The sequence below is a fragment of the Solanum lycopersicum genome, chromosome 3 (genome assembly GCF_036512215.1).
Source record: "Solanum lycopersicum chromosome 3, SLM_r2.1".
NCBI lineage: Eukaryota > Viridiplantae > Streptophyta > Magnoliopsida > Solanales > Solanaceae > Solanum > Solanum lycopersicum.
In genome coordinates, this window is record NC_090802.1 from 52,585,113 (window position 1) to 52,657,201 (window position 72,089).

Below are 72,089 nucleotides of genomic sequence, written 5' to 3' on the forward strand. Positions count from 1 at the left end.
ATCAACATGTCAGCATATGGTAAAAAAATTCTTTTCAGGATATTTTGGTTCATTTGAGCTTACTTTTATGTAGTATTTGTTTGATTATTGTGCTGGAGTACTTTTTTTGAATCACATTTATCAATAAAATTAGTTGTTCCTCTTAAAATGTCAAGATTATCCTATATTTTGAAATATGGGCTCAAAATGTTAATTTTTGTAAATTTATTAAAATGATTAATTGTAGGTATTATGATATATTTTGATCTCTCGACAACTTAGCCCTTTCCTTATATTATTATAAGAGACATTTTTCCATTTCAATTTTCACCCATCAATGTTTTTTGCTTTTGTTTTCTATTATATTATTTTCTATTTTATTATTATTATTTTATTATTGTTAAGAAGTATAACTTGAACGCATAGGTATCTGACATGTCTGTTAGGTGTCCTTCAAATTAATTAATGAAATGTGTCTAATTATTGTGAAAGAAATTGCAAGTTTTCTCTTTTATCTTGTGCCACAACAATTATCTTCATATTTTTTATTTTCTTCCCAAAGTAGCTTAGATTTTCGTCGGTGCTCTTCAAAAGGTTTTTGTCCGTTGTTTATCATGGCATACATGGAAAGAGTAATTGATATGGCTAAACAAAAATACAAAAGGTAAGACTCAAGATTAATACATAAACTTTGTTTCTTTTGAAATTTTATTTTTATGGAAGTTTGGAGATTGATTGTGACTAGTAAAATTTCCTTCTTCCATTATATTTAACAAATTGATTGCATATAACAAGGATACAAGTAGATTATGATAAGAGAAATATTTTTATTTTGTAGTTAATATTCCAAATCAGTCACTCAACTTTAATAATTTATTTAAAAAATTATTCAATTTTGATTTATATCAATAAAATTATTTAATTTAAGCATTTATATCGATAAAATCACCCAACTAAATTTTTCATTACATTTTTACGATTCGAGAAGATGTTCTCCTTTTTGCATATCATTTACTTCAAGTAACTCACCCGTTATGACTATCAAAAAATATAAGGGCCATTGAATTTTTATTTGTTAATCGATATACTTTTATTTGTCAAATGAACTTAAAATATGCATATCATTTTTGTTTGTTCCTTTGCTATAGTGAAGCAAAGATTTGCATTTTTTACAGTAGTCAAGAGTGGAAGAAAAGAAGACACTATCTCTATTTTTGTACAATAGAAAAATGTTAATGGATATACAATAGTACTATGCTTCATTTATTAATCTCTCAATAAAATGTGATAGGCTCTAAATCACATAGTAATTATCCCCCATACTAAAATAGTTGATCCAATTTAATTGTCTAATTTATAAATTAAAAAAATTATTATATCTTCCTTTTTATATTTTAGTATCAAATAATTATATAAATTAATAATTATCAATTTAAAATTAGTTTTTATTAATAAATGTTAATTTAGTAAAAGCCTTTTTTAATTAAAGTTTTTCTAAAAAGGTATTACGTCAATAAGGTTCAAGCAAATATCAAAATGAAATACATGTTTCATTCTTTTGGCATATAAGAGAAACACGATATTCAAAGGCACAAAAATTGAGCTCACGCTCTGCACAGGCAATCTCCCTTTATAATTATTCAGACTAGACTCTTATGTTAACATGGAAATTACAAATAGTGATAAAATCTAAAATAAGAGATACTATTTTTGGATTTTATTTTAATTTAATAAGAGAAATTATTTTTTATTCTTATTTTAATTCAATTAGTGTATTCTTTTCTTTTTTGAAAATATGAAAACCGTTTTAGGTTTATGTATATTTTATAACTACTTTGAGTAAAAAATAATTGTTGATGAAGAAAAATACTTTAAATCATTTAATGTACCACCATAGTAATAATATTTATCAGGTATTTATTTTACACTTAATGAGATGGTTTAAAATATTTAGCTAGTACCACTTAAAAAATAAAATTCTGAATAAATATTGGACACATGCATAGCACGGGTTTTTCATAACTTACAATTATTTCTTTTACTTTTATATATGTTTACTTTTCATATTCTAAATCTCCTTCGTAAAATTTTTGACTATGCCACTATAGACTTCTAATTATCATTCATGTCACTAGAGGTTTAAAGTTATGATAAGCATTTTTTTCAACTTGCGCAAACAAGTTCCAATAGTTTTAATATGATATATAAAAGTATTCTGATAAAAGAACAAGTTTTATTTTTAGCATTTCCAAAATAAGTTTATTTTTTATACGGATTATTTGAGTCCAGAGTCAAAAGGAAAAAAAATTGACCAAAAATTTCAAAAGAGCAACAAAACAAGTCTGAAACAAAAAAAAAGTAACATTTAAACGGTAGGGTGGATGGCATTTAAATTAGGGTAGCAAGGCACGGAGCCCTATACGCCTTACAAGGCATAAGTCTGTCTGCACCTTGTAAGATGGATAGAGCCTCGAGCCTTTTTCCTTACCTAAAAAAAGAAAGAAAAAACCTTTTAGCCCCTAAAATTCACATTACATTATGTCGTAAAACTTAAAATAAAAGAACAATATAAAGAGGAAGGTAAGAAGAATATAAAACAAGAGGAACAACATAAGATAATTTTCTTTTTTTAAGTTTTCACCAAATCTTCAAGTGTATACAACATGAAACCTATGCCTCTATTTATAGTGTAACATAGAGACATACAAAAGGTTAGTCATAAACATGACATTAACATGAATATAATGGGGAGATTATGAAAGTGAAAGTTTACAAGAATAATAGTTATAAAGGTGGAGGTTATGGAGGTTATGGTTATCTTCATAATGGAGGGAAATAATGGAGTAACTTCTTGATATAGTGGACATCCACATTATATTATTTTATAACACTCCCCTTGGATGTCCATAGATAATATGTCTCGTTAAAACCTTAATAGGAAAAACCCTGTGGAAAAAAGTCCTAGTAAAGGAAAAAGAGTACACATATCTCTTAATACGCTTTGAATGTTGCCTCGTTAAAAACTTTACCAGGTAAACACAATTGGGATAAAATCACGGTTAAGGAAAAGAGTACAACGCGTATTCTCCCCCTGATAAAAACTTTACTTGATATCTTGAAGACGATGCATTTCAATCTTATATCACAAATTTTCAAATATTGATGTTGTTGGCAATCCTTAGTGAATAAGTTTACAAGATCATCACTTGAATGGGTCTTTGAACGTCTATCTCATCATTTTGTTGAAGATCATATGTGAAAAATACTTTTGGTGAAATATGTTTTGTCTGGCCTCCTTTGATTGTATATTTCTGTATATGGTGGGTAGAATATCCTTTGCCAAAGAAAAATCACATTTTTTCTGAATATGATATATTATGATTCTAACCATACACACTCTCAACTTGCTTCATAGATTAACATTGATTTGAAGAAGTGGTTACCTATGTTTGATTATATGAATGCTAAGATATTTTTGTGCCTCCATATATAACCAAATAGCTCATTTCTGATCGACTTTATGCAGATCAAATAAATATTCTACATCTATATTATAAAATCATTTCTAACTCAGAGATTGATCATTTCAATGTTGTTGAAGCTCGTTTTTTCTTCTGAAAGAAAATCACACATCTTCTATGTGTTGAGTCACTTGCTTTTTGTTATTTTCTTTTCGTAACTTGAATGATAATATGACAATCATTTCACATAACTTTCATTATGTATACCTAGCATTTCCATAACCAACAATTTGTAAGTGCAGCAATTGGACTAATACATGATATTTTAAGTCATTTTCATGAGATCAAAAAGATTATCTCTCTGTGTTAAGCAATCTCAAAATCATTGGGTACTCAATGTAATTGTTTTAAGACTTTTTAAATTCTGCAAGGATTTTCACATAACCTTTATCGTCTAATTAGACATAATAATCATTCATTATACGTATTCAAGTATTTCATCTATTGCCAGACTGAAAGAAACATCCACCACTAGATAATATATCTCCATTTAATAATGTCAGAATTTTTGCGAAAATTCTTTATGCTCCGAGGCACAAACCGCACTTTATATCTTACGGGTATACTTTCGCACAATAGTTCATTTGTATCAAACTGACATTATATTTTGATCTATGAACTATAAGATAAAAATCATCACTTTTCTAAGTGAAACAAAATATACTTGAATAGTGCCAATCATTTATCTGTTCACACTATATGACAGATTCGAATTTAAAATTCTCGCAACCATTTATAGAATTTAATGCTACTTCATATCAAAGATATAGTCGACGATCATTTTTATTTGATTCCAATACGACATAACTTATCGAGATTTCTTCATTTTTCATCATTTTCAGGTACCTGAACCTTTGCCAAGGTATTATGAAACGTTATGTTATAGTGCTCTTTCAAAACACTTACCTTATTATCATGACCATTTTGATAATTTGATCCTACCCTTTCACAAGGAGTTTTACGTTTGGAATCGATTGGTCAATCACGCTTTTGGCGTATCATAGACTCTGTCCTTCAAGGACTATTTATTAGAGCATTTGCAACTTAATTAAAATATTCAGTCAGCAAATACATCTGGCAAATTATATGCAAAATTTTGTAAATAATTATCTCTTGAACTTCAAGTTCACATTTTTTTAACGAGGATCTAGATAATTTACCGCACACATAATTTTCAGCTGCTACACATATCTCCCCCTATGTTAGAAAATATAACATTCACCCTCAACCTAAATTGGGGACTCTTTGTGTGTGGTGGAGCAATAAAATCATATGTCCACACATCAAATTTTTAGATGAAATTTTTTTGGTTCCTAACCCTGAACAAATTGTGATGGGAGAACCTTGTTGGCTTGATGCATACATGTTAAATAAACTTGTCTAATACCAAATTTTATTTGAGAGATTTGTTCTCATAATCAATATCTAGCTATAATTGGAGGCATACAATTTCTACTAAACCAACCAGGATTATCAACATGATTTTATAGTTTGAAATTATGCTCTTAATTTAATAATTCGAGCAAATAACCTTATAAAAATCAATTTGTAAGTTGATACAAAAGCACATGTGACCATACCATAGATGCATCTATTAAATCACAATAGTAAATGGTCCACATGGCAGGTGAACGGGTCCATATTCACCTTTTTATATGTTTCAAATAATTTCAGGGGATACAATCTCAACCTTAGTTGATACAATGATTATTTTATCACGAGAACAAGCAACAAAAGAGTTATTCTTGAAGAATCTTTTATTTGTTCAACATATAGCCACGTGAATTTTCAATTTCTTTTGCATCACATTTGAATTGGAATGACCAACCTATTGTATCAACTGATATTTATTCAAGTAAAGTTCTAGTTTACTTTTACATGTGATTCCATCAGCATGCCCATGTTTGTATACAACAAACAAGAGGGAAAATGGGTAATCTTATACATAATTATTAACGACCCACTTTTGTTGTAGTAATTTGAAGATATTAAATCTTCCCATAATTTATAGTTTCAATATAATATTTTTCTTTATAATTTTTCTGAAACTTAAAAGTTTCTTTTGAGACTATACAACCCCAATATTATGAACAATTTCATCCCTCCAAAATAGTAACAAGTTAGACCTTTCGAAACTCTCAACTAATTTTGTGTACCACTACAAATTTCACAATGTCATTATTATGGTGACCATCTCCTTCAAGGAGAAAGTTTTTATTATTATTGTCATGGTTAAATTATCACATGCAAGACTTATTTCTTGACAACCAATGACTTTTTTTTTGGCCATAGTCACAACCAACTATTTCTTTTCTTTGTCCTTCAATAGTTCATAATTTAACATATCACAATATTTGTTTAGTACTTAAAGAATATGACTAAATGATCATTTATGTCAACATATTTTTTTTCAATATCTCAAACCTCCCGTAGAGGTGAGATGCGACATTTATCCAACAATTCATCGACATGTTCTTATCCATAAGAACACAAGTCACATTTTATTTAAGAAATGGACCATAATTATTTGAACATCTTCCATAAGTTTTTATTAGAAACTCATTGTCATACTTTCACATTTATCAAATTTATATGACTCACCTCAACATCACTTTAAGAGATCAAATGTACCAAATGTACTATCACTTTGTATTCTTTATTTGATGAAGGATTTACAAAAAATTTCAAATTTGGGTTGCACCAACAACAATGTGCCCAATAACTTCTCATACCATTTGATGTATAAAAATTACCTTAACATTTGAAGGACCATCTTAAGAATCCTAACCTAGTTATAATAAATAAAAAAATTATATTTTATATTTATTAATTTAATTATTATAATAAAGAACTTATAATTTAATATAAATATGAAAATTCATGTTAGTGAAAACATACAATATAACAAATAATTAGAAGATTACAACTGAAAATACTATGAAGAAATAAAACTTCTTCAAGCTGATGCGCGGATATCTCGTTCTCTTTAAGGAGATTCAAGCTCACTGCAACAACAAATGTTTTCACCGGTCCAGCAGTAGTCCTCTTTGATCTGTCCCCTCTATGTTACAACATCCTAATCATAATATATAACTCAACAACTCTGGACAAGAGTTGAGTCCAAAGCTCCACAGAAAAGAACAACTCCCTTCAACTAATAAAAACTCTTTATAGAGTAACACTTTATGCACTTTATATTTTCTTGTATGTTGTATGTCTAAACCAAATAAAGACCACCACTATTTATACAACAAAAAATTTTCCTAGCAATGAATAGGAAAATAAATGGTGTGATAAATAATAAAAATAAATGACCTAGAGGTTACATAAGTTACAAATAATAATGGAGGAATAAAAAGTGAGATTATAGAGAAATTATGAGTGACCAGCAAATAGGCAGTAATGCCATCAACGACATTGTGCATCTTTGCAAAAAATGAAGTGTCATATTGCACTAACTCCTAATGGAGTAATGCTCCATATAAATGTCCAACATTTAAGACATAAATTGTTAAACTGTTAGCACAATACAATGTGTTATTATGTGGATTTATAATATTAAAATGTCGATACACTAGCAATCTCCCACTCATCTTAATATTTGACATGAGAATATATTAGTTGAAAGAAGAATACTATGCATGATGAAGGTGTGCTCTGCATTGAACCTCCACTTAGTGATGCAATAATTTTTACTTCAGAGTCGTAGTGGTCTCAGACTTGAACTATGACTGTTTAAGGGAAATAAAATATTACTGCTCACACATAATAATCAAGGTGTTGACATAATCTTTAAAGTCAACACGTTATGGTCATTTGTTATCCCAGTTTCATGAGTGCATTTGAGAATAAGCCAATTCTCATAAGAAGCGACCTACTTCCACACATCACATAGGTGAAATCTGTCGAGAGTTCTCCTGTAAGATTAACAATCCACCCATACAAACTACAAATATTTATTAAAAGTTTTATCAACTCAACCTTCACAAACTACAGGAAACAATGCACTCACATCATAGGGAGGGAATAACAAGATAGTTCATTTTCACAAGAAGTCATCAAAATGATTAGTTTTTTCCTTTGAACATGGTTATAGGATCTTCAGTCTCCAGGTTGAATTTTCTCATATATGAATCAAGAGTTTGTAGGCTTCAATCCCATCCCCCTCGATGTGCTCCAGACTTTTTCTCTTGTTGAGGCCTTAGTAAAAGGATCTGCAAAACTATCGCAAGATTTGACATAATCAATATTAATGGTAACATTTGTCAAATAGGATCTTACATTACTGTGTTTCCTTCTTATAGGTCTAGATTTACCGTTGTAATAACGATTTTGAAATCTACCAATTGCAGCGGTGCTATCACAATGAATTAATATAGGAGTAATTGATTTTTCAAAATAAGGATTTTGAACAATAAATCTCTTAACTAATTCGCTTCCTCACTAGATGAAGTTAAAACAATTAGTTCAGCCTCCATGGTAGAGTTAGCAATTATAGTTTTTTTTATCTCCAACAAACAGCACGACCACCTAAAGTAAAGACATAACCAGTGGTAGGACAGGAATCACCTGATAAAGTGTTCCAATCTGCATCACAAAAGCCTTCAAGTACAACAGGATATTTTTTATAGAACAAACCACAATTTTTCGTTTCAATAAAATATCTCATAACTCTTGTTACAGCATGCCAATGTTCATTACTTGACATGCTTGTAAATCTGTCTAGTACTCCTACTGCATATGCAATATCTGGCTTAGTGCAATCAGTCACATATCTCTAACTTCCGATTATACTAGCATAGTCCTTTTGATTTATTACATCATTTTCATTTTCAACAGGAAATAAGCGAACACTTGAATCAGAAGGAGTAACAACATTCTTGCAATCATGAAAGTCATATTTTTTCAAAATTTTCTTAACATAATGTGACTGTTCAAGAAAAATTCCCTCACATGTTCTTGTTATTTTTATTTCAAGAATAAAATTTGCCTCATCAAGATCTTTCATATCAAAATGACTTCTAAGAATAGTTTTAGCTTCATCAATAACATTCATGTTAGAGCGAAACATCAATAAATCATCAACATATAGGCAAATAATCACATGTGAATTATTTCAAGATTTATGATATATGCACTTATCGCACTCCTTTGTTTTAAAATCATTTTCAATCATGCAGGAATCAAACTTTTCATGACATTGCTTTGGTTCCTTTTTTAAGACATATAGGGATTTAGTAAATTTACAGACTTTGTTTTCTGGCCTGCTTCAATAAAACACTCGGGTTGATCCATATAAATTTCTTCATTTAGGTCTCCATTAGAAAAATAGTTTTTACATTCATTTGATGAATTTGCAAATCAAAAATGACAGAAATAGCAACTAAAAGTCTTATGGATGTAATTCTTGTTATCGGAGAAAAAATATAAAAAAATTCTAGGCCTTTTAGTTGTTTAAAACCTTTTGCAACTAGACTAGCCTTATATTTATCATAGTTTCATCCGGTTTCAACTTTTTTCGTAAGACCCATTTACAACTAATAGTTTTACAACCCGTTGGTAAATCAACTAGCTTCCAAGTTTTATTAGAAATTAGATATTTCATTTCATCATTTACAACCTCTTTCCAAAATATAGAATCAAGTGAAGATAATGCTTCTTTCAAAGTGAGAGGGTCATCTTCAACGTTAAACACATAAAAATCAGGACCAATTTTTTTTTCTACTCTAGCTCTTTTACTTCTTCTTAACTCAAAATCATTAACTTCTTTACTTTTCAAAGTTGAAGTAGAAGAACTAGGTAGTGACAAAATATTTTGTTCAATCCTTTGACCCCCAATATTTTTTAGAATTTTAAATGGAAATTTATTTTCATGAAAAATAGCATCACCAGATTCTGTTACAATATTATCTTCAAGATTAAAAAATCTATAGGTTTGTACTATTTAAAGAATAACCAAGAAAAACACAAGTAGTAACTTTTTACCCAACTTTGTAATCTTGGGATTCATTAGCCTCACAAAGGCTAGACAATCCCAAACTCTTAGATATCCAAACTTGGGTTGTAACCTTTCCACAATTCAAAAGGTGTGAGTTTCGACTTTATATGAGGCACACGATTCAACACATAACAAGCAATTAAAATAACTTCACCCCAAAAATTCAAAGATGGATGTGACTCAATAAGCATCACATTAGTCAATTCAACCAAAGTTCTATTTTTCCTTTCTGCTACTCCATTAGATGAAGGATACTAAGGAGGCGGAGTTTCATGAATTATTCTCAATGATCTAAAAAATGAATTAAACTCATTTGATTCATATTCACGGCCCCTATCACTTCTAATTCTTTTTACTTTCCAAACTGATTTTCAACCTCATGGAGATAAGTTTTGAAATTTTAAAAGCATCACTTTTATTTTTCATCAAGTAAACATATGTAAGCTTATTAAATTCATCGATAAAAGTGATAAAATATCTATTACTTCCACAAGTTAGAATTCCACCAAGTTCACAAATATCTGTGTGAACTAATTCTAACAAATCATTTTTTCTTTCAACTTGAAAATGAGGCCTTTTAGTGAATTTAGCTTTACTACAAGCCTCACATTTTTTTAAAATTCGTTTTAACCATTGGGATTAATCCTGAACTACTCATGATTCCAACATAGCGGTCATTAATATGACATGAACGAGCATGCCCATAATTGGTAGATTAAAGCATATAAACAGAAATAAAAATTTTATTCATCCCAACATTCAACTTAAACATCCCATCACATGCATACCCCTTGCCCACAAAAATATTCTTCACTATACATATTGATCAGATTCAATAATCTGTTTAAAGTTTGCTTTATTAAGAAAAAAAGTAGACATCAATATTTTTTCTCACGGAAGGGGTATAAAGATGATTTCTGTAATCCTTTATTTTAGAAATCACTAGCTTATATTTTATTCACTTCCGTAATCCTCTTGATACTAAATAATCCTTCCAAAATAATATACTTATATGATATGCTCATAAGTTGGTAAATTATTTGTCTTGTATGAATAAAAGGTGAGACAAAACTCAAATCTTTCTATAATATTTCAAAATCATATGTATAGCTTAAATCATGAGAAAAACATATAGAACTTGTATAAAGACTGTAAAATCATGTTTTTAAATATAAGATTTAAGAAATCATAACAATACCATGTCGATAACTCATATCGATGACAAAGAAAAATTATTAAGTATAAAAATGAAGTACATTAGTCAAGAACTCACATTCATTAGTATTCGAATAATAAATGTGAATGAATTCGAAATTGAATTTGATAACCTTAACTATGACATTAAATTCATGAATTTTGAGAAATCTTGAACATAACCATAAAAATAATTCCTCATTAATGTATTGCATACCTTAGTGATGAAGCTTGACAGAAAATCTTGAAGATGAACTTTACCCTTGATGTTTTCTGAAATTCTTGAGTGTAGAAATTTAGGAGCAAGTTTTCACAGTCCCCGTCACGTAGTGACACTTGTATTGTCTTTGGTAAAACGATCATAACGTTTACTTTGAATTTCAATTGATGTAAACTCGGTGGCTTTAAAAAGAAGACTCATAATTTGATATGTTATGAATGACATATCTCTTTATATTTTTAGAGATACTAGTTCTCGACACGTACTTTGCACGTGTATATTACACGTTTAAATGAAAACAAAATTTGGTTCAATCTTTTTTGGCTAAATACATATATGAAAATATTAAAGAAAAAAAATAGTTGTTACCTTACCCTCCTAGGGATATATATATATATATATATATATATATATATATTAGTATCCTAGGACCATCGGATGGTGGTGGAGATTATCTCCGGATAGGTGATCATCATGGTAGATGTTTTCAATCATATGTCAGATTTGTAATAATATAACCATGAATAAATAACAACTCTGGTGATCCATCTTCTGGAGTTTATTCTTCATATATCGATCCTGATATTCCAAACTGTGATTCTCCTGTCAAGGCACCAAGCATATTTGCCCAAGAAGCTAAGATGATTTCATTTTTTGAATTTCATCTAGACTGGAAAACTTTCTCTTTGTGACAATCCAAATGATGAATATGAGTATATCTCAGTCATGGTACTGATATAGCCATTTGAATTCCACACAATGAAGTATATAAGCCTATTTACAATGATGTAACCCTTTAAATTTCATACATAAATGATTATACTCCTTTCATTTTTCATGCATCCTTTCAAATTTCCTAATAAAGTGATTAAGTCTTTTCAACTTTCTAATTAATTGACAGAAAATGTTGTTCAATAATATTGTCTAATTAATTAAAAATTTAATTACTTTTTAATTTATTGTAAGGGCTAAATAGTAATTCAACTTTGAAGTTGAGAGTTTTCCACTTATAATAATATATGATATGATAGTCATTTGAAGTTGACTTTTGTATGAACTCATTTGAAAATGTAGCTGATAAAAATGTTTTGAACTTGACTATGGTGTGTGAGGTCTCTTAAGATCCTAAACCACATCTGATATACTTACTATACTTAGCTAAGGACCTTGACATACATATACAAGTAAAAAAATATAGGTTCGAGTTTATACACATACCGAGAAAGATTTAAATTTATGCTCAGAAGTTGCGAAACATTACAATATCACAATTTTTACTAGGCCAACAACTCAAATCATCTTTTTATGAAAAGGTTAGCTTATTATCATCAAAATGTTATCTTTTACTTGAGCATTGAATATATTTACTTAAAACAAAATAAGAGCAAGGAAATCAGCAATTCTTTGTCTGGCATATGGAATCAGATTTTTTGAAATGTTATCTAATCAAAGACTCCCACTCTAATAATGCTCTCATTTTGACCCTTAAAAAATAACTAATTTTATGCAGAAACTTTAAATTCAAATTCCTCAATTTTTAATTAACTTGTAAGTTAGTGGTTGGTGTTAAAAGGCAAACATGTGTTTGTTGTGGAGTGGCATGTCCATGTGTCGAGAGTTAATAATGTACCTACCTGAATTATTATCAGTTTTGAATTTCCTTTGATCTTGTATTCATTCACTCTCAACAATTCATTCTAATTGTAACAAAAAAAAATATGGAATTCTTATCTGTTTTGGTGGGGAAAGTCACAGACTGCTTGATGCAGCCAGTGGAGCGAAGGATTGGGTATTTATTTAACTACAAGAGAAACATCGCATCTATGGGAAAAGAATGTGAGACGCTGAAGAACATCAAAAGTGAGGTGCAGGATAAAGCGGAAGTTGCCCGGAAACTTACAATGCATTTCACTCAATGACGAGGTTTGGTTAACTAGTGTTGATACCACTATTGCACAAGTGGATGATTTAATGGGAGGTAGAGCTGAGGTTGCTGTTCAAACTTGCAGTCATGTTACTCCCTCCAAAGGAGAGCTAAGAAAATCACAGAGGAATTAACTAAACTTCAAAATAGTCCGATAATCTCCTTTGATCGTCCAATTTAAAGTGAGGCTATACATAGTAATAATAGTGAGGAGTTGGCCTCCAGAAAATTGAAAGAGGAAGAGGTCATGGAAGTTTTGAAAGATGAAGGGGTCACTATGATTGGAATATGTGGTCTGGGTGATGTTGGTAAAACAATACTCGCTGAGAAAATCAGACTAAAGGTGAAACAACAAGGGTTGTTCAAAGATGTTGTCATGGTAACTATCAGTCAACAACCAGACTTGAAAAAACTTCAGGGTGAGATCGCAGAAGAATTCAAGCTGAAATTACAAGGGGATAATTTGTGGAGTCGTGGAGATCGGCTGCGTACAAGATTAATGGATCAGAAAAGCCCCAACCTTATAATATTGGATGATGTTTGGGAGGATCTTCATGATCTAGACAAATTTGGAATTTCCAGTGATGGAAACCACAACCATCGGTGCAAAGTGAAATTGACGACGCGTTTCAGAAATGTTTGTGAAGGAATGGAAACTAACAAGATCATGGAAGTTGGAATATTATCCGAAGAGGAAGCATGGAGCCGTTTCAAAGAGAAAGTCGGTGATTTTGGCAACGATACTTCTCCAATTGACATATCAAAAGAGGTTACCAAAGAATGCAAGGGGTTGCCGCTTGCAATAATTATAGGTGTAGGAGCACTTAAGCGTAAAACCAAGCCCTCGTGGGAGAATGCCCTTAGACAATTACGTCGTGCAAAAGTAAGAAATATCCCCGGAGTGCACGAAAAGGTGTATGAATCTCTGAAGCTAAGCTATGATCACTTGGGAGAAAATGAAGCAAAGTGCCTCTTTTTGGTTTGTTTTTTGTTCCAGGAAGACAACAACATTTGGATTGAAGAATTGCTTAAGTATGGAATGGGGCTTCGCATCTTTTCGGGAATTGAAAATATAGAAGATGCAAAAAATAGGTATGTCTTCTGTTAGAAATATTGAAAGATGGTTTCCTATTATCCCAAGGTTTAGACAATAATCACGTGACAATGCATGATGTGGTCTGTGATGTGGCTATAAGTATTGCATCTGAGGGAGATCATAACTTTATGGTAAGTCACGATGTTAACTCGGAAGAGCTTCCAAGTAGAACTTCTTATGAGCATTTCAGTCACATGTCAATTGTCGCAAATAAATTTGATGAGCACCCTAGACCAATAATTTACCCAAAACTGAAGCTTTTAATGTTGAAACTCCATTCAAACTACGGGATGATTTTTTTGGTGAAATGAGTAACCTCAATGTCTTGAGCCTGAAGGGACACAGATTTGAGGAGTCCATTCTGCATTTTTCAGCATTTATTCAGAGATTGTCAGGTCTGAAGACGCAGTGTCTGAGTAATTTAAGGTTATATGACATATCCTTTATTGGAGAACTTGCCGAATTAGAAATTTTCAGCATAAGAGATTGTCAATTAGATGAGCTGCCAGAGGAGATAGGAAAACTCACCAAGCTAATTAAGTTAGAGTTTTGAAATTATAAAAAAAAAACTTAAAAGGATTTCAGGAGGGGTCTTATCAAAACTAGCTCAATTGGAGGAACTACATTTGGTGAGGGTAAAAGATTTGAGGGATGTGATCTATAGTAACCTTGAACTTCTCTCCATTTGACACGGTACACTCTTATACGGGGTCACAAAGAGATCATGCCATTCATACGTGATTATGACAAGAATATTTCTTTAGAGGTCATAAAGACTGCCCCTTTAGGTGATTGGATCTGCCACAGGTTGAAGGAGAGAGAATATGTAAATTCAAAGGGAAAGGGCTTTAATAATGTGTTGACTGAGTTGCAGCTGAATGAATTTCAGATCGTGAAATGTCTCTACTTCTTATAGTGTGATTTAGTGATACATTTATTGAAGACAACACATGAAGTAATCAAGTTTCCCAATTTATATCACTTGGAGCTTCAATCTCTAGAAAACCTGACTCACATTTGCAGTGACAATAATGTTGAGCACATTGAGTTCCCTCTGTTACAAACAATGTGATTATGTGTACTACCTGAGCTCCAAAATTTCAGGCCTACATCCAACAACTCAAATCCTCTTTTTGATGCAAAGGTTTGTTTCTTATCACCAAAATGTTTACCTTTTACTTGAGCATTAAACATATTTACTTAAACAAAGACTAATGCTTTGATATATCCTTTTTGTCTAACAAGTGAAAAAATAGTTTTAAAATTGTTATTTAAGAAATTCATATAAGACTATATTTGATGTAATTTTTGTGACTCTTTTTATTCAACGGTTAATTTAAGTTTTGAATATTTCTCTTATAGATCTATTAACTTATCATTATTTAAGTTTCATATTTTTAGTGTGAAAATAAATAGATATAAAAAAAGAAGAAAACAGTAAGAATAAATTTCAAGACTATTGTTTTGGCAGCTATATTGTAATTTATTTTTTTAAAAAAGGTCGATAATGCCTTAAATTACCTGAAATGATAAAAAATTATCTCAATTTATAGTTTAGTTCAAAAATGTTCTTTTTGTTGGTAGTTTGTTATAGAAATGTTCCTCTTGTTACTAACTGAGTCAAAAATATATTTTTCAATTTAAACATATTACTTCTTTTCTTCTTAAATGAATATCTTATTCCTATTAAAAGATATTACTTTTAAGTACTCTATTCTTGTTTTCTTTATTTTAAAATTACTTTAACTAATAAAAATGTACCTTTAAACGGATTGTATATGTTATATATATAAGATCATTAGTAAATCAAGCATTAATTTTTATTTTAATATTTATAATAAAATAAGAAATATTATTAGTGTTATTTTTTCCCCAATTGAAGTAGGATAAACATTTGCTAATAAAAAAATATCATTAGGAAGAGAATGTGTTCAAAAAGAAAATAAATTATATATTTATTTGAAAATGACATTTTTTGCCTTATTAAGTAATAATAATGGCATTTTAGACCATTTTTCATTTATTTTTTATATTTGCAGAAAGACTACGATAAATTTTATAAGAAGATAAGTGAAAAATTATTCATTGAATTAAGGGAAAATAAGCAAATATACTGCTCAACTTTGTGATTTTGAGCAAATATACCTCTTGCTTATAAAGTTGATGCATATATATCTCTACCGTCTAATATATGGTGCATAGTTTTATTTTTCATTAATAAATTTATATTTATTTAATTAAAAAACATATAATTGTGATTTTTTAATTTCAAAAATGTCATGTGGCTTTCAAAAACTATCTCACACTTTTTTTTTAACCCCTCTAGACCAACCCAAATGGAAAAAAAACTACTACTCTTTTTTTTTATACTCTACTACTTAACAAGCATGAAGAAAAAAGAGCTAGAGAAAATTAGGTATTCTATGATCATCGTAGAGTTTATAGTATTCTCTATAATGATATTACAAATGAAGATACTTAAGTAATGAAAGAAAATGTAAGATTGAGTTATTAGCCTCAAACTTCAATTTATATATGTATGAACTAAAAAAGATAGTTTGTCCGTCAAAAGTAACTTGAGGTATTTTCTTCTAATCTTCTTCTCCAACTATATATGTCCAAAAACACTTGATAGTTCATCAATTCTTATTGGATTTATCGGATCTTGTTAAAGTTGTTGACACTGTCATATGATTTTGCTATGCTAGTCACATTGATAGGTGCCTTGGAACAAATTCCTCAGACACCTTACCGTCCCAACTGTGTTGCCTTCCATGTGCCTTCTTTTTTATTTTGTTGCTTCCACTTCTTTGTTGCCTTGGTGAGAGATCCCCTTCCTTGGCCACCTTATCAAAGCACACGTCCAACATCTCTTCTTCATCATCCCCATCAGACATGTCTGTTCCCAAGTCACCATCATAAGCTGCAGTTGGACTAATTCCTGAAACTATAATTTCTGGATCATGACTCTTAGCCAATACTCCAATATCTTTGGTGTTCATGGCCAAACCTTTTTAAAGCTATTATCAACTGTCATTACCATAGATGGTTTTGCCTTACTTGTAGGCACAAATTCGGGTGCTTGAGGGCTTAACTTACTCATAGAAGGCGAAGTAATGTTTTCCTCTTCCTCAACTAAATCTGCCTATTTAGAAGCACTCATTTCCTTTTGTTGTTTCTTTAAAAACATTCAAACTGTTTTTAGCTTCCTCTGGATTCGAAACATCCATGATAGATGTATTTGGACTGATTTATTTACCAGCTATCTCCTCTGTAACAATGAACTCATTTTCATGTGTCAAAACAACTTAGTTGATCAACATGCTCTCTATTCTTGTTCAAATCTCGAGGAACAAGATCCGAATTGTTAACGTTTTTGTCAAACTGTGCAGAATTTTGTGTGCTGAAGTACATCAGTAACAGGTTGGGATTTGCCTAAAGTACTCCCAAATTCAGTAGATAATTCATGTTTACCATGTATCCTTTCTTGCTGCCCAACATTCTTCTCTCGCAACACGTCGAATTGAGTACATTCAATTACGATGTTGCTTCTATCAAGCTCAACCTTTGTACAATTGTATTGCTGCAAAATCTGATTGCTTGAGGACTTAGAAACACCATTTCTTTATGTGAGACCAAAGTCCGTTCATTATTGGAGTTCCCTGCAATGGAGTTTTCTTGTTTAGACGTAACTACATTAGGCGAACCCAACATTTCATCTTTCCCAACACCCCGCCTAGCAGCCTCAATCGATTTGCCTTTGTTCTCTAGATTCTCTTCATTATTAGAGTTAAAAGTTGTAGCTTCTTCAAAACTATTTGCAACAGCTCAGCATCCCTAACAACCCCCAAATTATTTCGAGAATCTCTTCCTTCACCAGAATTATCATCAAGGACCACCTGTCCCTGTTCTTCTTTGTTGCTTTTGCTCTGAAATTTAGCATTTATAAGGTCCCTTGCATCACCTTGATATTGCTCCACATCCATACCTTAATCCTTTGCATCATTCTGATTTTCTGCATCGACCTTGCCGAGAAACACACAACAACTTTTTCATCATGCCCTTATCGCTTACAGTGTATACAATAGTTTGGGAGATTATCATCTTGAATAATGCTCAATAACTTTGCCTGAATCTTTGTCCACGAAGAATAACGTTAGTTTTTTGGATGCTTATTTAGTAGATCTAGAATAACCTTTAACTCTAGGCCTGGTACGTTCTTGAGTGGCTTTATCTACAGGAACTGGTTTCCCAACGACTGAAACAATTGATAAAAGTAAATTTTTGGCAAAAAGATTTGGTGGCAAATCTGGAAAAGATATCCATGTCAATGGTTTCGATGTTTATTCCTTAGGATTGAACCATATAGTCCAAAGAAACGTTCTAAACAGAAACTCTTCACCATAGAATTTGATATAACCAGAGTTTCTCGACAAAACTTGAACGAAATCTTCATATAAATCAAACCTAATCAAGAGATGACGAAACTCAAGTTCTTTACTATCGATTTTCTTTAGACGAACTTTGCGCAATTCATTTAGTTCTGGTTTTCCGTAAGAAAATTTTGAGAATAACGGATTGATGTAGTCCTTCCTCTATGCTGAATTCATTAACTTCATCCATGGTGAATTCGATGGTTGGAATTCCATGAATGAACTTAATTGGCTTCAACTCCGTTTTGGATATATTCCTGGTGGCTTGAAGTTGTGCAACGTATGTCGGTTTATGTGTTGAATCAGTAGTATTTTGAATATGTTATGGTTGTGTTTTGTCCCCAGCAGGAGGCTGGGACACAGCTAGAGCAGCCATAAGACTGCCGCCCTCAAATCTCCATGAGAGAGAGGAGAAAAGCATGGGTTTAGGGTTTACTGAAGTAATCTGTTTATCTCACTCAATCGTAATTTGTGTTTTTGTTGAACTGATCGCTCGTGTGCAACATGATAATAATTAATTAAACGAAAAATTACGCGTATAAACAAACTTATACTATTTAATTACTCATCATAGTTATAGTTTGATATAATTAGCACTCGCAACTAACATTATACATTAATTACAGTACTAACTTCGAGTGTGTATAATTAGTCATGTTTGTATATGTACAATTCACCAGGAGATAAAATATGTATAATATACAATTTTTTAGCCTATATACATACACAATTCACCTCTCTCCACTCTCTGCTCTCTCTCAATCTCGCTCGCCTCTCTCCTCCCTCTCCCAATCTCGCTTGCCATTTATACAAATGTATATGTATGATATAGAGTTATATACAATTATAACATATATAATTTACGTCTCTCCCATTCTCTTCCCTCTCTCTCTCGCCTCTCTCCTCCATCTCTTGATATTGCTCGTCTCTCTCCTCTCTCTCCCAGTCTCGCTCGCCTATCTCATCCCTCTCACAGTCTCTCTTGCCATATATACAATTACATATGTATAATATACAATTATCTAATCAATATACATATACAATTCACCTTTCTCCCATTTTTTTCCCCTTCTCTGTCGCCTCTCTCCTCTCTCTCCAGTCTCTCTCGCTTATGTCCTCCATATGATATGTAGCTACAAATTGTAATAATCAAACTATATATATGGAGAATAATTAATTATTTTTAAGTGGCTATATGTGAAAGTTTTCCATTAATTAAAACTACTCCAATGTATTTGAGATACTAAAAAACTTTTTTAAAATATGAAACGAGATCTCAACTCAATAGCTCCAATTGTATCTGCAACAAAGTTTGATACTTGATAGATCGCAGATTTCTTGTTCCAACCTGGAAGAGCTAACAATCTGGAAACTCAAAAGCATAAGTGCTTTATGCTCTCACCAACTTCCAACTGACTACTTCACCAAACTTCAAAGATTGTTACTATAGGGTTGTGGAAAATTGAGAAACTTGATGTCTCTATCAGTGGCCACAACTCTTTTAAATCTCAAAAACTACATATAATTTCTTGTGAATCAATGGAAGAAGTGATCACAAAAGGAGAAAGAATCATGACCTTATTTCACCGATTGGATCAGCTGAAGCTTACTGATCTAGCTAAGCTAGGGCATTTCTTTCTGACAAACCATGCTCTTGAATTTCCATTACTCTGAAATGTGGCTATCCGAGGTTGCCCTGAAATGAAGATGTTTGTCCTATAGGGAATATCTGTGAGAACACCGCATCCTAAAAGTGTGAATCATGATTATGAGGAGGTGATAGTAGATGATCTGAATAAATGGATACAACAAATTTTCAATAACAAGGTATGTCTTATTCCGCTAACTACACATTCTAATTAGGTTCTACTGCTCTCTTTCCGTTTTAGATACTTCATCAACTTTCTTTTACTTAATAAACTAGTCATATCTTTCTCTCTCTCTCTTCTTTTGCATTCTCTATTTCCTGCAGAAACAAAAAACTAGTGATGGCGAAGAAGCTGAACCTAGTCATGCTAGAAGTTAGGAATGAATAAACCATTCCACCTTTTCCAGCATTCATTCAGAGGTTGACAAATTTGAGGACGCTATGTCTGAGTAATTTATGGTTGGATGAGATATCCATTATCGGCAAACTTTTCAATTTGGAAATTCTCCGCATCAGAGGTTTTCAGTTGGAGGAGGTGTCAGTGGAGAAAGGAAAATTGAACCAATCTAATTTATGTTCAATTTTTTCGAATAAGCATCTAGTACTATTTCACCAGTGGTCTTATCAAGACTAGTTCGATTGAAGGAACTACATATCGTGGGAGTAGAACATTGTAGTTACTCCACCTCGAGGGGTCTAGAATCCTTATCGTGGCTTACTACACTTACATTAACTGTTCAGCAAGATTGAAGTTTATAAAAGGTGTTTACTGGGTTTAATCTTGAAATGAAAACTTTGTTGCCTTTCATTTCTGCTGGTTAGGAATAATTGCCATTTTATTTTCGTGTTGCAAGCTAACTCAGAGATTGATACAATAAAAAATTTAGCTCCATCATCCCTTTTTGGGTCTTTATATACGACATCGTTTTACCAGGCGTTGTTCAAGGTAACAAGCAAAGGTGGATCTACAATATTGTAACCTATTAATTCACCTGGCCCAATATATTTTACCCAGAGAGTATGTATTTGATTGTGAACAAAGTTATTAGGTATATCATCTTAAGGTTGTTGTAGGTTTCAATAAACTTCAAGTTCTAAATCAGCTTTCTGCTTCTAAATTCTTCATTAATTAATTCTCTTCATATATGTTGACAAAAGTTCTTTCAGCATTGATTGTGGATTAATACTAGAACATCAAGAAGACAGTTGATGTATATATCAAACTTAACTCTATCTATCATATATATCATACATTTCCTAACTCGGGTATTGATGCAACGAGTTTAACTCCATCGTCGTTTTTTTGGCTTCTAATACCTCAGATGATGTTAAAGGCCTGACCCCCCATTTGAGCAGCTTGATCATTTAAAATGCTACTGTCAGCCTCCTGTTTTTCATTTAAAAATTTCCCTCAAATCCCCTGCAATTAATTCTTCACCAAACTGAACTTCTTTATCCCAACCCCTGTCATGTCCTTGGTGCTTACAATAGAGGAAGAGGTTTATATAAAACAACCTGAAGGATTCTCCTCTAGTAATGGTGAGCACTTGGTATGTGTAACGATCTAGAAAAATAAATAAATAAATAAAATAATAGGTACTTAAGGTGATTTATTATTAATTAAAAATTTATAATTTTAAGGACATAATGGTCTTTTCACGTTTTAATTAAAATAAAATCAGATTTGTATTAATTTAATTTAAATTCTATTTGACTAATTCTTGAATTAGTCTCCTAATCCTAATAGTTCTCTCTCTCTCACGCTTCTTAACTCTCTCTCTCTCACGTTCTCCATCTTTCTCACGTTATTCTTCCAAATATCAACAGTTCTTCACGCTTGAAGAACTCACATGAAATTTTAAGAAAAACAAAGCAACCAAAAAAATATATTATTAAGGCGAAGAGAAGTTGTTCGTTTAGTGGTGTGGACGTTGAGGTAATTGGATTGATTTTTGGAGAGAGTTTTGGGTAGAGAATTCTTCTTTTGAACATCTATAAAGGTATGGATTTCTCCCATGAAATTCTTTCTCCAAGAGTACTTTCTTTCGAACGTTTCTTAAACTCTTGAAACTAAGGTTGTTCCCCCTTCGTATGTCCTTGTCCTTAGCTCCCTAACGAATTTGTAGGATGGGTATGTTGTGCTGTTAGATTTTTGCATGAACGATGTGTTTGAATTAAATATGAATGTGTTTATGTGCAGGAAATCACGATAATGATCATCAAAATATAACCGAAAAATTAATGTATAGGTGTGTATAGGGCAGTGTTTTAGTAACTGTTTTGGGCTGTCTAAGTTGTGTATTTATTGTGTATTTAATGTGTGTACAATGTGATATTTATTATGATGAAGTATAGTGAATTGAATGAACCATGAAATCTCCCTAAGAACTAATGTGAAATTTGAGGAAAAACTGCAGATAAATCGTGGAATAAATTTCCAGAACTTAGAAATAGGCTTTAAAAGAATTTGGAAATTTTTGGACGTCAAAGAAATAAAAAAAAAGTTTTGAGTCCCGCAGGGATCGAACCCAGGACCTCCCTGAAGCATGCCTTAATTAAAAAAATATGTGGCTGGCAGGGATCGAACCCTCGTCCTGTCTTGCGCAGAAAAAAGGAAAAGAAAAGGGGTTGGGGGGATCGAACTCGCGACCCCCAGCTACGCGCGAAAAAAAAAGGGAACGCGAGGCATGGGGATCGATCCCACGACCTCAAGGCTAAAGGAGGGGCGAAATTAATTAAGAAAAGAAGTGAGGCTGTGGGGATTCGATCCCACAACCTCATTGTTGCTCGCCCCATTTAAATGAATTAATGATAGAGGGGCTGTGGGGGTTCGAACCCACCACCTCACTGCCTCCTCTTCAGCGAAAAAGGGAGGAAATTAAGGGGGCTGTAGGGGTTCGAACCCACAACCTCCCCAATGGGGCGAATTTAATGAATAAATAAAAATAAGAAAAAAAAAAGAGATTTGAATTAGAATTCTAATTAATAGAAAATTAATTCTTTTATGTAAATATTGAGATTTAAATTTGAATTCTAATTAGAATAGAAAATTAATTCTTTTATGTAAATATGGAGATTTGATTTAGAATTCTAATTAAGATAGAGAATTAATTAATTCATGAAAATGTTGAGATTTAATTTAGAGTTCTAATGTTATGAACATTAGAAATAAAATCAATGAAAAATATAAATGATATCCAAATAATTCATGATTTGGGTTCCCGTGCCCAAACCTCCGTATTGATACATAAGTCATACGTGAGTAAAAATATTCAAGAATAATGCCATCTACTTAGATCAAAAATCAAGATCTTGGTATATATACAAAATACATAAGTCTTGTAATACATTATCTTAGGAAAATAGGAATCACTTAACGAACTATAAATGAAGCCCCATGGCTTGTATGTATAGACACATAAGTTTAACATACGTTCAAGTATAAGTAAACCTAAGATATACGTAATGAAATGAAGAAATGAACATCCACGTAATAAGAGGTGAGTAACTATAAAAAATAAAGGTGCTAATAATGAAGAATGTAGTGACAACATGACGTGAGGCGAATGTATATGATGAGAGCAATCTCAAATGAGCCTAAGTAAATGTTACCAATACGTACTCACCAATGAGAGTGTAAGATAATGAAGAGACCAGTCTCTATGAACACTCTAATGAAAAATATTGAGTTTAAAACACTTAATACTAATGATGAGATGAGAAATCATCTATTGAGCTTTGATGTCTTCATACTAGAAGCCAACTTCCATGATGTATGAGTTGAATGTAATGGAACTTTATACTGAGCACCGATAGGCTAGATATGAGCGGTGATGCCTTCTTTCGGGAAGGGCGGAGGTTCACTTAACTCTCATGAGATGAGACTTTCCAGCTTGCCGGGTATGGGTCTCCATACATCTCCTAGTCTTTGAACCTATATTGCCACTATAGGGATCTGACGGGGTTAAATTCCCATATACTCTAGCATGTTATTGAGTCACTTTGATTCCACCTCTTTTCGGTGTGGGGGGACACTGGATTTCATGATGCTCACATGATCTATGTCGGTTAAAGTTAAAGTTCCCAATGAATGAATGAGGTCAGCCTCAAATGAATCATATAAAGAAACGAATGATACTGATGGTGTTAGGATTGGATAATCAAGAGGTGAGCCAGATTCAGGTAATGACATTAGGTTATTCCTGATCATTGCACAGGAAACCCGATGAAAGTCTTTAACTACATCCTAGGTATAGCTGGTGTTCGCACTGGCCTATGAATGAATTGAAATGAAATACGTATGAAGGAATGAAGCAGACTCTGTGTTTGCTAAAGAAGGCTCCCTAGTTGAGGTCCCATATGTTGAGCCCTCATTTTGGAAAGTCTTAAGGTTAAGTCTATGATAATAAGGTCTCATGGTATATGAATGAATAATATGAAAGAAACTATGTGTTATATGTTATGTTCTATATGAAGATGTTATGTGTTGTGTGCCATACGATAATTATAATGATGCATGTCACTTTCATGGCATAGTTTTCCCAATCTCAATTTAGCAAGTCCACTGACTTGACTTCCAAATATCATGTTGTTAGGAAAGAGCTCTTCTTCCTTATGCATGTCCCTGGTGTGTGCTTGCATATACCCATACTTAGTACAAGTGTGTACTAATTCCATAAAAACATCTACTTTTAGGTGCAGGCACAGGTGGACGGTAGAGCTACAGGTTCGTTTTTGCAGCTGTCCGGACGTCAGCATTCATCCGAAGTTTGGTAGGTCCTCATGCTTTCGAGGATGCTATTGTTTTACATTCTAGCGTAGTTTTAGAGTTGAGATAGTGGAGCATGTTCCACTAGCGTTTCTTTCCTGTTTTGGTTCAGACTTTGTATAGGTGCTATTTTGGCCGATATACAATTAATACTTAATGAATTATTTCTTTCAGTTGCTTATCTCTTAAATGTTAGATGGTTGATGATGAATCATTACGAAATATTAAGAATATTTAGCAAGTATGATTAAATAATAAAAAATTTCAAATTTTCCGCTAAAATTAACCTATGTAAAGTAAGAATGACGTAAGTAGGCTTGTTTGCGACCTCTGAGAGGTCAACGACACCGGTCTCGTCTGGGGTCTAGATTCCGGTCTTGACAAAGTTGGTATCAGAACATTAGGTTAAATTCCGAGAAAAAATGAGTTCACATCAACCACATTGAGTAGTTTCTAAGTCATGGTAGTGAAGTGCACCACTATCCTGGATTAGAGACCGCATGATCCATAGGAAAAATTTCTCTTCTTCTTATCTTATCGTGCTTTTCCTAATGTTTGAATTCATGGTGTTATGAAAGTGTCTAACATCAATCCTTGTTGTTTTCAGAGAATGAACACATGGAGATCTAAGGGTCTGAGGACGGGAGCAGCAGCAGCTAGGTGTAATCAAAATCCACCCCAGGCTCCAGTTGAAGGAGTGGCCATGCTAGTTAACCCAGCTAGGCTGAATGATGCTGAGGTGAGGGCATCTCTAGCCCACATGGCACAGGACAACAGGATGCAGGCTCAGGCTATGACTACCCATGTCAACCGGCAGAATGTTCAGAGGGAAAACCCACCGATTCGCAGCATGTTTGACACACTGCGAGATTTCACACGGATGAATCCTCCTATATTTACAGGGGCTAAGACTTCAAAGGATCCTCAGGAGTTTATAGACGAGGTGCATAAGATCCAGGTGGCCATGGGGGCCACTGATATTGAGAAGGCTGAGCTGGCTTCCTACCAACTCAAGGATGTGGCACGGACTTGGTGCAAGATGTGGCAAGATAGCCGTGTCCTAGGTGGAGAGCCAGTCACATGGGAGCTGTTCAAGACATCATTTCTTGAAAGATTCTTCCCCAGAGAGCTGAGGGAGGCCAAGGTTGAGAAGTTCATCAACCTTAAACAAGGATCTATGACGGTCAGTGAGTATTCCCTGAAGTTTGTGAAACTATCAAGGTATGCTACTTCTCTTGTGTCTAACAGCAGAGACGAGATGAGTAGATTCTTGACAGGAATTGCTGAGGATCTCGAAGAGGAGTGTAGGGCAGCTATGTTGCATGACAGCATGGACCTTTCCAGACTTATGGTCCATGTACAGTGATATACCGTGGTTTCACGGTATAATTAATATTTTTTCCTTAGGTTTAATGTGTCCGAAAGCCCTTTTTGTGCTAATTTTGATATAAGTTTCTTTTTGTTTTGCAGGAAATCTGTCCAGAGCTGAAAGCGGAGATTTTGAGCGAAAAATGCAGAAGAGACCACCTACGGAGCTTATGACGGTCCGTCGTGCCTGTGACGGTCCGTAGGTGGCAGCGTAGTGCAGCTGCTGAAGGAAGATGGGGAAGTCTGACCAAGTGAGGGATTACGAAGCTTGTGACGGTCCGTCATGGCTATGATGGTCCGTCCTACAGGTTCGTCGTGAAGATCAGAGAAGTGATCCCAGTACCCAGATTCCAAGAGTTGAAGTATTTTGAAACGAAGACCCTCGACGGACCGTTGTGCCTATGAAGGTCCGTCACACTTGCCGTCGAGGGGAATGAAGAAAGCAGCAGAAGAAATTGCACCAAGTATGGGACGACGGAGTCCACGACGGTCCGTCGCGTGGTCCATCGACCCAGCCGCATTTTGGCAGATTTCCAGTAATTAGAATCCTTGTGTAATTAGGTTTTTATTTTTTATAAATAGTTCGAAAAACCTCGTTTTTGAGGTTAGACTCTGGGAGATTAGACATCATACTATTAGACTTTGTGTATTAGTGTTTGATTTTTTGGAGATTCTTACAAGTGATTTTTTGGTGATTAATCAAGAAAATTTTCAGACTTTCTTCTTTCTCATTGAAGTAAGTACATGAATTTTGATTTAATATATTTGAGTAACTAAACTCCATAACTAGGGTTGTGGGAACCATAGGCAAATAATGAGATAAACCCTAGCTAAAATAACAATTCTAGAATAGTGTCTTGCATGTATTAATAATTTTTTCGCTTAGAAGTCTTTTTAACGGATGATCAACGTTAGAACTCGCCTTAATGCTACTTGCCGGACCAAGGAGGTAGATAATAGGAAAAGAATTATTAACATAGATTTAGTGTATACTATCTAATAGGCTAGTATTGATTGGTACGAGGTAATAACTTAGTCAAATATCGAATACGATGCTTAATATGAGGTAAAGATAAGGGTTAGGAAAGCAACACACGTAGCCGGACCAAGGTGCGGAGTGAGATTTTCTAGATGCCGGACCAAGGATTTAGAAATACATAACTTATCACTTTGCATGCAAGATACTAGGAAAGAATTGTTATAGTTAGAATTATCAAGTTATGAACCTGTGGGGAACACGTAAACCCTAGTTACTTTGATTAATTGATTAAAACCCAAAATTAAAAGCTGTTAATTGTCTCTTTCAAGTTCGTTGTTTATTTTCACTTATTTAGAGATAGAACCCCTTTTTTTATATTTTTACTTTCTAAGGAAGTCATCAACGGAACAATAGTAATAACAAGTTGAAGTTAAGTCTAGACTATTTTCCTCGTGGGAACGATCCCAACCTCACTAGTTGGGTTATTTACTTGACGCGACCGCTTTACTTCTCATTTGAGAAGTAAGTTTGAGCGTATCAAATTTTGGCGCCGCTGCCGGGGAATTTAGCTTTTAGATTAACTTGAACTTATTACTAAATTTTAGTTGATATTTTCTTGATTTTACTCTATTTTATTGTTTCTGATTTCTTTTCAAAACTATCCTCCTTGTATGTCAAATACACGGAGAGGAAGAGAACCCTTGTTTCCCTACGATCACGAGCTAGAGCGTACACTGCGCAATATAAATCGGAAATTGGGAATAAATGATGAGGATCCAAACCAGAACATCCCAGATCCAGTGGATGTTCATGGTCAGATATTACCCGACGCTCCGGGTGAACATCTGCAGAGGGGACAAAATCCCGTTCCACGGCCCCAAGCATACTACATAGGGTATGATAACATAGCAGACTCGGATGGGCCACTTGTCTTGCCCCCTCTACCCACAGACCATACTTTTGTGGTAACTAGTAGCTTGAAGCAAATGCTCACTGCCAGAGGTTTGTTTTCAGGGCTACCTTCTGAGGATCCACTTGCCCATATAGCTAAGGTAAGGGCAGTGAGTAAAAGTTGTGCGGGGAGGCCTGATTTGGATCTAGATGTAATAGGTCTCAGAGTGTTTCCTCTCTCACTGACGGGAGAGGCTGCTATGTGGTTTACTGAGCTCCCATACAACTCCATTTTCACTTGGAACCAACTAAAGGATGTCTTCTTAGCACGCTACTATCCGGTCTCCAAGAAATTAAACCACAAAGACAGGGTGAATAACTTTGTGGCACTACGAGGAGATTCAGTTAGTAGTTCTTGGGATAGATTCACCTCATTCTTGAGAAGTGTACCAAATCACCGTATTGATGATGAGTCACTGAAGGAATACTTCTATTGGGGACAGGATGATAACAATAAAGCGGTGTTGGACACTATAGCAGGTGGATCTTATGGAGAATGCCCTTATGCTGAGATTGCTGAGAAATTAGAGAAAATCTCCCGTAACAACAAAGCTTGGAGTACTAGGAAGTCCGATACAGGGAGAAACACCTTCGCAGTGCAGTCCACTCACAACCCAGCCACAGATGATATTCGTGAAGAAATAGCTTAGATGAGAACTGAGCTTGGGTTGGTACTAAAACATGTCACTAGGGGTGCATAAAAGATTAATGCAGTCAACTCCTTGGCTAAACCACCACCTCCAAATGATGAGTGCTATTATGCGGAGGACACTTATGCAGTAAATGAGCAGACGGGGGGTTTCCGACCAAGCACCCAAGGCTCGCATCAGGATAATTGGCGCCAAGGTCAAGGGAACCAAGGTCGGAACTATGGTAACTACAACCGTGAGGGTTATTATGTCCGAGATGGAAACTACAACCGCGACAACAACTTTAACAGGGGTAACTATGCTAATAGAAACGACAGGAATGGGACCTATGTCCCTCCTCAAAATCGTGAAGTTACTCCAAGGGATGGTGGAGATAGTATGGCGCGAGTTGAGGATATGTTGCACAAAATGATGAGGAGGTTCGACACTAGTGATGAACACATTAAAAAGCTTAGGTGTGATTTAGATAGTATTGGGCAAAAAGTTAATACACATGTAATTTCGATTAAACAGATCGAATTGCAAGTGGCCCAATTATCTGCGACAGTGAACACACGACAACCAAGCACTCTTCCTAGCAACACTGTCCAAAATCCAAAGAATGATGCGCATTGCATGGCAATCACTACACGGGGCGGTAGACAAACCATTGACCCACCTATGCCATCTACTGAGGAAAATGTGGTAAAGGGTAGTAGTGAAACAGAGGAAAGTAATGGAAAAGATGCAGAAGTACCTATCAAGGTAATCCCCATGCCTAGGCCACCACCACCCTTCCCTCAGAGATTAGTGAAAAAGACTAAGGATGGTAAATACCGACGCTTCATAACAATGTTGAAGCAGCTCTCTATGAATGTCCCTTTGGTAAAAGCTCTAGAACAAATGCCCGGTTATGCCAAATTTATGAAAGATCTGGTCACCAAGAAAAGATCGGTCACGTTTGAGGATAATGATAGATTGTAGCATTGTAGTGCTATCGCTACAAGATCCCTAGTACAAAAGAAAGAAGATCCGGGTGCGTTCACTATTCCTTGTACAGTTGGGTCATTACAATTTGCGAAAGCATTATGTGATCTGGGGGCAAGCATAAACCTAATGCCCCTCTCAATTTACAAGAAGTTGGGTTTGGGGGATCCAAAACCCACTTCGATGAGGCTACTGATGGCCGATCGGATAGTGAAAAAGCCCATAGGGATACTCCATGATGTGCTAGTAAAAGTGGAGTCATTCATCTTTCCAGCAGATTTTGTTATTCTTGATTGCGAAGTCGATTTTGAGGTGCCCATTATTCTTGGGAGGCCATTCCTTGCTACAGGTAGAGCCTTAGTTGATATGGAGAAGGGACAGATGACATTTCGGTTGAATAATGAAGAAGAAACCTTCAACATTTATAGGACCATGAGGCAGAGTGGTGAGCTCCAATCGGTATCTACCATATCCCACAAAGAAAAGATGAAGAAGGGGACTGAACAGAAAATTGCAAAACAAGAGTTTATGGTTGGGGATTTGGTGCTTGTAGACAGTTCTGGGGTGCCTTGTCTTCCGGGCAACCTCAAGTCCAAATGGACTGGCCCTTACTTGATTACCCAAGTATTTCCTCATGGGGCAGTTGAGTTAAAAGCCAAGGAGGGAGTGTGGTTTAAGAGGAATGGAGATAGAATAAAACTCTATTTTGGACATAAAGCATCGGGGAATAAAGTGATCGAGGCATACCATCTTGATGAAGTCTGAGTAATCAAGTGGCCCCAGTCGTGCCGCGACATTAAATCAGGCGCTTGTTGGGAGGCAACCCAATACTTATCGTCTTTTTAATAATGGTAGCATTTTTCTATTAATGGGTTTTAAATTTGCAGGCATATCACCAGGAAATTCTGCAGAAAACTACTCCGCAGCAGCCACTAACGGATACATCGACGGACCGTTGCGCACGCAACGGACCGTCGTATGCATCCGTCACACCAGGTACCTTTTTCTGTCATTTTGAAATTAGGGCAGACACGACGGAACCTACGACGGGTCATCACAACTGCGACGGACCGTCGTCAGGGAACCGTCGCGTGATTAATGAATTCTACCCGACCCGGCTGGACACTTTTTAAAATCTGACCGTTTATACTCCCCACCCCTCCATATTTCACCCCATTACTTCCTTATTCCTCTCATCTCCCCTCTCTTTTCAACTTCCACATTTCCCCCACTGATCATTGTCCCCAAAATCCTCCTAAGCCTTATAATTATCATCTATTAGTCGGTGCTGCTGCTGTAGGTGTCTACCTTGCCAACTGAATCATTCTCCACTTGTTTTTTCTCCATTTCCAAGGTATGTGTCTCTAAATTTGTACTCATTTATCTTGCATTTTGGTTTAGTAGTTAGTATTAGCTTAGTTCTTAGTCGTATATTGTTTCCTTTATGTGATTATGTCTAAACCTAGGCTCAAAATGTTCGAATTTGCCATGTTGATAACCCTAGGCATAGGTGATTTTGCATTGGTAGCTTCCTAGGTAGTTGGGATAGACACATATAGGTCCACAATACTACAAGACCATGTGGTTTCATCGGGGATGCATAGGGTACCCCCAGTTCTTTCACTGCTACTTAGAAAAAGACCCCGATGACGGACCGTCGCACACACGACGGGCCGTTGTAGGGTCCGTTCCAAAAGCCCTGGCACCCTGTCCCAACGACGCCTGTGACGGACCGTTGTCTTCACGATGGTCCGTCCTGCACAACCGTTCTGGTTGTCAGAGACCCTATTTCTAAGGGTCTCACAAAATTTTCTAAGTGACCTACGACGGATCGTCATACCCACGACGGTCCGTCCTGCACGACCATCATGATGGTCAGAGACCCCTCTGATAAGGGTCTCCCAACATTTTCTAAGTGTCCTACGATGGAATCTTACGACGGACCGTTGTACCATCATGATGGTCAGAGACCCCTCCTTCAGGGTTCTTTACATATACATAGACTAAGTACAACACGACGGATCTCATGACGATCCGTCATAGCCACGACAAGCCGTCATTTGGCCCGTCGTGTGATACAGTTTCAATATCACTAACACACTATTTTCAATGTTTTATGTCATATGGGCTCGCTTGTCTTGTTTGCCACTACTCGTACTAATAGTGATCCTTTGCAGGTACTATCTACTATGGCACCCAAGCAAGACCGAACCTACGCACGCGGGCGATCAAAATCTGTTGCCCCATCTGCACGCTTGATCATCGGCTCTGATGATGAGCGGGACCCTGAATATGTGCCCCCAGGCACTTCCGCACCTTCCCGTGCTGCACGTGCTCCCAGAGCCACACCCAAGACGGTGGCGTCTGGCGTAGTCACTGCCTCCCAGTCTAATGAGGAGCGCACACTGACCAGCACACCCTCAGGGTCAGCCACAAATGAGGAAGGAGCGTCTGGCTCCTTAGGAGTATCATGGTCCGAGGAAGCTTCAGGCTCTGCTGAGGTTCCCGCACCCGCCACTGCTGCAGCGTCGGCCTCGTCTGATGAGGCTGACAGTTCAGACTCTACATCTGGTGCACCAGCCCAGGTCCCCACCCTAGCCTCTGACCAGCCAAACCGGTGGTGTGTCGAAGGCCAGTTTCAAGTTTACTCCGACGCCAAATTCCTGACTGATAAAGGAGTAATGACTCGGACACTCACCTTGGAGCGGCGGGTACTTACAGGGAGTCTCCCATCGATGCCGGATATCTACAACCTCTTTACCAGGCATCACTTAGAGTGGATAGCCCATCCGTTGGGACGATACAGCGAGGAAATGGTCCGAGAGTTCTACGCATCCTATGTAGCGACTCTCCGATCACAGATCGATAGGCAGGCTGCTCCCGCTAAACAGGCCGTACTGAAGCAGGTTCAAGTCCGAGGCGTGCAGGTTTACATTTCCCTGCCAGCTATCCGCCGGTTTCTATACGGCGAGAGTGAAGATGTTACGCGGACCCCCATCACTGCCGAGTTTGACTACTGTTGGCAGATAGTAAAGGATGGACAGCTCTTGCACGAGCCAGCACTGAGAGAAACCACCAAGAGGTGGATGGCCCAGCACCTGTTAGTAGATGGAGAGGGTGCCGATTGGGTCACTGAGCCGAAGGGGGCCATCAAGAAGGCCAACCTCACATTCGTCGCGAAGTTCTTGTGGCTGCTCGTCCGTCACTGCCTTTCCCCCACAGCTGCTGATAACATCGTCACCTGGGATCGAGCAGTGTTGATGGCGGCGATGATAGCCGGATTCGAGGTTGACTTCGCATGGCTTCTCTAGGCAGTCATGCACGAGAGGGCATTCAAGGTCACTACTACCTACCCCTTCCCGTGTATGATCTTTGCCCTTTGCAGGACCGCAGGTGTGCCCATATGGCACATAGATCAGTTGAAGACCCCGCAGGGCACCGTTGACGTCGGCCTCATCAGAGACGAGGACAATGAGTTGGCCCCACGTCGAGGGCCCCGTCCAGAGCTGCCACCACTTGCTGATGATCTTACGGATACGGTGGCCCAGGCCCGCGCAGCTACACAGGCGTCCACTGACACTACCCCGGTCGAGTCTATCCCGGGTAGTAGCCCAGCCCCAAGCTCCTCTCGCACCGCCCTTCTACCGTTACTGGTCACGCTTGATAGGGTCCAAAAACTAGAGGCACAAATGGCCACTCTTCTGCATCATATCCAGCCATGGATGCAGAAGTCGATCACTGATCTGAAGCGCGCCTAGAGAGGAAGATGCAGTAGTTTACCGAGCGGAAGATTGTTGAGGTTAACCAGCACCTAGATGCCTTTGAGTTGAGAGTGTTAGCTCGACCAGCCCCTCCGGTAGATGTGTCGGCTCTTCAGGCTGCAGTCGACAGTCTTCGGGCAGATATCGACACGATACTAGAGGCGAGGGTGCCGGATTTTGAGGCCCCTTCTGTCGAGCCTGCTGAGGACACAGTATTGGCGGCCCTGTTTACTACTGAAATTCCACCACCTCCTCCTCGAGAGAGTGCCAAGAGGCGTAGGGGTCGAGCAGAGGATGAGGAGCGAGCAAGGAAGAAGGAGCGCCGAGAGATGGAGGCTGCAAGAAGAGCCTCACTTGCTGAGGCGGAGGCACACCAAATCAGAGCATCGCAGATAGTGGCTGGGGCGTCTAGCTCCCGCACTGTAGAGACAGCAGGAGGCACTACTGATGGTGCGGGTGTTGCTGAGGACACCACTAAGGGTGTCCAGATTACAGAGGATGTGGGTTCCGGGGAACCGGACCCACCAGCTTGTTAAATCGACGGCGCTTTGCGCCACAGGTTTGCTTCACCTACCACTCTAATATTTAGATTTTTTTATGCATTGGGGACAATTTCATGCTTTTTTGTTGGGGGTGGGGTAAATGGAAAGTGAGTGTTAGGGTGAAGTCAAAGTAGCCCAACTCACTATCCTCTTTTGGGGTTTTCTTGCCTGTGTTCTTTCCCCCCAAAAAACTGATTACTTTTTCTGTTGAACCGGCACGTTATATATTTTGTACATAGTTTAACTCTGAAGCATGATGGCTAAAATGATATCCTGATAAAACTGGAAAATGTTGCATGAATAGGCGTAGTAACTGATAATTGTGTGGCTCTAAACATGAAATAGAGTTACACCATCGCATTACCCTAAATCTTCAAGTCGAACTAGGTGTCTGATAATCTGGTATAGTGATGAGATGTCAAGTGAGTGTGAGGAAATTTTAATAATCCACTACTGGTACTGAGCTAGAACTTGCCTGGTTAGTCCTGCTAAAAGTAAGTTGTAACAGACAATTAGGAAAGGATCATAGGACCTTATCCAAGATAGCCCATTTCTAGCATAAATAAAAGAAACCAAATGAAAGTTATCCTTCCTTGATCCAAATAATTTGAGCTTAAAATTAGACCTTTCTTTTTCACCCCAACTGATCTTTTCTGGGAACAATATGTTGGCCCTGGTCCCTCCTTGGGCATGTGCACCTCAGCTTATGCCAAAAGCATAAGTTGAGGGTGGCTAATGCATCAACAACCTTCGTTACGGCCCTGACCCGACTTTGGGTATTGTGTACCTTGACTCATGGCAAAGCCATGAGTTGAGGGTGGCTGTTTTGAGGAATGCTCTGGAAAGTGGGGTTGAAAGAACAAAGAGAGAGAAAGAATAAAAGTAAAGTGACTCAAGAACTCGTCGAAATAAAAAGGGAAAAGAGTCACTTACACAAATGAAGAAAGAAGGGAAAATAGCAAGGTGAAAGAATGGAAGAAACTGGGCGAGATAAAGTGATAGAAAGTGGAAGGTTTAGCCGATATGTCAAGGAGGGAAAAAAGTCACTAAAGTATACCTAAATATACCCTACCTGACTCTGAGCCTATGTTACAAGCTAAGAAAGTCCTATCGTGATCCTAAGGGTTGTATAGCGAACTTAAGGCAGTGAAAATAAGGGCAAGCTTATGGCAATAAGTATGAATGAGTGTGATTTTGTTCTGAGAGCGAGTGTTGAAAAGTAATCCTTATACTCAAACTGAAATCATTGTGTGAAAAATGAGGATTTTGTTCTAAAGTGAGGACACTAGTTGCAATACCGGAATTGTTAGCACCTCGGTGAGAAATTGAAGAGGATAGGTGTTAGTGCATGGTGAGTCTGTGTCATGTTCGAATCCCACAAAATTCAAGCCTAATAGTGATAGCATGCATAGATTTGATGAGATTAATCGGGATTTATAGCCAAATGATTGCAAAGGATAAAACATGAATACTATTGTACAAAGATTGTGTAGTGAGTCATAGTGCGTCGCTTGAGGACAAAAAATGAATTTAGGTTGAGAGTGTTGATATACCGTGGTTTCACGGTATAATTAATACTTTTTCCTTAAGTTTAATGTGTCCGAAAGCCCTTTTTGTGCTAATTTTGATATAAGTTTATCTTTGTTTTGCAGGAAATCTGTCCAAAGCTGAAAGCGGAGATTTTGAGCGAAAAAATGCAGAAGAGACCACCTACGGAGCTTATGACGGTCCGTCGTGCCTGTGACGGTCCGTAGGTGGCAGCGTAGTGCAGCTGCTGAAGGAAGATGGGGAAGTCTAACCAAGTGTGGGATTACGAAGCTTGTGACGGTCCGTCATGGCTATGACGGTCCGTCCTGCAGGCTCGTCGTGAAGATCAGAGAAGTGATCCCAGTACCCAGATTCCAAGAGTTGAAGTATTTTGAAACGAAGACCCTCGATGGACCGTTGTGCCTATGACGGTCCGTCACACTTGCCGTCGAGGGGAATGAAGAAAGCAGCAGAAGAAATTGCACCAAGTATGGGAAGACGGAGTCCACGACGGTCCGTTGTGACCACGACGATCCGTCGCGTGGTCCATCGATCCAGCCGCGTTTTGGCAGATTTTCAGTAATTATAATCCTTGTGTAATTAGGTTTTTATTTTTTATAAATAGTTCGAAAAACCTCATTTTTGAGGTTAGACTCTGGGAGATTAGACATCATATTATTAGACTTTGTGTATTAGTGTTTGATTTTTTGGAGATTCTTACAAGTGATTTTTTGGTGATTAATCAAGCAAATTTTTGGACTTTATTCTTTCTCATTGAAGTAAGTACATGAATTTTGATTTAACATATTTGAATATTGTGTTTATGGCTATGAGTAACTAAACTCCATAACTAGGGTTGTGGGAACCATAGGAAAATAATGAGATAAACCCTAGCTAAAATAACAATTCTAGAATAGTGTCTTGCATGTATTAATAATTCTTTCACTTAGAAGTCTTTTTAACGGATGATCAGCGTTAGAACTCGCCTTAATGCTACTTGCCGGACCAAGGAGGTAGATAATAGGAAAATAATTATTAACATATATTTAGTGTATACTATCTAATAGGCTAGTATTGATTGGTACGAGGTAATAACTTAGTCAAATATCGAATACGATGCTTAATATGAGGTAAAGATAAGGGTTAGGAAAGCAACACACATAGCCGGACCAAGGTGCGGAGTGAGATTTTCTAGATGCCGGACCAAGGATTTAGAAATACATAACTTATCACTTTGCATGCAAGATACTAGGAAAGAATTGTTATAGTTAGAATTATCAAGTTTTGAACCTGTGGGGAACACGTAAACCCTAGTTACTTTGATTAATTGATTAAAACCCAAAATTAAAAGTTGTTAATTGTCTCTTTCAAGTTCGTTGTTTAGTTTCACTTATTTAGAGATAGAACTCCCCCTTTTTATGTTTTTACTTTCTAAGGAAGTCATCAACGGAACAATAGTAATAACAAGTTGAAGTTAAGTCTAGACTATTTTCCTCGTGGGAACGATCCCAACCTCACTAGTTGGGTTATTTACTTGACGCGACCGCTTTACTTCTCATTTGAGAAGTAAGTTTGAGCGTATCATACAGCAAGTGAAGGAAAGCAGAAAGAGGAAACAAACCGGGAACAAGTCAAGGCAAGCTGATGCAAATTTTTCAAGAAAGAGTGGTACTAAAATCAGGGATAAGCCAGGTTTAAGAAGGGACTCTCCCACCAAGGGAAGTCAAGTTCATCCAAGGGTCGCCATGATAGAAATTCTGAGTCCAGAGTTGAGAGAAACAATGAAGTTTATACACCTCAGGAGAGACCACCTTGCAAGAAGTGTGGCAAACTACATGGCGGAGAGTGTATGAGGGGCACTAATGCTTGTTATAGTTGTGGCAAACCAGGTCACATGGTTAAGGATTGTCCGATTAGGAGAAGTCAAGAACAAGGGAAGGAGAGAGTTCAATCTAATGGTCCAAATGAAGAGCCTCCAAGGAGGCAACGATTCTTCGCACTCCAGTCTAGGGGTGCAGAGGAAGACACTTCTGGTGAAGTCACGGGTGAGTAGCCTTAATTAGTCCTTCATGTATTTGACTGTGTGTGGTGTGTATGCACTAGTGTGAGGTTAGACTTCCTACTCGTAAGGCTATAGTTCCTTATCTCTTTGTATTTTGTTGCTATTGGATAAGTGTTCATAGTGATTATCTTATGATCGAATTGGCATTACGATGTGTAATGGTAGTGTCATTCGGGGACGAATGTTTCTAAGGGGGGGGGGATAATGTAACGATCCAGAATAAAATAAAAATAAATAAAATAATAAGTACTTAAGGTGATTTATTATTAATTAAAAAATTGAAATTTTAATGGCATAATGGTCTTTTCGCGTTTTAATTAAAATAAAACAAGATTTGAATTAATTTAATTTAAATTCTATTTGACTAATTCTTGAATTAGTCTCCTAATCCTAATAGTTCTCTCTCTCTCATGCTTCTTAACTCTCTCTCTCACGTTCTCCATCTTTCTCACGTTATTCTGCCAAATATCAACAGTTCTTCACGCTTGAAGAACTCACATGAAATTATAAGAAAAACAAAGCAATCAAAAAAAATGTTATTAAGGCGAAGAGAAGTTGTTCGTTGAGTGGTGTGGACGTTGAGGTAATTGGATGGATTTTTGGAGAGAGTTTTGGGTAGCGAATTCTTCGTTTGAACATCTATAAAGGTATGTGTTTCTCTCATGGAATTCTTTCTCCAAGAGTACTTTCTTTCGAACGTTTCTTAAACTCTTGAAACTAAGGTTGTTCCCCCTTCGTATGTTCTTGTCCTTAGCTCCCTAACGAATTTGTAGGATGGATATGTTGTGCTGCTAGATTTTTGCATGAATGATGTGTTTGAATTAAATATGAATGTATTTATGTGCGGGAAATCACGATAATGATCATCAAAATATGACCGAAAAATTAATGTATAGGTGTGTATAGGGCAGTGTTTTAGACACTGTTTTGGAGTGTATAAGTTGTGTATTTATCGTGTATTTTATGTGTGTAATGGGTGTACAATGTGATATTTATTATGATGAAGTATAGTGAAATGAATGAACCATAAATCTCCCTAAGAACTAATGTGAAATTTGAGGAAAAAGTGCAGAAAAATCGTCGAATAAATTTCCAGAACTTAGAAATAGGCTTTAAAAGAATCTGGAAATTTTTGGACGTCAAAGAAATAAATAAAAAAAGTTTTGAGGCCTGCAGGTATCGAACCCAAGACCTCCCTGCAGCATGCCTTAATTAAAAAAAATGGGGCTGGCAGGGATTGAACCCTCATCCTGTCTTGCGCAGAAAAAGGGAAAAGAAAAGGGGGTTGGGGGGATCGAACTTGCGACCCCCAGCTACGCGCGGAAAAAAGGGAATGCGAGGCGTGGGGATCGATCCCACGACCTCAAGGCTGAAGGAGGGGAGAAATTAATTAAGAAAAGAAGTGAGGCTGTGGGGATTCGATCCCGCAACCTCACTGTTGCTCGCCCCATTTAAATGAATTAATGATAGAGGGGCTGTGGGGGTTCAAACCCACCACCTCATAGCCTCCTCCTCAGCGAAAAAGGGAGGAAATTAAGGGGGCTGTGGGGGTTCGAACCCACAACCTTCCCAATGGGGCGAATTTAATGAATAAATTAAAAAAAGAAAAAAAAGAGATTTGAATTATAATTCTAATTAAAATAGAAAATTAATTCTATTATATAAATATTGAGATTTGAATTTGAATTCTAATTAGAATAGAAAATTAATTCTTTTATGTAAATATGGAGATTTAATTTCGAATTCTAATTAAGATAGAGAATTAATTAATTCATGAAAATATTGAGATTTAATTTAGAGTTCTAATGTTATGAACATTAGAAATAAAATCAATGAAAAATATAAATGATATCCAAATAATTCAAGATTTGGGTTCCCGTTAGCAAACCTCCGTATTGATGCATAAGTCATACGTAAGTAAAATATTCAAAAATAATGCCATCTACTTAGATCAAAAATCAAGATCTTGGTATATATACAAGATACATAAGTCTTGTAATACATAATCTTAGGAAAATAAGAATCACTTAACGAACTATAAATGAAGCCCCATGGCTTGTATGTATAGACACATAAGTTTAACATACGTTCAAGTATAAGTAAACCTAAGATATACGTAATGAAATGAAGAAATGAACATCCACGTAATAAAAGGTGAGTAACTATAAAAAATAAAGGTGCTAATAATGAAGAATGTAGTGACAACATGACGTGAGGCGAATGTATATGATGAGAGCAATCTCAAATGAGCTTAAGTAAATGTTACCAATACGTACTCACCAATTAGAGTGTAAGATAATGAAGAGATCAGTCTCTATGAACACTCTAATTAAAAATATTGAGTTTAAAACACTTAATACTAATGATGAGATGAGAAATCATCTATTGAGCTATGATGTCCTCATACTAGAAGCCAACTTCCATGATGTATGAGTTGAATGTAATGGAACTTTATACTGAGCATCGATAGGCTAGCTATGAGCGGTGATGCCTTCTTTCGGGAAGGGCGGAGGTTCACGTAACTCTCATGAGATGAGACTGTCCGGCTTGCCGGGTATGCGTCTCCATACATCTCCTAGTCTTTGGACCTATATTGCCACTATAGGGATCTAACGGGGTTAAATTCCCATATACGCTAGCATGTTATTGAGTCACTTTGGCGATGATTCCACCTCTTTTCGGTGTGGGGGAGACACTGAATTTCATGATGCTCACATGATCTATGTCGGTTAAAGTTAAAGTTTCCAATGAATGAATGAGGTTAGTCTCAAATGAATCATATAAAGAAATGAATGATACCGATGGTGTTAGGATAGGATAATCAAGAGGTGAGCTATATTTAGGTAATGACATTAGGTTATTCCTGATCATTGCACAGCAAACTCGATAAAAGTCTTAAACTACATCCTAGGTATGGCTGGTGTTCGCACTGGCCTATGAATGAATTGAAATGAAATACGTATGAAGGAATGAAGCAGACTCTGTGTTTGCTAAAGAAGGCTCCCTAGTTGAGGTCCCATATGTTGAGCCCTCATTTTGGAAAGTCTTAAGGTTAAGTCTATGATAGTAAGGTCTCATGGTATATGAATGAATAATATGAAAGAAACTATGTGTTACATGTTATGTGCTATATGAAGATGTTATGTGTTGTGTGCCATACGATAATTATAATAATGCATGTCACTCTCATGGCATAACTTTCCCAATCTCAATTTAGCAAGTCCACTGATTTGACTTCCAAAATATCATGTTGTTAGGAAAGAACTCTTCTTCCTCATGCATGTCCCTGGTGTGTTCTTGCATATACCCATACTTAGTACAAGTGTGTACTAATTCCATACAAACATCTACTTTTCGGTGCAGGCACAGGTGGACGGTAGAGCTACAGGTTCGTTGTTGCAGCTGTCCGGACGTCAGCATTCATCCAGAGTTTGGTAGGTCCTCATGCTTTCGAGGATGCTTTTGTTTTACATTCTAGCGTAGTTTTAGAGTTGAGCTAGTGGAGCATGTTCCACTAGCGTTTCTTTCCTGTTTTGGCTCAGACTTTGTATATGTGTTATTTTGGCCGATATACAATTAATACTTAATGAATTATTTCTTTCAGTTGCTTATCTCTTAAATGTTAGATGGTTGATGATGAACGATTACGAAATATTAAGAATGTTTAGCAAGTATGATTAAAGAATCAAAAATTTCAATTTTTCCGCTAAAATTAACCTATGTAAAGTAAGAATGACGTAAGTAGGCTTGTTTGCGACCTCTGAGAGGTTAATGACGTCGTTCTCTTCTGGGGTCTAGATTCCGGTCGTGATAGTATGCAAGTTTAAGAAATTCATATATGGACTAAAACAAGCTTCCCGTCAATAGTATTTGAAATTTCATAATGTTATCTCTTCATTCGACTTTGTTGAGAACATTATGGGTCAATGTATATACCACAAGATCAGTGGAAATAAAATATGTTTCTTAATTCTATATATGGATGATATCCTACTTCATCCAAAGATAATGGAATGATACATGAGGTGAAACAATTTCTCTCTAAAATTTTTGATATGAAAGACATGGGTGATGCATCTTATGTTATTGGCATTATGATTCATTGAGATAGACATCAATGTACCTTAGGTTTATCTCAAGAATCCTATATCAATAAAATTTTAGAGAGGTTCTGAATAAAACATTGTTCACAAAAGTGTAGCTCTTATCGTGAAGGGTGACAAGTTCAACTTGAATAAGTGCCCGAAGAACGATCTTGAGAGGGAACAAATGAAGGACATTCCTTATGCTTGTACTGTCGGAAGCTTGATGTATGCTCAGGTTTATACACAACCTGACATATCATTTGTTGTTGGAATGTTAGTAAGATATCAGAGTAATCCAGGTCTTGACTACTGGAGAGGTGCAAAGAAAGTCTTAAGATATCTTCAAGGAACAAAAGATTACATGCTTATGAACAAACATCACATTACTTGGAAGTCATTGGCTACTCCGATTCAGACTTTGTTGGTTGTGTTGATTCACGGAAATCAACTTCAGGACACATATTTATGTTAGCTGGTGGAGCTATATCTTGGAGAAGTGCCAAAGAGACTCTAGTTACTACTTTCACTATGGAGGCTGAGTTCGTTTCTTCTTTCGAAGCTATCTCACATGGTGTATGGTTAAAGTGTTTTATTTCTGGACTTAGAATTGTCGACTCTATATCTAAGCCATTAAGGTTATATTGTGAAAATTCGGCTGCTGTCTTTATGGCTAAGAATAATAAAAGTGGTAGTCAAAGCAAGCATATCGACATCAAATATCTAGCCATAAGAGAACTTGTTAAAGACAAGAAAGTGATCATTGAACACGCTAGCACTGGAGTAATGTTAGCTGATCCTTTATTTAAAGACATGCGACCACAAAAATTTAAGGATCATGTAGTCACAATGGGACTTAGTCCCACTATGTAAAATTTCGTTGTAACAATGAATGTTTATGAAACTCTATTTTATATGATATTTCTCGTTAACTGTGTGCACATTCAGTTTTATTTTTAGAATTGTCACTAAAGTATTGACCTTGAATAAATATTGAGTTTATTCATTAATCATATGGGTTAAAGCTTAGAGATATAGTGCATTGTGATACATGGAAGATACTACTCACTACAAGAGAAACTATCGTCATGATTCGTGTATTATATTTTATTAATGGGATTAGAATATATGGACTAAGTGGGAGAATGTTAGCATTTTTATTAATGCTGATATGGTCCGTATTAGATGGGTCCATTATCCCACTTCATGGACCCATTATCCCACTAATGGGAAGGTAGTTAACTACCTATTATCCCATTAATGGAAAGGTAATTAACTATACATTATCCCACTAATGGGAAAGTGGTTAATTATCCATTATCCCACTAATGGGATAATGGTTAACTACCCATTATCCCACTACATGGATCCACTATCCTACTACTCTAGTGGTAAATAACCTCTCATAACCTCTTAACCGTTCTTGATGGAAGCACGGTTATAAATATGCCATTTGGTTCAAAGATCCCTAAGCACATTATTTCTAAAAACTCCATATCATCTAAGAGTGAGGTTTTGAGTGCTTAGAAGATCTTTGAAGTAAAGAAGAATTGTAGACTCTGACTATATCACTAACATTGGCTGGAGGTTTGTCGATCACTCTATATTTCCGCTGCGTCATTATATTGCTCTGCAATGTCTTACATAAAACTCTAAGAAAAGTAGTTGTAAAACATTACCTTATAAAGTAGACAAAACATATATCAAACTTATCAAATAGATTTCAAATGAAAATCCTTTAACCACAATGAAGAATGATAAGAGTGACAAAAATGAAGCTTAAGGAGGATTTGTTTTGAACTTGGGCTAAAGAAGAATCAAGCTTTAAAATGGTGTTTTCTCACCTTACATGTCTTGGAACCCTCCTAGGGATATTGAACGTTTCTCTTAATTATCACACCTTAAAACTTGAGAAGGGCGTGATTGACCTCTATACTAATTAAATTAAGAAACTATAACTTAGGCCGATCAGACCACAGACACAACCATCTGGACCAACAAAGTTGCAATACAATAAAAATTGAAAACATAAGGCCGTATTACGATTGAATTGAGTACTGAAAAGTAGAGAAGGTCGTAAAATCAAATTGAACTAAATTGTAGATACACATCCACAAAGCCTCTAAAGAGTACCAAACTGAATGCATGCGATAGAGCCCCAGCCTATTCATACAATACATCAAACTTCATACTATAAAAATTAAAACATGGCTCTCCGAAAGAACGAAGCATACCAACTCTCAGGTGAATGTGAAATCTTACTGCTATTGATGATCGAAGCCTCCTTAAGACACACACAAAAAGGATACACACAAAGCAATGACATCTAATTTATTGTATATATACTAACTTTCTTTTCAAAGAGATTCAAACTTTGATAATTTGGGTGATTCTTTTAATAGTAAATTCAACTATTCATCCACTACATTAACACTTGTTTCTTCATTACTCTTACCATAATAAAATAAAAAATTTGCCTTAGTTTTTCCAAGAATCCCAACAATTCACATGTTGAGTCCATCCATATAATGTCGATGTCTTATTCGCGTTCTTGAATCTTCTCCAATCATGAAGAACAAGTATTAGATCAGCCAACTTAGCACTTATACTTCGACAACAATTGGCATGAACGGTAGCAACAACGTTAACATCTTTACTATCATCACAGAATCCGCTGAAATGAAGGGTGTCCAAGAACCTAACACTAAGATTCAAGTGTTTGAACAGTCCATCTTTCATTAACTTGATCAATACATCTTGTTCTTTCCATCCAATGGCCTTGTCTTTTCCAGCATACCAAGCATCCAATAATGCTATGGTTTTAGTGTTGGATTTGATCATATAGAACCCTGTGTTTATTGGATTTTCTTCAGACCATTGACTTCCATTGAACTTGTCTATACTTATTTGAAGGTCTATGGTTTGGTTTGAGTACAAGTTTGGAAATGGATTCCTAAGCCATAACACATCGGTATCCTGTGTATGTGAAGAAAATAAATCAGATCACTTAAAAAAATAATTTAACGATCCGTAAAATATTATTATGTCGTCAAGTTATAATATTGTATGTGATGTTAAATAACCATACAATATGCTATATAAGTGTATTAATCTAGAAATCAAATTAAATTGTATAAAATGTTTGAGATTTTCTTTTTTACACTATCAAATCATATTTCCAGAGCGGCGAACCCACCTTATAGGTTAGGTTAGGATGCACATGCATTCGTTAACTTCGAAAAAAATCATGCGTATAGGTATATAATTATCTTGAGAAACTGACATAAATTAGGATATAAATAATTGTGCTCTCATAAAGAGTATAAATATACCAATATGTTGTTGGTACAAGTTAGAGGAACCATCCATCAAACTTGGGTTTGATCTAGCTACAACACCATTTTGTTGTTTATATATTTTTTCTTTAATGTTATCTTAGAATCATATTAGAGCTAAGGTAATATTAATGTATCTGAAGTCTTAAAATACTGAATTCACCTCTCATAATTTTAGATTAACTATAATAAGTTGATAACATGCCTTATTTTTAAAATTACAAATATCATATTTTGAGAATGCCTACAATTTTTTTGTTTATATGAGTCAAACTCTAATTCAAGTCCAATAAACAACCACCAAAAAAGAATAAGTCCACTAAAGAAACTAAAAGTGACACACGTCCCATGGTTTGTGGTTCTATTGTTAGGAAGGAGAAGAATTTAGGAGAAGGCATATTTCACGGCAGATTAGAAGAAATTAAATTGAAGTTAAGTTAGACTTTTTGACTTCCTTGTAACACATGTTAGATCTCTTGTGTCAGATCTTTATTACAAGCAACATCCACATGAGTCTTCAATTAATGTATGTAATTAGTTGTCGTAATTTTAGATTTTATGTTTCATTAGATATTATGTAAATTTATTATTATATTATACTCTATTATAATGTTTTTTTAAAGTCAAGTTTTTAATTAATAAATATAATTTAATTACTTTTAATCAATGAATATGAATTATTTACTTAATTTTTCTATGTTCATCAAATATATACTTTCAAGACTAATAATTCTCAAGGAAAAAACAAAAAAAATAATATCATGTATGCATTGATTTTATAAAATAACAAATAATATTAAAAAAACATCTATTTTTTTTATAAAAACGACATGTAAATAAGAACGGAAAAAACTAGTCCAATTAATTGAAGATATTGACTTGTCTTCCCTCAAAACCATGTGCACATAATTAGGATGACATTGCTCAACAGAATCTAACCACAACGTTGTCTAGAAATCAAATTAAGAAGCTTAATATTCTTCCTACTAAATTATTTCTTCCAACTTATAACACGTTATTTCAACTTAATTTTTTCAATGAAAAAATAGAAAATAAGAGGATGAAAACAACAAGACGTGACTTCTACGTCCATTTTTCCTCTTCTCATACCTTAACGTGTTGAACATTCCAAGGTGAAACCATTTAATCTTATAATCCCTCCGTCTCATATGAGATAAGCTTTTATATACTGATTAAAAAATTAATCAACTTAATCATTTTACTCTTTTTTTTATGTATTAATTAGACTTTTGAACAAATATATTTTGAATTTATACTTCCAAAGGTCATATTAGGTGTAGAGATAATATGAGAAAATTAATTAATTTTATCTAATTTAATAAGTGATCAAGTAATTATATGAGATAAATATTTTATGCACATCTAATATGGACAGAGGGAGTACTAGTTTCAATTACTATGAGAAAAATAACACCTAAGATAATTAACAAAAAGTGTTTAAAACCTTACCAATATTGATTAGTTAATTTTTATTAGACTCGATGTCGTTATAAGATTTAAGAACATTTTCAAAGATTGTTCATTGACTTTAAAATGACGTATGTCAAGGCAATCAATCTATTATAATTAATTAATTGTCACTAAAAATCAGTTTTTGTGTGTTTGTTTCTCCTTGGACACATATAGATGAATTTTCTTTTTTAATTTGAAATTATGAGAAACCCATATAAGTGAAGAATGATTCAAAATGATAGAAAATCAAAATTATTTGGGATTTGATATTTAATAATTTATTTAATTCATAATTAACTAGGACTTGCAGCAATAATAAATACAAGTGACTTACCTATTTTCTTGTATATGAAGACGGTGGAGAATTATAAAAATAATATAAAGGTTTATTTTATAATTAGAAAAACATGAATATTAAGACCCTTAATTACACTGTACAGATTTATCGATATTTGAGTTTCTAATTAGTAGTAATAATAATAATAAGTATTACCAGAAATTACGGCTCGATTGAAGAGAAAAAGGCACATGCTTTAGTTTTTAACGGCAAACACATTTTGACTAAGCTTCATCACTTTCTTTAATTCTCCCTAAACTAGATTAACTTTTATTTAATTGATTAATTTTCATTTTTTACTTTCATTATTTCCTCGAAATATTCATTATGTTACGAGTAAATGATACTCTTTAGATAATTCATTCAATTCAAGAATATAGCTATATGTCCTGAAGTTCTTTTGGTAACGATATAAAATCATAGTATAAAAAAAGAAAATTTTATAGTAAGACATAAAGCGTACCGTAAAAATGAAGTTGAAACCTCGTTTAAGAACATCACTCAAGAACAAAGTTCTTCTCCACATCATCTTGATAAAATCTTGAGACATAAACAACTTTTCTCCACCAAAATCCACACCGTCCGTTTCGAGTTTGTAACAATGATGATGTAAGAATTTACAACGTTCATAAGATGTTTGATCCATTGCAACAATCAAAAGATGATTCACTAATTCCCTAGTGCCTTCTCCATGCCAAAAACCATCCAAAAATAGATCTAACATTGCCTTATCTCCTTCTATATATGCTTTATTTACAATAGTTATTATTACCGTCTTGTTCTCCGTTGAAGCTCCCACTAATGCTCGTTCAAGATCATCTTTATAATACACTCTTTCATTTATCTGCAAAGACGAATCCAAGATTCAGAGTTAGTAATGAAATATTCAGAACAAATATAGTCTATGTATACACGAAAAACACGCTAATGAGCTACACAAGATTGATCATGTAGGGTGGAGTGGTTTGGTTTTTACCTGTTTTGAGGGGTTAAAGAGTGAGAGTTGCAAAGAGAAGAAGGAGGGGGTGTTACTAGTAGAAGTCAAGAAAATGGAAATAAGAAGTAGGCCAAATAACAAAATTATGTATAATATATGGTGACTATGATCAATTATGACTTTATTTTTGGTGTTAGTGAACATGGTTGTAGTGGGGATGATAGATTTGCAAGGCCTTAGAAATGATCTTGAAAAAAGTTTTGTGGAGAAGGAATTTTGATGGAGTTTTCTCATTGCCAACTTAGTGAACATCATGTGTTCTTTTTTATATGTAGAGCAATAAGAATAATATCAACTATACTTGATATATTGGACACCTATTATAGTCCAAGTGTCCATCAAGATTTGACTCTTCTAATATTTTAGTTTTATTTGGAATAAATAATGGCACAAACTTGAGACAATAAACACTTGTCCCATATTATTTAGTATTTTTTCAATCCAGGACGATCTGCAGCGCCATTGAATAATAGCCTGCAAATAGTACAATGGATATAAATCACGCTAGGCAAGTCCTATGTAACATGCTTGATTCAGAAGACATTAAAAGAAAATTGATCTCAAATCATCAGTGTGGATTACCATCCTCCAAATCAACTAAGTTATTCCAAAGAATTGTCCCATATTATTATTACTAGCCAATATTTGGCAGATACTCCTAAATAAAATAATCTTGACGAAGTATCTTTTTTCGTATTTAAAATTGTAGCATTATTATTATTACTAAACTAGATAATATGATTTTTTATTATTACTTACAAATTATAAATTTGATTCCCTCTCAACTTTTTTAAACTTTATTTTTTTCTTTAGATAAGAGATACATATCCAACTTTAAAACTAATGGTGTAAGTTTATGTAACTAAAAATAAACCTTAACCATAGCTAGGATCATCCTAATTGCTAATTTTGGTAATCCCACAATTCTAGCTATGATAAGATACTTTTAAAAATATTACCACTTATCAGTTATTTACGGAATTGTGTACTTTCTTACTAGAAAATGATCATTCTTCTTTATTTCTACATAATATTTCTTCTTATTTTTAACATTTGACAGTGAGAACTTCATACTTAATTAGGTATTTATGAGCTAAAATTTGAAATGGCTAACCCAAAATTAACCCCTTTCCCGGCATGTTTCCTCACATATACGTTTCCATTAATTAATTTGATGCTGGATATATACTATTAATTATATATTTAGGTAAAATATTTATCATAATATGATCTTTTGTACAATTTTAATAAAAAATTATATATTCGTCTATTGCCTTAGTTTGTCTCATTATTGATTATCATTCACAGATCGTTTCTCAAATGTCTCATGAGTGTTTTATTCATTTACATTTCATTACAATACTCCTCAACTATAACAATTATTTTGGCAGAATTTTAGGTAGTGGAGCCTGATTAATTTTAGGTTTTTCTATTTATTTTCTATTTATTCTCTGTAACCAAAAATACTCTGATTTATTAATATAAATATACCTCACCGCCGTGGAAGTTTACTTACGGGGTGTTACCACAAAATATTGGGTTTTCTCTCTCTCCAGATTTCTCATCTCTTTCTCTTGAAAGTTCTTGTGTTCTTCATTCATCTAGTGTGTGTGCATGAATTCAATCCTAACAAGAATATATACACTATGACCTTTAACATGCTTAACATGCTTCAGCGGACAACTATACCCTTCAACTTTGAAGGTACACAAATAGGCATTTAAACTTTTATAAAATTGAACAAGTAGACACGTGTCTTTACATGACATAATGTTAGTGAAAAAACTTACAAGATAATAAAATTGTAAGATTACAATTGAAAATAAAATGAAGAAAGTAATCTCTTCAGGCTGAGGCGCGGATATCTCGCTCTCTTTAAGGAGATTCAAGCCCACTGCAGCAAATGTTTTCACCGGTCCAGCAGTAGTCCTCTTTGACTTGTCCCTCCAGGATACAACAGCCTTCACAAAGTATAACTCAACAACTCTGGACAAGAGTTGAGTCCAAAGCTCCACAAAAAAAACACCGCCCTTCAACTAATAAGAACTCTCTTTTAGACTAACTCTTTCACTCTTTATTTTCTCTTGTGTTTTTTGTGTCTAAACCAAATGAAGACCACCACTATTTATACTACAAGAAGTCTTCCTAGCAATAAATAGGAAGATAATGGAGGTAGTAAATAGTGAAGATAATAGCCTTAGGAGTTACATAGGTTACATATGTTACAATAGGAGTTACATAGGTTACAATAGGAGTTACATAGGTTACATATGTTACAATAGGAGTTACATATGTTACATAGAGTAATGGAGGTATTAAGAATGAAATAAAGTGATGGACAACCAATGCTAATGGATGATGTAGAAGTCATCCATTCCAATGTTCATTCTTATAGCTCCAAAATAAAACAATTTAATATGTTAAATATTAATATTAAAATGCTAATAATCTAACAATCCCCCACTCATTTTAATATTTAGATAAGAGAGTATATCAGTTGAAGGAAGACTACTATGCATAATGAAGGTGTGCTCTGCATTGAACCTCCACTTAGTGAAACAGTAACTTTTACTCCAGAGTTGTAGTGGTCTCAGACTTGAACTATGACTGCTTAAGAGAAATAAAATATCACTGCTCACACATAATAATCAAGGTGTTGACATGAGCTTTAACAGCCAGCACGTTATGGCCATGTGCTATCCCGGTTCATGAGTGCATTTGAGAATAAGCCTCATTCTCATAGGAAGCGACCTACTTCCACACATCACATAGGTGAAATCTGTCGAGAGTGCTCCTGTAATATTAACACTCCACCCATACGGGCTACAGATATTCATTAAGAGTTTTATCAACTCAACCTTCACAAAACTACAGGAAATAATGCGCTCACATCATAGGGAGGGAAAAAATAGTGCATTTTTCACAACAAGTCATCATATGATTAGTTTTTCCCTTTGAACCTAGTTATAGGATCTCTAGTCCCCAGGTTGGGTTTCCTCATATATGAATCAAGGATTTGTAGGCTTCAATCCCATCCCCCTCGATGTTCTCCATACCTTTTCTCTTGTTAAGGCCTTCGTAAGAGGATCTGCAAGATTATTACAAGATTTGACATAATCAACATTAATGGTACCATTTGTCAAATACGATCTTACATTACTGTGTTTCCTCCTTATAGGTCTGGATTTACCGTTGTAATAACGGTTTTGAACTCTACCAATTGCACCGGTGCTATCACAATGAATTAAAATAGGAGGAATTGGTTTTTCAAAATAAGGAATTTGAAATAATAAATCTCTTAACCAATTCGCTTCCTCACTAGCTGAAGCTAAGCAATTAGTTCAGCCTCCATGGTAGAGTTAGCAATTATAGTTTGCTTTTTTGATCTCCAACAAACAGCACCACCACCTAAAGTAAAGACATAACCAGTTGTAGAACAGGAATCACCTGACAAAGTGTTCCAATCCGCATCACAAAAGCCTTCAAGTACAACACGATATTTTTTATAGAAACAAACCACAATTTTTCGTTTCAATTAAATATCTCATAACTCTTGTTATAGCATGTCAATGTTCATTACCTGGCTTGCTTGTAAACCTGCCAAGTACTCCTACTGCATATGCAATATCAGGCCTAGTGCAATCAGTCACATATCTCAAACTTCCGATTATACTAGCATATTCCTTTTGATTTATTACATCATTTTAACTTTCAACAGAAAATAAGTGAACACTTGAATCAAAAGGAGTAGCAACATGCTTGCAATCATGAAAGTTATATTTTTTTCAAAATTTTCTCAACATAATGTGACTGGTCAAGGAAAATTCCCTCACATGTTCTTGTTATTTTTATTCCAAGAATAAAATTTGCATCACCAAGATCTTTCATATCAAAATGGCTTTCTAAGAACATTTTTAGCTTCATTACATGTTAGAGCCAAAGATCAACAAATCATCAACATATAGGCAAATGATCACATGTGGATTATTCCAAGACTTATGATATATGCACTTATCACACTCATTTGTCTTAAAACCATTTTAAATCATGCAGGAATCAAACTTTTCATGCCATTGCTTTGGTGCCTGTTTCAAGCCATATAGGGATTTAGTAAGTTTACATACTTTGTTTTCTTGGCCTGCTTCAACAAAACACTCGGGTTGGTCTATATATATTTCTTCATTTAGGTCTCCATTTAGAAAAGCAGTTTTTACATCCATTTGATGAATTTGCAAATAAAAATGGCAGCAATAGCAACTAAAAGTCTAATGGATGTAATTCTTGTTACCGGAGAAAAAGTATCAAAAAATTCTAGGCCTTCTAGTTGTTTAAAACCTTTTGCAACTAGCCTAGCTTTGTATTTATCAATAGATCCATCCGGTTTCAACTTTTTCCGTAAGATTCATTTACAACCAATTGTTTTACAACCCGGTGGTAAATCAACTAACTTCCAAGTTTTATTAGAAATTAGAGATTCCATTTCATCATTTACAGCCTCTTTCCAAAAAATAGAATCATGTGAAGATAATGCTTCTTTCAAAGTTAGAGGGTCATTTTCAACATTAAACACACAAAAATCAGGACCAAAATCTTTTTCTACTGTAGCTCTTTTACTTCTTCTTAACTCAAAATCAACAACTTCTTTATTTTTCAAAGTTGAAGTAGAAGAACTAGGTAGTGACAAAATATTTTGTTCAATCCTTTGACCCCCACTATTTTTAATATCAAAAGGAAATTTATTTTTCATGAAAAATAGCATCACCAGATTCTATTACAATATTATCTTCAAGATTAAAAAATCTATAGACTGTACTATTTGAAGCATAACCAAGAAAAACACAAATATTAACTTTCTTACCCAACTTTGTAATCTTGGGATCCATTAGCCTCACAAAGGCTAGACAACCCCAAACTCTTAGATATCTCAAACTTGGCTTGTAACCTTTCCACAATTCAAAAGGTGTCAATTTAGACTTTTTATGAGGCACACGATTCAACATATAACAAGCAGTTAAAATAGCTTCACCCCAAAAATTTAAAGGTGCATGTGATTCAATAAGCATGACGTTAGTCAATTCAACCAAAGTTCTATTTTTCCTTTCTGCTACTCCATTAGACGAAGGAGAGTAAGGAGGAGTAGTTTCATGAATTATTCCCAATGATCTAACAAAAGAATTAAACTCATTTGATTCATATTCACGGCCTCTATCACTTCTAATTCTTTTTATTTTTCTTCCAAACTGATTTTCAACCTCATTGAGAAAAGTTTTGAAATTTTCAAAAGCATCACTTTTATTTTTCATCAAGTAAACATATGTAAACTTAGAAAAATCATCAATAAAAGTGATAAAATATCTATTACCTCCACGAGTTAGAATTCCACCAAGTTCACAAATATCAGTATGAACTAATTCTAACAAATCATTTTTTCTTTCAACTTGAAAATGAGGCCTTTTAGTGATCTTCGCTTTACTACAAGCCTCACATTTTTCAAAATTCTTTTTAACCATTGGGATTAATCCTAAACTACTCATGATTCCAACATAACGATCATTAATATGACACAAACGAGCATGCCAAAAATTAGTAGAAGAAAGCATATAAACAGAAGTAGAAGTTCTATTCATTTCAAAATTCAACTTAAACATCCCATCACATGCATACCCCTTCCCCACAAAAATACCTTTCTTCACTATTACATATTGATCAGATTCAATAATCTGTTTAAAGCCTGCTTTATTAAGAAGAAAACTAGACATAAAATTTTTTCTCATAGAAGGAGTATAAAGTACATCTTTCAATGTTAATATCCTTCGAGAAGTAAAACACAATTCAACATCTCCCTTTCCAAGCACTTAAATAGTGTGAGCATCACCAAGTATGATGGTTTTGGGCTCCTCAAAATGAGTATATTTTTTAAACCAGTCTTTGTCATAACAGACATGACGGTTTGCACCGGAATCAGCCCACCATCCATCAACATTCTCAACCATGTTTATGTCGGTAATTACCGCCACAAAAGCTTCTTCGGTAACGTTTGCCTGAGGGTTAGGACCACGTTTCCGGAATTTGTAAAATCGAGCAATATGCCCACTCTTGCCACAAACAAAGCATGGTCCCTTTTTTTGAACTTGTTGATTTTGTGCTTGGTGATTTTCACCATTATTTTTCTTGGGAGGTCTACCATTATTTTTCTTGAATTTTTTCTTCTTAGGCTTTAAAGAAGTATTTTTGTGAGTTTCAGGAGTAGCATTATTCAAAGTAATTAAATTTACCTTCGATGTGATGTTGTTCTCTTCTGTTTGTAAAAGTGCATCTTGGCCTCTTGCTTCTTCTTCCATGCGGATTTTTCATTATCAAGGTTTCAAAAGAGGTTTCCTTTTGTTTGTGGCGCATAGTTTTTTGAAATTACTTCCAAGAAGGTGGAAGTTTATCCACTATGCCACAAACAATAAGGTTATCTCCAATTTTAACCTCTTCGGACCTAAGCTCTCCAACAATCATGATGAAGTCTTGAGCTTGATCTACCACTGATTTGTTGTCCACCATTTGGAAACGAAAAAATCTACTAGCTGCATATTTTTTCGCTCCAGCCTCTTCGGTATCATACTTACTCTGCAATGTCTTCCAAATTTTCTTTGCACTAGAGTAAGTTCTATCATAATAATCATAAAAATTATCAGATAGACAATTAAGAAGATAATACGACACTTATAGGAATCACCATCGTACTTTTCCACTTTCTCTAGATGAGAAATAGTTTCATCATCATTCATAGTGGTGATGTCTTCTTTATTTGGATTCTTCTCGGTTAAAACGTAAGAAACATTGAGAAGACTTAAGTAGAAAAGTACTTTACCCTTCCATCTTTTGAAATGGTTACCATTGCACCGAAATGGCTTGTTAAGATCTCCCATCTTGACATCCGCGGTTTTTTCAATTGTAGCCATCATTGGATCTCCTTAAAATTGTTAGTGAAAAAACTTACAAGATAATAAAATTGCAAGATTACAATTGAAAATAAAATGAAGAAAGTAATCTCTTCAGGCTGAGGCGCGGATATCTCGCTCTCTTCAAGGAGATTCAAGCTCACTGCAGCAAGTGTTTTTACCGGTCCAACAGTAGTCTTTTTTGACTTGTCCCCTCCAGGATACAACAACCTTCACAAAGTATAACTCAACAACTCTGGACAAGAGTTGAGTCCAAAGCTCAACAAAAAGAACACCTCCCTTCAACTAATAAGAACTCTCTTTTAGACTAACTCTTTCACTCTTTGTTTTCTCTTGTGTTTTTTGTGTCTAAACCAAATGAAGACCACCACTATTTATACTACAAGAAGTCTTCCTAGCAATAAATAGGAAGATAATGGAGGTAGTAAATAGTGAAGATAATGGCCTTAGGAGTTACATAGGTTACATATGTTACAATAGGAGTTACATAGGTTACAATAGGAGTTACATAGGTTACATATGTTACAACAGGAGTTACATATGTTACATAGAGTAATGGAGGTATTAAGAATGAAATAAAGTGATGGACAACCAATGCTAATGGATGATGTAGAAGTCATCCATTCCAATGTTCATTCTTATAACTCCAAAATAAAGCAATTTAATATGTTAAATATTAATATTAAAATGCTAATAATCTAACTCGTAATATATATAGGACGTAACGTGGGATACAAAATGACATAATATATGTAGGACGTAACGTAGGATACAAAATTGTATACAAGTTTAAGTGTCTACTCGTGCACTCCCAAAGTTAAGAGTTATAATTGACGACTGACACCAAATTAAGGACCTTACATATTATGTCAATTATTTCCATGTATAGTACTATCGATCAAAGTATTATGTCAATTATTTCCATGTATAGTACTATCGATCAAAATATATTTGATACCAATCCCTATGAACATGACAAATTTTTTACTACACTATGACAAGCAAAAGTGAGTATTCTTTTCATACATAGGTTTGCACTCGACAAGTTTGCTTCTAGTAATTTTTCTATTTACTCCAACAAAAGAATATAAGAGAAGAAAAGCTTCTTCTCCTAATGGAGCAAACAAATGTGACTATTTTGCTACTTATATTATGCATTTACAAAAAAAAAAAAAAAATACACTACCTTGCTACAAAATCACAAAATTGAATTTTCAAAAAAAAAATAAAATTGTAACCATAGTTATTAATTTCCTCAAACATATCCTCAATTTCTCCATGAATCTCGACAATGATCATGAGGCGTCCACTGAAACCTCAACGTCTCATTTAAGGTGGCGCTCTTAAACCTCTTCCAATCATGAATAACTGCAGTCAAATCAGCCATTTTTGCACTAATTCTTCTACAACAGTTAGCATGAACAGTCACAACAGCCTTAACATCCTTACTATTTTGACAAAATCCACTAAAATAAATAGTGTCCAAGAACCTCAATTTAAGGCCTAAATTTCGAAAATCTTTTGTACGTATTAGCTTCTGCAGAACGTCTTGTTCTTTCAATCCACTCGAATTGTGTTTTTTGTGGTACCAATTATCAAACAATGCGATAGTTTTATTGTTTGATCTGATCATATAGAAGCCCGTGTTAATAGGATTCGAATTCGACCATTCATTGCCATTGAAATTATCGGAGCTGATTTGCAGATCGATCGATTTGTTGAGACTCAAATTATGGAATGGATTTCTTAGCCACAACACATCAGTGTCCTGTTCAATACAAAATAATGAAACAATAATCAACGATAAAATATTATTTAAATTTCATGTGACATTCATGTATGGTCCAATTTTAAACTCTACCATTCAATTTTCTAACTTACTTGACCCAAACTTTTCCTAGCCTTTTGTCCTTTTATGTACTCATTCAAATTTATTTTCCTTGAAAAAAAAATCAATATTGACAAATTCCAACATTCAGAGTTCTATTTCTACAAAAAGTAATAAGTAAAATTCAATCTCTAAAGGTTGGTAATTTCTAAAAATATTTTTGAGAAAATCAACCTCCCAAGGTTAGTTCGCGCTTCCCCCTTTTTGGGCTAAAAAGGTATCTCCGAAGGTCAACCTGTTAAAAAATTAGCTTATATATGTCATTTTTCTTTTGAGAGAAGACTCGGTCATGCTGTTATTTGTTAATGGAAATAACATAGAGGAGCTCTTTTTTCAAACGAAAAAGTAGCATATTTGAGTCTTTTTCCCTCTAAAAATAAATGTTGTTTACCGTGAAGATGAAGCTATAACCACGCTTTAGTACATCTCCCAAAAATCGAGTTCTTTGCCACATCATCTTTATAAAGTCTTTCGACATGTATAATTTCTCCCCCGCAAAATCTACACCGTCCGTTTCGAGCTTGTAACAATTAAGATGGAGGAATTTACACCTTCGATATGATATTTGATCCATCGCAACGATCAAAAGATTTTTAATTAAATCATTGGTACCTTCTCCAAGCCAAAAACCATCCAAGAAAATATCTAGCATCGGCTTATCTCCCTCCACATAAGCCTTATTTACAATCGCGATAATTACCATCTTATCTTCCGTGGAAGCTCCCACTAATGCTTCTTCAAGTTCATCTCCATACATTTTCATGTTAAACTAAAATTAATACATAGTTAATAACTTATCAAAGAAATTAAATACTTAGATTAATATTAATTGCTCACCGTTTTTGTAGGTTGACTTGGAGACAAAGCAAAATTGTTACTCTTAGATGAAGAAGTTAACAAGAGAATATATAATAACACTATGGTAAGAAGTGTATACACAATATAGTGATAGTATTCGTTGATGGGATTCTTGAAATTCATAGGGCGAAATTAATACAAGACTGACTTCGATTAGGTTCTTTTATCAATCTCGATATGAAGATATGATAAGGGGAATTAAAGAAGAACGACTAGTTGCGTGGTTTTTCTAAACTCTAACTAAATTTGTGTTTGCATTGGTTTTGTACTTTTTTTTATTTGTTCAACTACTTAAACTACTAGGGAAAGACTTTTCAAATTACGTGTGCAACTAGAATAATTTGTTGAATAGAATTAATATAAGGACTAAATACCTTATTAAATATACATCACTGTCATATATATCTACATACTAATTTTATTTTTACTTTCAAATAATTTCATATATTATTACTTTTATATTTTACCCAAGTATATTCTTCAAGATACAATCATACCCAAATTTTCTAAAATTAGAATTAATTAATCATTTTTACATTTAAAATTTAAAATTAGTGTTTTAATTAAAAACAAATATCTTTCTCTCAAAAAGCATGCGTTAGCGTCAAAGTCTTAACTCTTCTTTATTCTCTTAATTAGTCTATTAAAATGGATATTCAAGTCTCAAACTAACCCTTCAAGAATCAACATTTTTTTCTTAGGGAGATCAACATATTTTTCTTAGAGAGACACTGTAAAAGGGCGTCCATGAAAAGTAATTGAGCTTAAAAAAGATTTTTGATAAATTGGGTACTACAAAATAGGTCTACGAACCTAAAGTCACCAAGCTGAAATGCGCTAAGTGAATTTGGATTCCTCCATTTGCTAGATTCAAGTCTGAATTAAAAAAAAAATCTTATTGAAAATATTATTTTCAAAAATAAAATTAATAATATACCTATCAAATTAATTATATTTCAACATGAATATCAATGGTGAAAACCTAAAAAAAAAAAAATCAAAAGTCTGAGACTCTAGAAAGCTTGTGAAAGTAAATATAGAATACCATGGTCCATGTGAGAGACTTTTTCCAAATTTGTTAACTGTTACTATAAGTAAAAGAATATAGAATGTTCAAACGAACTATTCTACCTGAGAGTGAAATGTTTTTCTCATTATTAATACGGAAAAGGTCTAAAATACCTTTAAAGTATTGAAAATGGTATAAAATTATCCTTCATCCATCTATTGGCTCCAAAATACCCTTTTCATCCACCTATTGACTCCAAAATACCCTTGTCATCCACTTTGGGGTTCAAAATTAACCACTTTTTTAATTGTTTTAAAATTAAACTTTTTAAATATTTTTTAAAATAGTTGGTGTTCCACTATTGATTATAATTTTAATTTATTAATATAATTTATAAACCAACCCACTACCCACTCATTACTAACTAAACCTCACTCAATTAATGATCCAATTATAATATAAAAATCATCATAAACACTACTAAAACACGATGAAATTATAGATTCTTGAAAATGACATCCAAAATTATTCGAGTCCGAATCGAAACCCCAATTAAATTTAGGTTGAGCCGCTTATTTAGGAGGACACTTTCTTTCAAAATTGAATTAGAAATTTTTGATTAAAGGTAAACAAGTAATACATCCCAAATTAATTCATGCACTTTTTTTAAATATAATTTTATAAATATTTATAATTTGTTTAAAACCATTAATATATTATATTGAAAAAAATTTACCTATGAAGTAACATCACATAATTGAGACGTAAGAATAATTAAGATGAACACAATCAGACTTTAAGTTTATCGGTGATTTTTATTTAGCCACTTGAATGTATGATAATTTACTTCTATAATTTTTAAAAACACTCAACTGGCAGTAGCTTGCATTAATAATGTGACGGGTTTATTAAGAGGAATTTAATTAGTAATGGGTGGGTAATGAATAGATATATAAATTATACTAATAAGTTAAATTATAACAAATAGTTGAGCACCACGTATTTTAAAAAATATTTAAATAGTTTAAATATAAAACTGTTAAAATAAGTGGTCAATTTTGAGCCAAAAGGTGGATGGCAAGGGTATTTTGGACCCAAAGGTGGGTGGAAAGCGTATTTTGGAGCCAATGGGTGGATGAAGGGTAATTTTGTACCATTTTCAATACTTTGAGGGTATTTTAATCCCTTTTTAGTTATTAATATTATATTTTTTGAAATGTTAATTACCGCCAAAAGGACACCGCTTAGTAGAGATGAAACCTATAAAAACGTACAGATCTTTAGTTATAGTGGATGAAATATGAAAAAAGGTTAATTATTTTTTTAGAAATATGAAAAAATAAAATAAAAAAATATTATTTAAAAAAATACTGAGCAAGTAATTTTTTTTAAAAAAAAATATTTTATTAAAATTAATTTGAATTCATGCTAAGAAAAAAACTAAAAAAACTAAAATAAAACACGTGTCTAAATTGAATGGATTCAACCCACTTGACTATAACAAATTTGTTGCACAATACAAATGAAAGCCATGTATTGTGCAACAACAAAATTATAATTAAGGATAGTAACACGTGAATTAGATTAGATTTGGATAAATTAAATATGAATTGAGTATAAATAGACGTAATTCGCTCATATAAAATATAAGTTAATATAAATTTGGTTGCTCAAGAAAAAAACTAAAAAAACTAAAATAAAACACGTGTCTGAATTGAATGGATTCAACCCACTTGACTATAACAAATTTGTTGCACAATACAAATGAAAGCCATGTATTGTGCAACAACAAAATTATAATTAAGGGTAGTAACACGTGAATTAGATTAGATTTGGATAAATTAAATATGAATTGAGTATAAATAGACATAATTCGCTCATATAAAATATAAGTTAATATAAATTTGGTTAAATATAACATGGGTAAAATAATCAAAATCCTCTTTAATTTTTTAAATTTAAAAAATCTTAAATCAAAATGAAATTGTTAATATCCCAACCCCTACCACCCCACCCTACCCTTATATTATTATTATTTTTTAAAAAAATTATTTTTTCATAAAAAAAGAAAAATTTTATTTTTTACTCCGTACCCTCCCCCCACCCAATCTGTTTTTCTAAAAAACTTTTCCTTGATATTATCTTTTGCCAACCCTATCCCTACCCTTGGACACCTCCCACTTCCCAGCCATCCAAAAAAAAATTTATAAAAAGATTTTCAAAAAAGATTCATGTTATTTGCAGTTTTGATGATTTGACAAACTTAGGGACCTTGTAAAGGTACCAGGTTTCTTACTTGAGTGTTGAAGATGAAACAAACCCAGGGACCTTGTAAAGGTACCAGGCTCTTAATGTGACGAGCCAGTTGACTGCCAGCTGGAGATGGTACAGAAAGTAGGTGCACTCTTCCCAATGGCGTCAGAAAGTGAGACTTCTCCAACCTATGACAAAGAGTTTAAGGAAAGTGACTTGTCTATATAAAAGACACTTTCCTAAATATCTTTGGTAGTTTTGCAATTTGATAAAGAATTTTCAAGAACACTTGCAAAGGCTACTAACAAAAACAAAAGGCAGAATTATTCCAAGAACAGCAGAAATCTCTAGAGCTTTTAGTGTAGCTGTTTAATAATACATTCTCTTGTTCTTACATTGTAAACTATTCCTGAAACTATAAAGGAATCAGTGGGTAGTGTTAAAACTCTAGGTTGTCCAAGTGGGATAGCTTAGTGGGTAGATTGGTTTCTACTTAGGCTTGTTAAGCAATAGTCTCTATTGCTTAAACGTGAGATTAAAAACTTCTTCTCACATTTGTTGTAATCGTGTTTTACTTTTGCTTTTGAAGATTAGTGAAAACGATTGAAAATCCTGTGAGACAGGTCGTGGTTTTACTCCCTTAAGCAAGGAGGTTTCCACGTAAAATTATTGTGTTGATTTTAACTGGATTTAACTTTCTGTTCATATTCATTAGTGTAGTAAGAGACCTGGTCCATTATTCTTTTAAGTGAAAACATATATTTTATCAAGTGGGATTAAAGCAGGCACTCTCTATTTGGTTAACCCCAAGGAAGTGATATCTGTTCTAGAATGGCTGCTCCACTTAATCTAGAAGAAGGTCAGTCCTCAACAAGACCTCCTCGTTTTAATGGACATTTCTACTGTTGGTGGAAAGTTAGAATGCATGATTTCCTCATGGCTGAAGACAGCGAGTTATGGGATATTGTACTTGATGGACCGTTTATTCCAATGATAGAAGACAAGGATGGAGAGAAAACTAGTCTTTTTCCAAAGCCTAGACAGAAATACGATGAAGCTGATAGAAAAATAATTGAAAAGGGCTACAAGGCAAAAACTCTTCTTGTCTGTGGGATAGGACCTGATGAGTTCAACAGGGTTTCAACTTGTGAGTCTGCTAAGGAAATTTGGGACCGTTTGAAGACTGCTCATGAAGGAACTGAACAAGTCAAAGAATCAAAGATTGACATGCTTACCTCACGGTATAACAACTTCAAAATGAAGGAAGGAGAAACAATTCATGACATGTTCACAAAATTGTCTTCCATTACAAATGAGCTGCGAAGTCTTGGTGAACCTATAAGCATGAGCAAACAAGTCAGAAAAGTACTTCGAATTCTTCCAAAATCTTGGGAAAGCAAGGTTGATGCCATCACAGAAGCCAAAGATTTGAAGGTGCTGACTATAGATGCTTTAATTGGAAATCTGAAGACACATGAGATGAATCGAAATCACGATTCATCAAAGAAAGAAGTTAAAAAGGATAAGTCATTGATGCTGAAGTACAAATGAGATGAAGATTCCAGTGATGATGATATGACATATCTCATCAACAGATTTCAAAAAATTGTGAGAAAAAACAAAGTTTTTAAAAGAGGAACAAAAGGTCCTCGAAATGCTACTCAAGGTGATACATGCTACAAGTGTGGAAAAGTTGGGTACTTTATCAGAGAGTGTCCTCTGCTCAAGAATGAAAATAAGGAACATCAAAAACCAAGAAGTGACAAAGAGAAGAGAAGGGACTTGGAAATCGGTAAGAGAGATCGAAAAGCTGCTGCAGACTTGGTGGTCAAAAAGGCTCTTGCTGCGTGGGGTGATTCTTCAAGTGATTCAGAAGATCCTGATGAACCAAATGATGTGTCTATGGTGGTTGTACATGAGGAGGAAACCATTTTCAATGAAATGTTTGCTCTCATGGCTCATACAGAAAATGAAGAAGAGGACAGCCAGGTAACTCTTCTTGATATGAAAAATGACTTGGATAATTATTCTCTTAAAAAATTGAGAACATTGGCAAAAGTTATGATTGATTCTGTAATTGAGTTAACATCTGAAAGAGACACCCTGAATGCTGAACTTGACAGTTTAACTGAAAACAAAGTTAAACTGAAGGAGAAAATGTCAAAAATGGTGTCTCTAGAGTCTGATAATTCTGAACTTAAGAACCAGTTGAATCAGATAACTGAAGAAGCTGAAAAGCTAAATGGAATGTCAAATGGTTTACAAGTCAAAATTCAAGAAAAATTAAAAAACTCTGAGAAAAAATTGGGTCTGTCGTTGGAGAAGAGCAACAAATTAGAAAAGGTTATTGTCAAACTTAAGGAAGAACTTGAAAAATCTCTTAAGTGGACAAAATCCTCAAAGTTATTGTCAAATGCAACAAATAAGAGTAATTTCAATAAGAAAAGACTAGGAAGTTTGAACATCACTCCTCCTTATAATCCTCATAGCAAGTATGTGTTTGTGTCTGACAATGTACTTTGTCTTCATTGTGGTAAGAATGGGCACGTAAAGGGAGAGTGTGCTGGACGGAGAAACTCTTGTGAAAGACTCTCTAATTATGCTGAAAGGCAAAACTTGCCAAAAGAGAGACCTGGTCCTCCAAAGCATATTTCCACCCAGAGATTTTCAAAGAAAAAAATCTGTCACTGCTCCAATGTCCTTTGTTAGAAAGTTTCAAAATCTACCCTATTGGACTAAATACAATCTGATCACTCCTTTATCTGCCTTATGGGAATTCAAATTGAAATGGGTTCCCAAGCTAAACAAGCAGTCAATGTTGGTATATGGACAGTGGATGCTCTAAACATATGACTGGTGATGTAAAAAATTTCCTCTCACTCAAGACACTTCAAGGAGGAGGTGTCTCTTTTGGTGATGGAAAGAAGGGGTACATTTTGGGAGTTGGCAAAGTGGGAAGATCTCTTGAAGATTCAATTGACAATGTGTATCATGTGGATGGGTTGAAGTACAGTCTGTTAAGCGTTGTCTCAAATCTGTGACAAAGGAAATGAAGTCAAATTTACTTCTGAGAAGTGCACTGTGGTGAGTCTAACTACAAGGAAGGTAATTCTCACTGCTTACAGAAGTAAAAACATGTATGTGGCCAACTTAGAAGCGTCTCATGGAGATGACCTGACATGTCTTAGTGCTCAGAATGAGAATGCTGATCTTTGTCATCGTAGGCTAGGGCATGTGAGCTCATCTTTATTGAACAAACTGATTTCTAAGGACCTGGTCTGAGGTCTGCCAAAGCTGAAGTTTGCTGAAAATAAAATCTATGAAGCTTGTGTTAAAGGAAAACAAATCAGATCTTCCTTTACGCCCAAAAAGCAAGTAACATCATCAAGAACACTAGAGCTGCTTCACATGGACTTATGTGGACCCTTGAAGGTTCAAAGCAGAAATGGCAAGAAATACATTTTGGTGATAGTTGATGACTACTCGAGATATACATGGACAAGATTCTTGAAATCAAAGGCAGAAACACCTAAAGAGTTGGTGGTGTTTTTCAAAATGATTCAAACTAAATTGAATCAAGTCATTTGCAGCATTCGATCTGATCATGGTACTGAGTTTGAGAACTCAAAACTGGATAAATTCTGCATGGAGAATGGTACAAGTCATAATTTCTCTGCTCCTAGAACTCCTCAACAAAATGGAGTAGTGGAAAGAAAAAATAGAACCTTGGTGAAAATTTCCACAAATTGCTTATGTAAGAACTAGTAGAAAGAAAGGGGCGTTCCGCCACTTGACTGTAAATTATGATTATTAAATCAAATCTTCCTCAAAATTTCTGGGGTGAAGCTGTCAACACAACATGTCATGTTACCAACAGGTGTCTGTTAAGAGCTATTTTGAATAAGACCCCTTATGAGTTGCTCAACAACAGAAAGCCTATGCTGAGCTATCTTAGAGCATTTGGATGCAAGTGTTTTGTGCTGAACAATGGAAAGGATGATCTGGGAAAAAATTTGATCCTAAGAGTAATGGAGGAGTATTTGTTGGATATTCTTCATCGAGTAAGGCTTACAGAATATTCAACAAACGAACTCAATGCATTGAAGAAAGCATTCATGTTGTATTAGATAAAGATGGAAGCTTGAAGAATAATGGATCAAATGATGAAGATGATGTGATCAAACTGTTCAACTCACAGAAAATTGAAGGAAGTGAAGCTGATGCAGCACAACAACTGAAAAATGACTGTGATGATCAAAATCATAGTTTACCTAAAGAGGCTGATGAGGTGGAAAAATGTGATGAGGTACCTAGTACTACTCAGAATTCCAGCCAGAGTACATCAAACTCCCCAGAAAATGATGTCTCTCTTGATGAAAAAGAACATGCTGATCAGCTCAACCAGTCTGCTCCAAGATTAGGATGGAAGCACAGTTCATCACATCCTCTTGATAATCTTATCTCTCCCTTGAACTCTGGAATTCATACTAGATCAAAAACAAGAAATCTAGTTGCATTTTCAGCATTCATATCATCTATTGAGCCCAAGAATGTGAAAGAAGAATTAAGTGATGCAGATTGGATCAACTCTATGCAAGAAGAACTTCATCAGTTTGAAAGAAGCAAGGGATGGTACCTGGTTCCTCGACTTGTAGATAGAACAGTAATAGGAACCAGATGGGTTTTCAGAAACAAGCTTGATGAAAATGGAGTGATTACCAGAAACAAATCAAAGTTGGTGGTTCAAGGATACAATAAAGAAGAGGGAATAGACTATGATGAGACTTTTGCACCTTTTGCCAGGATGAAGGCTATTAGAATTTTAATAGTTTTTGCTGCATTCATGGGGTTCAAGTTGTATCAAATGGATATCAAAAGTGCATTTTTGAATGGAGATCTCAAAGAGGAGGTATTTGTCAAACAACCTCCTGGGTTTGAAGATGCTGAGTTAATAGATCATATGTTCAGACTGAATAAGGCTTTGAATGGTCTAAAGCAGGCTCCAAGAGCATGGTATGAAAGGCTGTCAAAGTTTCTGCTGAAGAATGGTTTTAAAAGAGGCAAGATAGACAATACTCTGTTCTTAATAAAAAGATAACAAGAATTGCTTATTATTCAAGTTTATGTGGATGACATAATTTTTGGAGCTACTTCAGAACATTTGTGTGAAGAATTCTCATCATTAATGGGAAAGGAATTTGAAATGAGCATGATGGGTGAAGTGACATTCTTCCTTGGTTTACAAATCAAGCAATCATCAAATGGGATTTCAATCTGTCAAGAGAAGTACATTAAGGAGCCACTGAAGAAATTCAATATGTTTGACTCTAAACCTATTGATACTCATATGGGAACAAATTCCAAGCTTGTAGTAGAGGAATCTGATTCTCTTTTGAATCAAACAATGTACAGGGGAATCATTGGATCCTTGCTGTATGTGACTGCTAGCAGACCTGATATTGTCTATAGTGTTGGAATGTGTGTCAGGTTTCAAGCATGTCCTCGTGATTCACACTTGAAGGCGGCAAAACGTATTCTAAGATACTTGAAGAAAACAGGGGACCTGGTTCTCTTCTATCCAGCAGGTGACACTTTTGATCTGGTTGGTTTTGCAGATGCTGATTTTGTTGGTTATCAAGTTGACAGGAAGAGTACTTCTGGAATGGATCATTTCCTTGGATCATCACTCATCTCTTGGGGAACCAAGAAGAAGAATTCTGTGGCTCTTTCAACTGTTGAAGCGGAGTATGTAGCTGCGGCAGCCTGTTGTTCATAATTGTTGTGGATCAGGCAACACTTGGAAGATTTTGGGATACACATCAAAGCAATTCCTCTTATGTGTGATAATACTAGTGCTGTTAGTATGGGAAAGAATCCAGTCCACCATAAGAGAATAAAGCATATTGATGTTAGACATCACTTTTTGAGAGACAATGTTAAGAAGGGAAATATTGTGCTTACATACTGTCCAACTGAGGAGCAAATTGCAGACATCTTCACCAAAGCTCTCAGTAAAGATCAATTTGAGAGAAATCGGTTGAAGTTGGGCATGTTGATCTCTAAGTGATGTTCTTAGCTTCCAACAGTTGAATTTCCTTGATGGCTTAAACTACAATGCAGGTATCCTTTGTGTAAATAAGAAAATATCTTGATTAAGATCATTCTTGTACCTTTTGTAGGTATACTTTCAGGAAGGACTGGCCTAGCAAAGAAGATGACTAGAACAACTGGGGAATACGGATGTAACTGTGCTATGGTAGCTGGTGCCTGCTCAGGTTAGCATTTATACATTAATTTGAAACTGAAAACTATGACTGTTGATAATGCCACGTGTCAGTCATCGGTCATTCTGACCGTTAGTCCCATTGCTTATCTCTCAAGCGACACATCCAATCACGGACCTGACACCTTTTCACGTCTTTTTAAAAACCCTCATTACTTCTTTTTGAAATCCTCATCTGTCCTTTAACATTCTGTTTGCTTCAAGAAGGGATCAAGTAAAAGTTAAAAGGCAAGCTTTTTTTCTTCTTCTTCCTTTCTCTGTTCGAAAAGTCATTCTTTGTTCTCTTTCTTGTCAAACATGTCTTCACCTTCTTCTACTTCCAAACAAATGCTTAATGCTCTTAGTGAAATAGAGCCCATTGTGTTCTACTCTCCTTCTGCTGTGGAGTCTAGATCCAATGCTCCTTCAAGTTCTCAGAAAGATACACCTGACAATCCATTCTATTCCATAGATCTAAACAGCACATGCTTGCCTACTGGACCTGGTCCGTTGCAAGAAATGTTGCCTGATAATCTTTTTGAAGGAGATCTGCCTAAGCATAAAGCATCTGAGTCTAATATCTTGGCAGCAAGTGAAGAATTGGTTTTTGAGAGTTTGGCTATGATGCGGGAAGAAGCAAGGGTTGAGCAAACTGAAGCTTTGCAGAGGGAAGAGGTAAGAAATACTCAACCCATTTTTGATAAAACTCCTGACATTGGAAGGTATCCTTCTTCCTCTTTCTATGACTCTAAAAGTGAGGAGGAACCCCTAAAGTGGAAGGTTGAGCAAAGAGAGGGTGAAATGTCTAGGAAAGGGAAGGAGAAGGTTGTAGAAGAGGCCCCAAGGAGAAGACCTACAACTAGGTCCGATGTTGTTGAGTTATCTGCTGAGGAAGTTGAAAAGAAAAGTAAGAAGAAAAAGTCAGGGAAGAAAAAGGGAAAGGATTCGAAGAAGGTTGAAAAAACAAAGTCCAAAATAGAAAAGTACTGTAGGAAAAAGGAAAAGACCACAGGGACCTGGTGCGCAAGATAGGAGTGTTGAGAGTGTCAACATGCAGGAAGTTGTTGACAGCCTGAGAAAGCAAGCAGTCTTGGCTGGGAGAGTTTTTGATATGGGAATAATCAATATTCCCGGCATGGACTCTCTTCATGATATGGTAGAAATTCAATCATGGCTACATTTGTTCAACAGAAAATTCCCCATTCTCTATGAAGAAGAAGTGCGCGATTTCTATTATATGTTAAATTCAAAGAAGATGGAAGTATCCTCACACGGGTAAATAACATTGCTGTACATCTAGATGAGGGTCTGTTGAGCAAAATTCTCAAGGTGCCTAGAGAGGGGACCCGATCTGTGCTGGGAAGAACTTGCTCTACTGAGTTTGCTTCCTTGATTTCTAAGATACCCACAACCAAGGTTGTTGGGATTTACAAGAAGATCATGAAGAGCGAGTACTAGTTGGTCTTCGAGTTCATCAACAAAGTTATCCTTCCTCGTACTGAAAAGAGGACCTCAGTAACTACTGCTGACTTATTTGTGATGGAGATGTTGTGTAGCTTCGAAACCCTAAATCTCCCAGGTCTTATGCCTGAGCATATCTAAAAAACCGTCATCGAGAGGAAAGGTGTTCATGGAATGGGATACAGATACTTTCTCACGGAAGTATTCAAGCACTTTCAAATTCCTCTCAGTGTTGGAAAGGTTGGGACGGTTAAACAGACTACCTCAGAGAGTACCTTGCTCGAGTGTGAGTGTATTGAAGGGAGAGGCAATCCCAAGAGCAAGATGGATCAACTCATCGAAGATCAGGATCAACTCAAGCATGAGGTTGAGGAGATCACTGTGCGTTTGAGTGGTAAAGAGGTCGAAATTGCCATACTCAAAGCAGAACTACTTACTGTACAGAATGAGGGACCTGGTTCTTCCGTGGTACAAGCTTTGGAGAGAGAGAATGCAGAGTTAACGGCTAAGATCACTGCATTACAGGAGAAGACAATTAAATATAATGATGCTGCCAATGCCCGACTCACTCTTATCATCCAGTCCCCGTCTCATCCTCCTCCCTCTTTATAGCCTGTTAAAAAATACTCCCTTGTGTCTTTCTTTTTGTGGCTTATCTTTGTGTTTTTGGATTATCAGTTTAACTTTAATGTATTAAATGTTATTATGGATTGATGGTTAACTTATTCCTTTGTTGTTCTGATTATAATCTTTTGTGAATGCCTTTCTCTTCCTGATTGATTGCTATTGAGCTTTGGTCTTATTCAGTATTGCTGTTGACATCATTGGTTTACTGCATATCTTTTTATGATGCCAAAAGGGGGAAGTAAAACTGGTAAGTAGCTAAATGATTATACATATGGGGAAACAAAGTGAGGGGGAATATAGTAAGGAGGAACAAAGTTGGAGTGGATCTGATACTATTGTTTGTCATCATCAAAAAGGGGAAAATGTTATTTGCAGTTTTGATGATTTGACAAACTTAGGGACCTTGTAAAGGTACCAGGTTTCTTACCTGAGTGTTGAAGATGAAACAAACCCACGGACCTTATAAAGGTACCAGACTCTCAATATGACGAGCCAGTTGACTGCCAGTTGGAGATGGTACAGAAAGTAGGTGCACTCTTCCCGATGGCGTCAAAAAGTGAGACTTCTCCAACCAATGGCAAAGAGTTTAAGGAAAGTGACTTGTCCATATAAAAGGCACTTTCCTAATCATCTTTGGTAGTTTTGCAACTTGATAAAGAATTTTCAAGAACACTTGCAAAGGCTACTAGCAAAAACAAAAGGCAGAATTATTTCAAGAACAACAGAAATCTCTGGAGCTTTTAGTGTAGCTGTTTAATAATACATTCTCTTGTTCTTACATTGTAAACTATTCCTGGAACTATAAAGGAATCAGTGGGTAGTGTTAAAAATCTAGGTTGTCCAAGTGGGATAGCTTAGTGGGTAGATTGTTTTCTACTTAGGCTTGTTACGCAATAAAGACTATTGCTTAAACGTGAGATTAAAAAATTCTTCTTACATTTGTTGTAATTGTGTTTTACTTTTGCTTTTGAAGATTAGTGAAAACGATTGAAAATCCTTTGAGACAGGTCGTGGTTTTACTACCTTAAGTAAGGAGGTTTCCATGTAAAATCATTGTGTTGATTTTATCTGCATTTAACTTTCTGTTCATATTCATTAGTGTAGTAAGGGACCTGATCCATTATTCTGTTAAGTGAAGGCATATATTTTATCAATTCAAATTTTATTTTTGCCTCCCCCCATCGTATTAGGGGTGTACATGATGGGATTGATTTAAATTTTTTCAAATATCAAATCAAATCACTTGTAAAAAAATTTTAAGTTTATAAACTAAATTAAACTAATAAAATTTATTTTTTTCGGAGTTTTTAACCTCGAGTTGATTCGGATTTTTCAAATACCAAAGCAAAGCTTTGTGTCAAATTTTTAAGTTTATAAATCAAACCAAATAATAAACCTCAAATTTTTTCAGATATTTTGACTTTTTTAGTAAAGTTTGCATACAAACATATAATTAACTTGTACTTCAAATATTTCTTTAGTCCAACCAAAATACAATTATCTAAGGTGTTCCTTAAAAAAATAACACAAAATATGAAGATGGGTATTGGTGACACAAAAATATTCAATTAAAAATAATAATAAAATCATCATATAAAATAAATATTGTAAAGTCATAATGAAACAGATCATAATTTAAAATAACATATATAATGTCGGATTGGTTTGGTCTCTGGTTATTTTTTTTTAGTTACAACCAAACCATACCAAATATAGTCAGATTTTTTTTTCAATATCAAATCAAGTCAAACCAAACGACTAGTCGAGTTTTTTTTCCGATTGAATCAGTTTGCGATTTTGTTCAATTTTCGGTTCGATTTTGTACACCCCTACATCCTATCCTACCCCCACATCCACCCCACTCCCACCCCACCTCATATTTTTTTTTTTATTAAAAAAAAAACAGGTAGTGCAATTAGAGATTTTATGATAAGTAAGTGATATATGAATATATATGAATTCTCATGCTTATTCATTTTGTCCATAATTATATAACGGAAAAGGGTCTAAAATACCCTTAAAGTATTGGAAATGGTACAAAATTACCCTCCATCCACCTAGTGGCTCCAAAATACCATTCCCACCCATCTATTGGGTCCAAAATACCTTGTCATCCACCTTTTGGTTCAAAATTGACCACTTATTTAACAGTTTTATATTTAAACTATTTAAATATTTTTTAAATACGTGGCGCTCAACTATTTTTTATAATTTAACTTATTAGTATAATTTATAAATCAATCCACTACCCATCCATTACTTATTAAACCTTCCAAATTAATTAATCACTCACATTATTAATGCAACAACAAAAAAGCTACTGCCAATTGAGTGTTTTAAAAAATTTGAGACAAAAATATCTATAGAAGAAAATTATCATACATTCAAGTGTCTAAATAAAAATTATCGATAAACTTAAAACTCTGACTATGTTCATCTTAATTATTCTTACGTCTCAATTATGTGATGTTACTTCATAGGTAACTTTTTTTTAACATAATATATTAAAAGTTTTAAAACAAATCTTAAATATTTATAAAATTATATTTTTAAAAAGTGCATGAATTAATTCGGGATGTATTACTTCTTTACCTTTAATCATAAATTTCTAATTCAATCTTGAAAGAGAATCAAATTGAAAGTGTCCTCCTAAACAAGCGGCTCAACATAAATTTAATTGGGACTTCGATTTGGACTCGAATAATTTTGGATGTCATTTTTCATTAATCTATAATTTTATCGTATTTTGTAGTGTTTATGACGGTTTTGATATTATAGTTGGATTATTAATTGGGTGGGGTTTAGTTAGTAATGGGTGAGTAGTGGGTTGGTTTATAAATAATACAAATAAATTAAATTATAACCAATAGTTGAACATAAAGTATTTTTAAAATGTTTAAATAGTTTAAATTTAAAATTATTAAAAAGTGGTCAATTTTGAACTCAAAGGTGGATGACAAGGATATTTTG

At 34.8% G+C, this 72,089-nt stretch overlaps 3 protein-coding genes and 1 pseudogene across 3 annotated transcripts; 2 read left to right on the forward strand and 2 right to left on the reverse strand.

The window, feature by feature from the left end:
* Positions 1-12,534: 12,534 nt before the first annotated feature.
* Positions 12,535-15,160, forward strand: LOC109119741 (probable disease resistance protein At4g27220; annotated as a pseudogene).
* An 8,993-nt stretch (positions 15,161-24,153) lies between these two features.
* Positions 24,154-26,518, forward strand: LOC138347653 (uncharacterized). Its single transcript, XM_069295956.1, has 4 exons — positions 24,154-24,195; positions 24,709-24,780; positions 25,389-26,164; positions 26,252-26,518. Exons 1-3 carry the CDS (start codon positions 24,154-24,156, stop codon positions 26,145-26,147), a joined length of 873 nt encoding a protein of 290 aa, XP_069152057.1. The 3' UTR covers positions 26,148-26,164; positions 26,252-26,518.
* A 17,524-nt stretch (positions 26,519-44,042) lies between these two features.
* On the reverse strand, positions 44,043-48,101 carry LOC101247301 (uncharacterized protein At1g28695-like). Its single transcript, XM_004235156.4, has 3 exons — positions 47,791-48,101; positions 47,278-47,658; positions 44,043-44,645 (listed from the first exon to the last, which is right to left on the reverse strand). Exons 1-3 carry the CDS (start codon positions 48,064-48,066, stop codon positions 44,148-44,150), a joined length of 1,155 nt encoding a protein of 384 aa, XP_004235204.2. The 5' UTR covers positions 48,067-48,101; the 3' UTR covers positions 44,043-44,147.
* Positions 48,102-55,792: 7,691 nt separating this feature from the next.
* Positions 55,793-57,857, reverse strand: LOC101249340 (uncharacterized protein At1g28695-like). Its single transcript, XM_010319904.3, has 3 exons — positions 57,487-57,857; positions 57,041-57,418; positions 55,793-56,529 (listed from the first exon to the last, which is right to left on the reverse strand). Exons 1-3 carry the CDS (start codon positions 57,628-57,630, stop codon positions 56,029-56,031), a joined length of 1,023 nt encoding a protein of 340 aa, XP_010318206.1. The 5' UTR covers positions 57,631-57,857; the 3' UTR covers positions 55,793-56,028.
* Positions 57,858-72,089: the final 14,232 nt, after the last annotated feature.

Coding starts and splice junctions, on each gene's coding strand:
- LOC138347653 (XM_069295956.1), top strand. CDS start 24,154: ATGGTGTTAGGATTGGATAATCAAGAGGTGAGCCAGATTCAG. Junction 24,196..24,708: donor AAGAGGTGAGCCAGATTCAG/GTAATGACATTA, acceptor ATCTACTTTTAG/GTGCAGGCACAGGTGGACGG. Junction 24,781..25,388: donor GACGTCAGCATTCATCCGAA/GTTTGGTAGGTC, acceptor TGTTGTTTTCAG/AGAATGAACACATGGAGATC.
- LOC101247301 (XM_004235156.4), bottom strand. CDS start 48,066: ATGATGTTCACTAAGTTGGCAATGAGAAAACTCCATCAAAATTCCTTC. Junction 47,659..47,790: donor TCTTTAACCCCTCAAAACAG/GTAAAAACCAAA, acceptor TCGTCTTTGCAG/ATAAATGAAAGAGTGTATTA. Junction 44,646..47,277: donor GTTTCAACTTCATTTTTACG/GTACGCTTTATG, acceptor TCACATACACAG/GATACCGATGTGTTATGGCT.
- LOC101249340 (XM_010319904.3), bottom strand. CDS start 57,630: ATGAATTTCAAGAATCCCATCAACGAATACTATCACTATATTGTGTAT. Junction 57,419..57,486: donor CAAGTCAACCTACAAAAACG/GTGAGCAATTAA, acceptor TATTAATTTTAG/TTTAACATGAAAATGTATGG. Junction 56,530..57,040: donor GTTATAGCTTCATCTTCACG/GTAAACAACATT, acceptor TGTATTGAACAG/GACACTGATGTGTTGTGGCT.